This window comes from Zingiber officinale, chromosome 10B, assembly GCF_018446385.1.
Source record: "Zingiber officinale cultivar Zhangliang chromosome 10B, Zo_v1.1, whole genome shotgun sequence".
NCBI classification, from domain to species: domain Eukaryota; kingdom Viridiplantae; phylum Streptophyta; class Magnoliopsida; order Zingiberales; family Zingiberaceae; genus Zingiber; species Zingiber officinale.
Genome location: NC_056005.1, coordinates 39,950,935 through 40,023,023, shown reverse-complemented (window position 1 = coordinate 40,023,023; position 72,089 = coordinate 39,950,935). Strand labels below are relative to the sequence as shown.

General features: G+C 40.0%; 1 protein-coding gene across 1 annotated transcript; it reads right to left on the bottom strand.

Annotated features, from left to right (window-relative positions):
* Nucleotides 1-42,782: 42,782 nt before the first annotated feature.
* Nucleotides 42,783-70,196, bottom strand: LOC122029099 (pentatricopeptide repeat-containing protein At5g08510-like). The gene is made up of 2 exons (XM_042588053.1): nucleotides 69,961-70,196; nucleotides 42,783-44,805 (listed from the first exon to the last, which is right to left on the bottom strand). Exons 1-2 carry the CDS (start codon nucleotides 70,194-70,196, stop codon nucleotides 43,155-43,157), a joined length of 1,887 nt encoding a protein of 628 aa, XP_042443987.1. The 3' UTR covers nucleotides 42,783-43,154.
* Nucleotides 70,197-72,089: the final 1,893 nt, after the last annotated feature.

The window sequence follows — 72,089 nt, the reverse complement described above, 5'->3', positions numbered from 1 at the left end:
GGCCACCTAAGCTTGGGTTCTGCTATGGCCCACCCATGAACTAAGGTCTTGGTCTTAGCTTGAACCACAAGCTAGGCTTACCCCCCTTCTCTCATGGGTATGAAGGTGGGTATAGGTGGGTATAGTACTTATAAATAAGAGGCTATGATAGGGACCGAGAGGAGGAATTGGTTTCTCCCGATAAATAAGCATCCCGTGTTCGCCCAACACACAACTTAATTTTATCAATAATAATTCATTCCACTAGAGAACTATTATTGAACTACCGCACCAATCCCAAATTACATTTTTGGGCTCCTTCTTATTATGAGTGTGTTAGTCTCCCTGTGTTTAAGATATCGAATGTCCACTAATTAAGTGAGTTACTGACAACTCATTTAATTAATATCTTAGTCCAAGAGTAGTACCACTCAACCTTATCATCATGTCGGACTAAGTCCACCTGCAGGGTTTAACATGACAATCCTTATGAGCTCCTCTTGAGGACATTATCAACCTAGTATCTCTAGGACACAGTTTCCTTCTATAATCAACAACACACACTATAAGTGATATCATTTCCCAACTTATCGGGCTTATTGATTCATCGAACTAAATCTCACCCATTGATAAATTAAAGAAATAAATATCAAATATATGTGCTTGTTATTATATTAGGATTAAGAGCACACACTTCCATAATAACCGAGGTCTTTGTTTCTTTATAAAGTCAGTATAAAAGAAACGATCTCAAATGGTCCTACTCAATACACTCTAAGTGTACTAGTGTAATTATACAGTCAAGATAAACTGATACCTAATTACATTACGACCTTCTAATGGTTTGTTCCTTTCCATTTTGGTCGTGAGCTACTGTTTATAATTTATAAGGTACTGATAACATCATCTTCTGCATGTGGCACCACATACTATGTTATCTACAGTATAAATTAATTGAACAACTACAACTAAATGTAGATAATTTGACCAAATGTGATTCTTTATTCATAATGAATGTTTACGAAGCTTAGGCTTTCAGTATACACTCCAACACTTTATTCATCTTTCTCCTCCTTGGAAGTTGAGCATGAATTAACTTCTGGTTGCTCCTCCTCTACTTGAGCCACTTCTTCCTTTTCTTCGGATTTTCTTTCTTCTTGTGTAGCATGAGTTCTTCTCCTAGAACCATCTTTACCTTTCTCTACAACACGTGGACATTCTTGTATTCACCTACATGATTTATCACATTAGAAGGTAAAAGTTCAATCAAAATTGATATTACGTTTGAATTTGCCTCCGATCGTGTGGTTTGCTCCTCCGTCCAATGTTGTGGTCGGAGTCTCTTTCCTTTATTGTCTCTTAGGACTTCAACTGGTTACTCGATGACCATCATTGTATCCCAATCCGTCTCGAGGAAGTTCTTCATCTTCACTATACAAAAGGTGACGTGCCATAAACTTCCTCCTTCAAACTTTGACGGATCTATCAAGCCGGTCATCTTTGCTTCCTTGGCGGTTAGTCCAATGGAGAGTGACCTCACTCTGATATCACTTGTTGGAGATCTTGCAGCCAGCTAGAAGGGGGGTTGAATGGACGGCACCCCCCAATCGATAACTCTTCCTATGTATGTTAGCTTGCGCAGTAGAATAATACAAAACAAACAAGCTAAACACTAAAGGAAATACAAAGACTAAGAAAGAAAAGGCAAACCAATACACGTCGATATAACATGGTTCAGAGATAGCTTGCTCCTACTCCACGGTTGTCCGTAAGGTGAACGATCCCTCAATCCGTCGATGGATTAGTCCTCGAAAACTCCGGATAGCTCAAACCTCCTTGTGGGTGGAGAAATCTCGCCACAAACTTACCAAGACCTCTTCGACACAAGGGAAACCTTGAGCACTGGTAGACTACTAATTAGACTTTAACCAAGTCCAATTTCGTCAACTTCAACCAAGCTCCCAAGGCTTGGTTATATAGGTCACAAGTTAGAAAACCTCGCCTGCCAGTCAATTGGTGAAAGTGTCAGTCGACTGTCCTCTATAGAGATTTGACCATTATATCCCAACAACTTGATACCAGTCGACTGGTAAAAGTATCAGTCGACTGCTCCACACTGACTGAGCGAACAGAAGCATTATGTTCACTCCCAGTCGACTGCTCAGTCGACTACACCAGTCGACTGGTGAAACCACCAGTCGACTGGTACTCGAATACAATCTCTCAGCACTCGGACCCTCACCCTTACGACTCACTTGACACTTCTTTGCAGCCTTGACCTCCTTGCCTTCAAGCTTACTTCCTTTGGCTTTCGTCCCTCGGATGCATCCAAGCTCGCGGCTCGTCCCAATGTCATCCTTCGTGTATGCCTCGAAGTTGCTTCCCTCGGCCCTTGTCCTTGTTGCCTTGTCCACGGTCCCTCAAATGCTCCGTCCTTTACCAAACCTAAAGTCATCAACCTGAGTCATATAGGTATCCTGCAAACCTGCACACTCATATACTCATATCAAATAACAAGGGTGAACCTAACTTAAACCCTTTGCCCAAACACAAAAACACATGATTGCACAGACCATTGAAATTGCTCTAATAGAAGTCCCAGCAAGTCAAGGTTGATCTGATCCTAGGCAAGGAGGAGTCCCAACAGGTCACGGTTGACCGACTATTGGGTGAATAACCCTAGACTTAGATTTAGAAGTTAGGATTTGATAATCGATTAGGCTAATCAATTACCATAGCTTAAGTGATTACCCTAATCGCTTAAGCTTAGAATTGCGAGAAACAAAAGGAAGCTGAATCGCTACTTGAAGCGATTCAGCAGGGCTTAATCGATTAGTCTAATCGATTATGCTCCATTTTGTAGGAAACAGAATGTTTGGTAAGCGATTAAGCAGGGAGGCTTAATCACTTATGGGCCACTCTCGTGGGAACAGAAAGCTTTCTAATCGATTAGGCTAATCGATTAGGAAGGCATAATCGATTAGGGTAATGTATTACGCTTGAAAACTAGCTATTGTGAGCTCGATAAAAGGGTTTGGCGTGCACTATTTTAGCATCTCTCTTCTCCCACTCTTTTCACCGAGATTAGATCTTCACACCAGTTTTTGGAGGTTTAGAGTGAAGCGTTGCTACACTTTTGAGTTCATTAAGAGGTGTCTACAAGCAAGAAGAAAGAAGCTAGGGTTTCATTGTTGTAAATCTTGTATTATTTCATTTGTATTTGCTTCTCATTTCTTCTTGTTATATTGAGAGCTTGTATGAGGCTTCTCCATCTCTAAATTATTTCTGAGAAGGAATGTTTGCATAGCGGATGTGTGTGAGAGGGCTGGATCCTTGGATTAGTCACCTCATTTGAGGTGGATACTAAGTAAATCTTGGCGTTAGCATTTTCTTGAGTGTTTTCCGCTGCATATCATCATCGACCAAGTGAATGGAGCTAATCACCCGTCCCCCTCTAGCTCCCAAAGTGTCCCAACATTTATCCTTAATGAATACCTAGAACACCCATGGAGCACCAATAGATTTTGGTTTCCTAAGAGTATGTTCTATATACCTTAGATGGGTTTAGAGTACATCAACTCTAAATGGAATGGTGGTTAACCCAACCATGATAAAGTTGGTACTTTAGGATATTTTTAAGGTATTGTGACACCTTGAAAGTGAAGGGTTTAAGCATTACTCTTGAAGGGTAAAAGTTGTTGGTTGCTACTCGAAAAACCTAATGGTTCCACTGTACAAAAATTTTGTACAAAGATCTGAACCTTTTCCTAGCTACCATGTGTTCTTTTAAATTAAACTTGAATCGCCTGCGGAACTTAACACGTTTGATCCAAAGTTTAATTTATTTGTTCTTTTAGGTTTAGACTTGGATCTCCTGCGGAACTTAACACTTTCGATCCAAATCACCTAGGTTATTAATTCTATTAAGTATTAATTTCCAAAATTGGCTTCCAGTACTGACGTGGCGAGGCACACGGCCTTCTTGGATATGGGAGCAACCACCACCAACTAGACAAAGCCTTTTAAGGAAAGCTAATATTTAATTTCCTTAAATAATTTTAGGTCAACAGAAAAGAACAATCAAATCACAAGGAAAAAAAATAAAAGAACACAACATCGAAAATAAATTCGAAATACTAGAATCGCATGCCTCTTGTATTTGGTATTTTTACAAAGAAATAAAACTAGCATGATGCGGAAAAATATTACTAGTTATACCTTTCTTTTGAAGACAAAGACCTCTTGATCTTCTACCGTATTCCTCTTCTAACCTCGGACGTTATGTGGGCAACGATCTTCCGAGATGAGAACCACCTTTCCACCTTCCTTCTTTCTTCTAGATTTCGGCCACAATAAATTACTTCAAGGATAAAGAATTTCGGCCACCACCAATGCTCCAAGGGATGCTAGAGACGAGGATTGCTTTCTCTTCTTCTTCTCCTTCCTTGATCTGGCCACAAACAAGAGCTCCACCAAGAAGATAGGTTTCGCCCAACAAGAGGAGAGGAGAGAAATAGGGCCGGCCACCAAAACCAAGGAAGAGAGGGAGGAAAAGAATAGAGGTTGTTAACCCATGAAGGCTCCTCCACCTCCTCTTTTATAATCCTTGGTCTTGGCAAATAAGAAAATTTTAATAAAAACTTCCTTAATTATTTTGCCATGAAAAGGAAAAATTTATTTAATTAAAAATAAATTTTCTTCTCATTATTATAATGGTCGGCCACACCAAATCTCCAAGCAAATAAAAATTTTAAACACAAATTAAAACTTCCTTATTTGCTTCCAGAAATTTTATAAAAAATTTCTCCAATAATTTTATCCCTTCATGATTGGTTAATAAAAAGGAAATTTTATAAATTAAATCTTTCTTTAAACATGTGGATAATTTCCGAAAAGTTATCTCTAAAAATTAAAATCTCCTTTCAATCTACAAATAAGGAAAGATATCAAATCTTTTCTTAATCTTTTGTAGAAACTAATAAAAAAGAATTATTAATTTTAAACTTTCTTTTAAATCATGAACATGGTTAAAAGGAAAGTTTTTACCAAAATTAAAATTAACCTTTTAATCTACAAATAAGGAAAGAGATTTAGTTCTTCTCTTAATCTTTTGTAGAATCTTATAAAAGGAAAGATTTAAAATTTTAAACTCTCTTTTAAATCATGTTATCCACATAAGAAAAATTTTAAAAAAATAAAAATCCTTTTATTTTAATTTGAGCCGGCCACACCAAGCTTTAACCCAAGTAGGGGCCCACACCTCACTCCATGAACCATACTTTGTCGGCCCTAGCTTTGGTCTCAGCAAGCTTGGCATGGAATGGGTAAGGGTAGTATAGGTGGGTATAGAACTCTATAATTAAGAGGTACGATAGACGAGAGTTCTTTGTGTCTCCCGAGTCATCCAGTGTTCACCCCAACACACAACTTAATTTTATCAATAATTCATTCCACAGAGAACTATTATTGAACTACATCATCCCAAATATTTGGGCTCCTTCTTATTAGAAGTGGCCTCCTGTAAGATGTCGAATGTCCACTAATTGTGAGTTCGACAACTCATTTAATATCTTGTCCGTAGTACCACTCAACCTGTCATCATGGTCGTCACCGATCCCAGCTTTAACATGACAACTTACCTTCTGAGCCGGGGACATTCTCAACCTAGATTACTAGACACGCTTTCCAATCAACAACACACTTAGTGATATCATTTCAACTTATCGGGCTTATTGATTTATCGAACTAAATCTCACCATTACATAAATTAAAGAAATATATCAAATATATGTGCTTGTTATTATATTAGGATTAAGAGCAAGCTCGAATACATCGAGGTCTTTGTTCCTTTATAAAGTCAAGATAAAGAACGATCAATGGTCCTACTCAATACACTCTAAGTGTACTAGTGTAATTATATAGTTAAGATAAACTAATATCTAATTACACTACGACCTTCCAAAGGTTTGTTCCTTTCCATCTTGGTCATGAGCTACTGTTTATAATTTATAAGGAACCGAGAACATGATATTCTGTGTGTGACACCACACACCATGTTATCTACAATATAAATTAATTGAACAATTACATTTATCATAAATGTAGACATTTGACCAATGTGATTCTTATTTCTAGATAAATGTTTATACCAAAAGCTAGGCTTTTAGGATACATCCTAACAATCTCCCACTTATACTAAAAGACTAAGCTGCTATATCTGCTACCATACATCTGATTCCCAACCCTTCAACATGCCCATCAAAAGCTCTTGCCTTAAGGGCCTTACAGAAAAGATCTATAGGTCATCATCTGATGCAATCTAGGCAACAACAACTTCTCCTCGTTTATACGATTTCAAGTATTGGGTGGTACTTGCGCTCTATTGTGTTTACTTGCCTTATAGACTCATGGTTTCTTCGAGTTTTCTACTGCACCATTATTATTACAATAAATTGTAATAATCTTTGGACAAACCAGAAATCATATCTAAGTCTATCTTGAGGTTATTGAGTCAATCAACTTTTATGACTACCTCAGAGGTTTGTCATATACTCAGCTTCTATGGTGGAGTCCAGAAAAACACATATGCTTATCACTCTTCCATAGTTATGACTTTACCTCCTAAAGTAAACACAAAACCCCGAGGTTGACTTACTATTGTCCTTATCCAACTGGAAGTCAAAATCCGTGCAACCTACAGGGTCCAAATTAACTGCCTTGTAAGCTAGCATAAAATCTCTAGTGCCTCTTAGGTGTTGGAGTGTATACTGAAAGCATAAGCATTTGTAAACATTTATGTTAAATAAAGAATCACATTTGGTCAATTTATCTACATTTGTTTGTAGTTGTTCAATTAATTTATATTGTAGGTAACATAGTATGTGGTGTCACATATAGAAGATGATGTTATCAGTACCTTATAAATTATAAACAGTAGCTCACGACCAAAATGGAAAGGAACAAACCATTGGAAGGTCGTAGTGTAATTAGGGATTAGTTTATCTTGACTATATAATTACACTAGTACACTTAGAGTGTATTGAGTAGGACCATTTGAGGTTGTTTCTTTTATACTGACTTTATAAAGGAACAAATACCTCAGTTATTATGGAAGTGTGTGCTCTTAATCCTAATATAATAACAAACACATATATTTGAAATTTATTTATTTAATTTATCAATGGGTGAGATTTAGTTCGATAAATCAATAAACCCGATAAGTTGGGAAATGATATCACTTATAGTGTGTGTTGTTGATTATAGAAGGAAACTGTGTCCTAGAGATACTAGGTTGATAATGTCCCCAAGAGGAGCTCATAAGGATTGTCATGTTAAACCCTGCAGGTGGACTTAGTCCGACATAACGATAAGGTTGAGTGGTACTACTCTTGGACTAAGATATTAATTAAATGAGTTGTCAGTAACTCACTTAATTAGTGGACATTCGATATCTTAAACACAGGGAGACTAACACACTCATAATAAGAAGGAGCCCAAAAATGTAATTTGGGATTGGTGCGGTAGTTCAATAATAGTTCTCTAGTAGAATGAATTATTATTGATAAAATTAAGTTGTGTGTTCGGGGCGAACACGGGATGCTTAATTTTATCGGGAGACCAAAACCAATTCCTCCTCTCGGTCCCTATCATAGCCTCTTATTTATAGAGTACTATACCCACCTATACCCACCTTCTATACCCACCTAAAGGGGGCCGGCCAAGCTAGCTTGGAATCAAGCTAGGGCCAGCCTAAGCATGGTTTAGGGTGGCCGGTTTAATTTTAATTTTTATTATGTGGAAGATATAATTTATTAAAGAGAATTAAAATTAAAATATCTCTCTTAAAAGGATCTACAAAAGATTAAAGAAAGAGATTAGATCTCTTTCCTTATTTGTAAATTGGAAAGATATTTTATTTTTTTCTCTTTAAAAATTATTCACATGTTGAAAAATTAAAATTATAGAAATTTCTTTTTATTAACCATGAAGGGATTATAAAGGGAAATTTTATTTTTTAAAATTTCCAAAGACAAATAAGGAAGTTTTAATTGTTGATTGAAACTCTCCTAATTTTTTTATTTGAGGTGGTCGGCCATGATTAGTTGATTAAGAAATTTTATTAAATTTTTCTTAATTAATTATTGTCAAAGAAAGTTAAGGAAATTTTATTATAAATAAATTTCCTTATTTGTCAAAGCCAAGGAATATAAAAGAAGGGGTAGGGGTGCCTTCATGGGACACAACTTCTATTGTTCTCTCCCTCTTTTCCTTGGTGTTGTGGCCGGCCATCCTCTCTTTCTTTCTTCCTCTTTGTGGTGGCCGAATTCTTCATCTCCCTTGGAGCTCTTGTGGTGGCCGGATACTACTTGGAGAAGAAGAAGAAGAAGGAGAGAAAGCTTGCATCCCTTGGAGCTTGGTTGGTGATTTGTTCTTCATCCTTGGTAAAGCTTCCTTGTTGTGGCCGAACCTAGCTAGGAGGAGAAGAAGGTGGTTGGTGGTTTCTCATCTCGGAAGATCGTTGCCCACACAACGTCTGAGGATAGAAGAGGAATATGGTAGAAGATCAAGAGGTCTTTCTAGAAGGTATAACTAGTAATTTTTCCTTTCCGCATCATACTAGTTATTTATGGAAATAATACCAAATACAAGAGGCTTACGATTCTAGTATTTCGAATATGTTTTTCGATGTTATGTTCTTTTGTTTTATTTTTCCTTGTGATTTGATTGTTCTTTTCGGTTAACCTAAAGTTATTTTAGGAAATTAAATATTAGTTTTCCATAAAAGGTTTTTTCTAGTCGGTGGGGGTTGCTCCCATATCCAAGAAGGCTGTGTGCCTCGCCACGTCAGTACTGGGAACCAATTATGGAAATTAATATTTAATGGAATTAATAACTTAAGGTGATTTGGGTTGAACGTGTTAAGTTCCGCAGGAGACCCAAGTCAAAACCTAAAAGAACGAATAGATTAAGTTTTGGATCAAACGTGTTAAGTTCCGCAGGCGATCCAAAATTTAATTTAAAAGAACACATGGTAGCTAGGAAAAGGTTCAGACCTTTGTACAAAATTTTTGTACAATGGAACCTCCAGGTTTTCCGAGTAGCAACCAACAATTGGTATCAGAGCTAGGGTTTTGCCTCTGTGTATTTGGTATTAGTTTAATAATGCACATGTCATACATAATTTAGGCAGGATAATAGTAGGATGTGCTAACTTTGTGGATGCAGGATCCAACTATTATGGCTTATAGTTTTATGTGTGTGATTGGACCCTTGGACATGTCAAGGGCATTTATATGTGTGTGCATGATTGTATAAAAATACAGCTGTATTTAGTTTTATTAGGATTTTATTTTGATCTAGATACATGTACATTCCTTTTATGGAATATAGGATCAAAATTGTAAATTCTATTTATGTCGCGGATAGAATCTTGCAAAGCGTGGAACCTTCCGAGGGGCGCAGCGGAACAAGGAGCAAGATGGATGCGATAGCTAGACCCGATGGCCAAATATGGCAGCAGCTTGGGATGACAACACACGGAGGACAACCATAGATAAAAGCCATAATAGTTGAAAATTAGATTTTCTATTGCTTTTATATTGTGCTGTGTGTGTATGTTAGTATACATGTTTAGTAGGCTAGCATAGTTAAAATTCCTCATTTATAAATAACTAAGTGGGAGAGGGATTTTTAAGTAAAACTCATGGTCTCCATTACTGGTTTGTAAGTGATGCAAACAAGCTTGCGCGTTGGCTCTGAGTGCCTTCCTCCATATCGGATGAGCTTGTTTGTGGATCACTAGAACAAACTTCCATTTGGGATGACTATAGAAAGTTAATTAAGAGCGTGTGATCTTCCCCATCAGAAGGGGCACAATCTTATTAATGGACTAGCATCAAGTAATGGTATACACTTAGGCACAACTAATAGTATCCTTCCCATCGAAGTCACTGCTATTATTTGTGTGACCAAAAGATACCAACTATTAATTTTATTTGTCAAAAAGTTAGGTTGACAAGATAATAAAATTAATGGGTTAAAACCCTCCTTTTACAAATGTTGAAGTTGTATACGTCCACACTATCGTGGCATACAAAATTCACGGTGGTTTGAGGTGTTGGTTAATTTAAAATAGTATTGTTTGAGGAATCAATATTATTCTAAATTTAGAGTTCTGACCAAAAGTTATTTATGATTCTTAGGATGACTTTCAACCCATTGTCCATCATACTTCAACAGAATAGACTTACTGGACCTAATTACATAGATTAGAAAAGGAACCTGGACATTGTCTTTACTGCTGAAAGCTATAAATTTTTACTAACTGAGCCTTGTCCTGAAGCACCTACTGGTGAATCTACCCAAGAGGAGATTGAATATCATAGGAAATGGGTAAAAGCAGATGAGATGGCGCAGTGTTACATTTTGGCTTCAATGTCAAATGTATTGCAACATCAGCATCAAGATTTACCAATAGCCTATGATATTATGAACAATCTCAAGGAACTCTTTGGTCATCAGGATAGGGCTTCTAGACAAGAAGCCATAAGAAAGATAATGACAGCCACCATGCAAGAGGGTACTCCTGTGAGGGATCATATCCTAAAGATGATGGCTTATCTGAACGAGATACAGATCATTGGAGGAGAAATTGATGGGGAAACCCAGATCGATATGATCCTCCAAACACTACCTAGAAGTTTTAAGCAATTCTGCCTGAATTACAATATGAACAAAAGGATATATTCATTGGCGGAACTATTGACAGAACTTCAGGCAGTAGAAGGATTGTTTCGTCACAACTCTCATATTCACTATGTTGAAAATGGTTCTACTTCTAAGCCGAAAGGAAAGAAGAAGAAGAAACAAGTTGGTTCAGCAAAGAAAGTGAATAAATCTCAGAGTACAGGACCTAAAGCTGGAATGAAGAAACCGAAGGGCAAGTGCTTCATCTGCAAGCAGTCAGGGCATTGGAAGGCGGACTGTCCTCGTAGGAATCAGAACAACAAAGGTATATCTCATGCTCTAGTTGTTGAAACATGTTTAGCGGTGTTATCTACCAGCACCTGGTGTGTAGATACAGGAGCCACTGATCATGTCTACAATTCCTTGCAGGGGTTCCAGGAAACCCGCGACTATCTGAAGGAGAAATTACCGTCTACATGGGCAATACTACTAAGGTGGCAGCTGTTGCAGTGGGAGACGTCTACTTATCTTTTAGTAGAAATAAAAATTTGGTTTTAAAAAATTGTCTTTATGTACCCAGTTTTAGAAAGAATTTAATTTCAATTTCTAAACTGTTTTTAGATGGATATTCAGTTTCTTTCAGTAACGATGTAGTTATTAAGAGAAATAAAGTGATTATCTGTTCTAGTACATTAGTTGGCAATTTGTATACTTTAAATCTAATTTCTTCCACAAAGTAAAACATGAAAATTTATAACTCATCTTCTAACTCAAATAAAAGAAAAGAACCTTCAGGAATGAACCAAGCATATCTTTGGCATCTAAGGCTTGGTCATATTAACTTAAGTAGGATTCAGAGGCTTATAGCCGATGGACTTTTGGGTTCATTTGAGTTGGAAAATTTTCCAACTTGTGAATCCTTCTTGGAAGGTAAAATGACCAAGAGTTCGTTCAAGGCCAAGGGGTATAGAGCCAAAGAAGTGTTAGAGTTGATTCACTCTGATTTGTGTGGTCTTATGTCTGTCCAGGCAAGAGGAGGTTTTGAATATTTTGTCTCTTTCATAGACGATTATTCAAGATATGGATACATTTACCTAATGCGCCGTAAGTCCGAGTGCTTTGATAAGTTCAAAGAATACAAGGCTGATGTGGAGAAACGACTAGGTAAAAGTATCAAGACACTACGGTCAGATCGTGGTGGCGAATACCTCTTAGGAGAGTTTAGGAATTACTTATCAGAGGTCGGGATTCAATCCCAACTGTCCGCACCAGGTACACCCCAACAGAATGGTGTGGCAGAACGAAAGAATAGGACTCTTATGGAGATGGTTAGATCGATGATGAGTTATTCAGAATTACCAAATTCATTTTGGGGATATGCTCTGGAAACAGCAGTGTATGTTCTGAACTTAGTACCTTCTAAATCAGTTTCTTCTACTCCCATAGAATTGTGGAATGGGCGAAACCCACCTAAGACATATTCGATTTGGTAGTCCAAGACATGTCTGAAACCGATGTCGATAAGTTAGAATCGCATGTGTTTGCGTGTTTGTAGGATATCCCAAAGGAACGAAGGTGATTTATTTTATAGTCCTAAAGACTAGAAGGTCATTGTTAGCACCAATGCCCGCTTTTAGAAGAAGACTATATAATGGATCACAAGCCGAGTAAAGTTGTTTTAGAAGAATTAAGAGAGGACACATCTACTTTAGTACCAACAAGACAAGATGAAGTACCACAAGAGACCGCAACACGTGTCACACATGATACACAACCACGGACCGTCGTAGTGGGAGGGTTGTAAGGCACTGAGAGATTCATGTTTTGGGAGAGTCTTCGACTTGATCCCGGCAAACCTGATCCCCGGACATATGATGAAGCACTCCAAGATATAGATGCAACATCTTGGCAAAAGGCGATGAATTCGAAATAGAGTCTATACTCTAATAAGGTCCGGGAGCTTATAGAACCACCGATGGTGTAAAAGCTGGATGTAAGTGGATCTACAAAAGGAAAAGAGGGATGACGGAAGGTAGAAACCTTCAAAGCTAGGCTTGTTAAAGGGTACACTCGGAAAGAGGAATCGATTATGAGGAAACCTTTTCACCGGTATCCATGCTTAAGTCTATCCGAATACTCTTATCCATTGCTGCTCATATGGATTATGAGATTTGGCAAATGGATGTCAAGACAGCTTTCCTTAATGGAAGTCTTGAAGAGAACATTCATATGAAGCAGCCAGAAGGGTTCATTGAAAAGGGCAAAGAGCATCTAGTGTGTAAGCTCAATCGGTCCATTTATGGACTGAAGCAAGCTTCAAGATCTTGGAACATCCGGTTTAATGAAGTAATCCAGTCATATGGATTTATTCAAAGTCCGGATGAGTCTTGTGTATATAAGAAGTGTAACGGAAACGTGGTGGTATTTCTTGTACTATACGTAGATAATATTTTGTTAATTGGCAACAATGTCATAGTATTATCAGACGTAAGGGTATGGTTGTCCAAAGAATTTGATATGAAGGACTTAGGAGAGTGTGCATACATTCTTGGGATCAAAGTAATAAGGGATCGCAAGAAAAGAATGTTGTGTCTGTCCGAAGCTTCATATATAGATACAATCCTTGCTCGTTTTAGCATGCAGAATTCCAAGAAAGGTTTCTTACCTTTTAGGCATGGAATAGCTCTATCTAAAGAGATGTCACCTAAGACATCAAAGGATATAGAAGACATGAAAGCAGTTCCTGCCTCTACCGTAGGAAGCCTTATGTATGCAATGCTATGTACGAGACCCGATATTTGTTTTGTCGGGCATGGTCACAGATATCGAGTAACCCGGACAAGGACATTGGACTGAAAAAGCATATATTAAAGTACCCGAGAAGGACTAGAGATTATATGCTAGTTTACCAAGCGACGATTTGCTCCCGTGGTTACAGATTCATTTCCAATCGATAGGGACAACAAGTAAGTCTACATCAGCTATGTGTTTACTTTAGGAGGTGGAGCCATTACATGGAGGAGTGTTAAGCGGAAATGTGTTTCGGACTCAACCATGGAAGTCGAGTATGTAGCACCTCCGAGGCGCCTAAAGCAGTATGGCTCAGGAACTTTCTAATGGACTTAGATGTGATTCCTGGTTTGCCCAAAATCATCACAATTTATTGTGATAATAGCGGTGCAGTTGCAAACTTGAAGGAACCACGAGCTCATAAGACAAGTAAACATATAGAGCGCAAGTACCACCTGATACGAGATATCGTGAAGCGAGGAGAAGTTGTCATCGCCAAGATTGCATCAGCGGATAACTTGGCAGATCCTTTCACTAAGGTCCTTCCGGCGAAAGATTTCGATCGGCATGTGGAGGGAATGGGAATCAGATGTATGGTAGAAGATATGGCAGCTTAGTCATTAGTATAAGTGGGAGATTGTTGGAGTGTATACTGAAGCCTAAGCTTTTGTAAACATTTATGTTAAATAAAGAATCACATTTGGTCAATTTATCTACATTTATTTGTAGTTGTTCAATTAATTTATATTGTAGATAACATAGTATGTGGTGTCACATATAGAAGATGATGTTATCAGTACCTTATAAATTATAAACAGTAGCTCACGACCAAAATGGAAAGGAACAAACCAATGGAAGGTCGTAGTGTAATTAGGGATTAGTTTATCTTGACTATATAATTACACTAGTACACTTAGAGTGTATTGAGTAGGACCCTTTGAGGTTGTTTCTTTTATACTGACTTTATAAAGGAATAAATACCTCAGTTATTATGGAAGTGTGTGCTCTTAATCCTAATATAATAACAAGCACATATATTTGATATTTATTTCTTTAATTTATCAATGGGTGAGATTTAGTTCGATGAATCAATAAACCCGATAAGTTGGGAAATGATATCACTTATAGTGTGTGTTGTTGATTATAGAAGGAAACTGTGTCTTAGAGATACTAGGTTGATAATGTCCCCAAGAGGAGCTCATAAGGATTGTCATGTTAAACCCTACAGGTGGACTTAGTCCGACATAACGATAAGGTTGAGTGGTACTACTCTTGGACTAAGATATTAATTAAATGAGTTGTCAGTAACTCACTTAATTAGTGGACATTCGATATATTAAACACAGGGAGACTAACATACTCATAATAAGAAGGAGCCCAAAAATGTAATTTGGGATTGGTGCGGTAGTTCAATAATAGTTCTCTAGTGGAATGAATTATTATTGATAAAATTAAGTTGTGTGTTTGGGGCGAACACGGGATGCTTAATTTTATCGGGAGACCAAAACAAATTCCTCCTCTCGGTCCCTATCGTAGCCTCTTAATTATAGAGTACTATACCCACCTATACCCACCTTCTATACCCACCTAAAGGGGGTCGGCCAAGCCTAAGCATGGTTTAGGGTGGCCGGCCCTAGCTTGAACCCAAGCTAAAGAGGGCCGGCCATAATTAAATTAAAAAAGGATTTTTATTTTTAATTTTAATTTTTATTATGTGGAAGATATAATTTATTAAAGATAATTAAAATTAAAATATCTCTCTTAAAAGGATCTACAAAAGATTAAAGAAAGAGATTAGATCTCTTTCCTTATTTGTAGATTGGAAAGATATTTTATTTTTTTCTCTTTAAAAATTCTTCACATGTTGAAAAATTAAAATTATAGAAATTTATTTTATTAACCATGAAGGGATTATAAAGGGAAATTTTATTTTTTAAAATTTCCAAAGACAAATAAGGAAGTTTTAATTGTTGATTGAAACTCTCCTAATTTTTCTATTTGAGGTGGCCGGCCATGATTAGTTGATTAAGAAATTTTATTAAATTTTTCTTAATTAATTATTGTCAAAGAAAGTTAAGGAAATTTTATTATAAATAAATTTCCTTATTTGCCAAAGCCAAGGAATATAAAAGAAGGGGTAGGGGTGCCTTCATGGGACACAACTTCTATTGTTCTCTCCCTCTTTTCCTTGGTGTTGTGGCCGGTCATCCTCTCTTTCTTTCTTCCTCTTTGTGGTGGCCAAATTCTTCATCTCCCTTGGAGCTCTTGTGGTGACCGGATACTACTTGGAGATGAAGAAGAAGAAGGAGATAAAGCTTGCATCCCTTGGAGCTTGGTTGGTGATTTGTTCTTCTTCCTTGGTAAAGCTTCCTTGTTGTGGCCGAACCTAGCTAGGAGGAGAAGAAGGTGGTTGGTGGTTTCTCATCTCGGAAGATCGTTGCCCACACAACGTCTGAGGTTAGAAGAGGAATACGGTAGAAGATCAAGAGGTCTTTCTAGAAGGTATAACTAGTAATTTTTCCTTTCCGCATCATACTAGTTATTTATGGAAATAATACCAAATACAAGAGGCTTACGATTCTAGTATTTCGAATATGTTTTTCGATGTTATGTTCTTTTGTTTTATTTTTCCTTGTGATTTGATTGTTCTTTTCGGTTAACCTAAAGTTATTTTAGGAAATTAAATATTAGCTTTCCATAAAAGGTTTTGTCTAGTCGGTGGTGGTTGCTCCCATATCCAAGAAGGCCGTGTGCCTCGCCACGTCAGTACTGGGAACCAATTATGGAAATTAATATTTAATGGAATTAATAACTTAAGGTGATTTGGGTTGAACGTGTTAAGTTATGCAGGAGACCCAAGTCAAAACCTAAAAGAACGAATAGATTAAGTTTTGGATCAAACGTGTTAAGTTCCGCAGGCGATCCAAAATTTAATTTAAAAGAGCACATGGTAGCTAGGAAAAGGATCAAACCTTTGTACAAAATTTTTGTACAGTGGAACCTCTAGGTTTTCCGAGTAGCAACCAACATTAGGTACTTCAATATATGCTTTACTGCAGTCCAATGTCCTTGTCCAGGGTTACTTTGATATCTGCTAACTATGCCCTTGGCAAATAGATTTCTGATCTCGTGCATAGCATACATTAGGCTTCCAACAGCCGAAGCATAAAGAACCGCCTTCATTTCCTCTATCTCCTTTGATGTCTACGGAGACATTTCTTTAGATAATGTTACTCCATGCTAAAAAGGTAAGAAACCTTTCTTGGAGTGTTGCATGCTTAAAACGAGCAAGGATTTTTTTCGATATATGAAGCTTGAGATAAGTAAAATATTCTTTTCTTGCGATCCCTTATTACTTTGATCCCAAGAATATATACATTCTCCCAAGTCCTTCATATCGAATTGTTTGGACAACCATACCCTTACTTCTGACAACATTTTGATATTGTTTCCAACTACCAAAAATGTTATCTACGTATAGTACAAGAAATACCACCACGTTTCCATCACACTTTTTGTATACACAAGACTTATCCGGTTACTAAATAAATCCATAGGTCTGGATTATTTTGATAAACCGGTTGTTCCAAGACCTTGAAGCTTAGCCTCAGTCCATAGACTGATTGAGCTTGCACACAAGATGCTTGATCCGGCGGTAAGAATGGGGGACCCACAGATGGGGTCCCGTCCGAGCGGAACCAGAGATTACCCAGCCAAAGGTTTGGGTTTCCGACGCCAAAGCAGAAGAACCGCAGCCGAGTGGCCGAGCGGAGGTGTCCGCTCGGCCGGAATCGTGGCGAGGGAACAGTGGTTAGCCGAGCGGCCTATTCGCTCGGCTCGGGATATGATATGTCAGCAAAGGCATGATGATTAGACTGTACGCAAGATGACACTATTAAAGGCCCCACCTTCACGTCACGGAAAGGTTGATACAGTAGCAGTATGGTCTTATGGATGCCCTTCTGACAGGCCCACACCTAGGCATGGTCGAAAGCAGGTGATCGCTTCGATTGGTGTGCCCAGGCTCCTTCGAGAGGTCTATATAAGGCCTCCATTTCTTCAACCGGAGGTACGCTAGTCTTCATCCCGCAGCCACTTTCTTCATCTATTCCCTCGCCTGACTTGATCGTCGGAGGGCCGTCGCCGGGACACCCCCCCTCCCCCCGGCTCGGTTTTGTTGCAGGTTCGCCGGAGCACTCGAGGATCCAGCAGGGAGCGACACATCCCCAGCGTTCGTTGACCACTGGTTCGGACAGGATCAAATTGGCGCCGTCTGTGGGAACGCACCTGCATCCGAGCAGAGGCAATGGACGAGGCTGGAAGACTACATACCGTGGTACTCTCACAAGAAGAATTGGACGCTATAGTCGAGGCGAGGGCAGCCAAGATAGTGGCCCAGCAAAAGGAGAAAGCCTGGCGTGAGCGAGCGCAGAAAAACAACCCTCGGCCGGTAGGCGGCAAGATCCCTCAATATGTTTCAACAGAGGGTTCCTCGGGCACTCTTCCGCAAATCGCGCTCACGGGAGCAAGGATCTTCATCGATGAGCCTCCCGTTCGGGATCATAGGAAGGGCAAAGCTCCCCGAGCGAGTTCTCTGAAGCCATACATCGGGATCCGTTACCAAAATACTACACACCACCGCCGATCGGAGCTTACAATGGGACGACCGACCCCGACGATCATTTGGGGAAGTTCGATAGCATCGCCACCTTGCATCAGTACTCCGATGGCGTAAAGTTCCGGGTATTTCTCACCACTCTATCGGAATCTGCACATAGGTGGTTTCGGAGGTTGTCGGACGGCTCTATCACTAGTTTCCAGGAGTTTCGAATGGCATTTCTTCATCACTTTGCGAGCAGCCGACGTTATCAAAGGACAAGCGTCAGCCTGTTCACCATCAAACAAGAACCAAGAGAATCTCTCCGGGCGTATATACAGCGATTTAATCTCTCCACAGCCACCTCGGAGACAATGGTAAACGCCTTCACGCAAGGCCTTGTGGAAGGGGACTTCTTCCGCGCGCTCATTCGCAAACCGCCCAGAGACTATGACCACATGCTACACCGAGCGAATGAGTATATAAATGTGGAAGAGGCGGAGGCTGCCCGACGGAAGGGAACTCATGCCGAACGTCCGGCCTATGCCGAACGGAAGCAGCCCGCTGCCCATCAGCCACCAAGAGGACCAAGAGTTGAGGCATCCCGAGCACATCATGCGAAGTCCCCGGTGGTCCAAGAGGTAGCGGCCGAGCGGTCAAAGATGAAGAAAAAGAGGGTATGGACCCCAATGTTTTTCTCTTTCCATAATACTGACTCCCACAACACCCGCGACTGTCGGGGCCTGCCTTCAATCACCCATCCCGTACGACGGGGTGGCCCGCGTCGACCGCCGGCAGCGGCATCAAGAGTCCGGTCGGCGAACATATAGGAGATCTCCCGAACAGCGCTTCCCTCCAAGGCATGAAGATCGTTCTCGGTCCAATGAGCGACCTAGGCAGTCCGCTCGGGAAGAGGAGAACAGAAACAACACCTCCCGGGGAGAAATCAATATTATTGCGGGTGGGCCGACCGGAGGAGATTCACACAGGGCGAGAAAGGCAAGCGCCCGGCAGCTCAGAATCCATGAGGTGGGTTGCAGCCAAGAAAAGGCGAGCGGGCCCGAGATCAGTTTCGGGCCCAAGGATCTTGAGGGAGTTGAAGTGCCGCATGATGATGCCCTTATCATCAAAGCGGTGATAGCCAACTACACCATCCACCGTATCTTCATTGATACTGGCAGCTCGGTCAACATCATCTTCAGAAAAGCCTTTGATCAACTACAAATCGATCAAACCCCTCTATGGGTTTACGGGCAACGAGGTTCTCCCGGTCGGACAGGTAAGACTGGCTATCTCCTTAGGGGAAGAACCGCTCCGGAGAACAAGGACAACAAACTTTGTGGTGGTCGACTCCCCTTCATCCTACAACGTGATACTGGGGCGACCGACGTTAAGCGAATTCCGAGCAGTTGTGTCGACGTTCCACCAGAAGATCAAATTCCCGGTCAAGGACAAGATCGGTGAAGTACGAGGAGATCAGTTGGCCGCTCGGAAATGCTATGTGGAAATGGTCCGAGCCGAATCCAGCGCAGCGCGAAAGGCTCCACAGATCGAGGTATACGCCATAACCGAGAAACCTCCTGCTTTAATTTATGATGAAAAGGAGGAGGTTCAGATCCATCCGAGCCGATCGGAGGTTACAACCTTTATTGCCGCCGACCTGGAGGACGAACAGAAAGAAGAAGTGGTCAAATGCCTCCGAATGAATCATGACGTCTCGCTCGGTCGACGATGAGCCGATGTCTCCCCAAAGATAGCCCAACATAAGTCACGTCCACGGACGCCTACCAAGAAACAAAGGAGAAGAGATTTGAAAGCGAATATTATCATTCGAGCGGAGGTAGAAAGACTCTTAGAGGCCGCCACATACGGGAGGTTCAATTCCCAAGTCGTTAGCAAATGTGGTGCCGTCTCCTGCCGCAACAAATGGAGGTGTGCATAGACTTGAGATCCGAACAAAGCTTGCAGAAGGATTTCTACCCTTTGCCCCGAATCGACCAGCTCAGATTCTCAATCGGATGCGAGCTTATATGTATGCCGGACGCCTACCAAGGCTATCATCAAGTGCCGCTCGCCCGAGAGGATCAGTTCGTTACACCGGACGGGACGTATTGCTATACGGTGATGCCGATGCCGGAGCAACATATCAAAGATTGATGAATAGGGTCTTCCGCGAGCAAATCGGACACAACCTGGAGGTCTATGTAGATGACATCCTCATCAAATCCTTCCGAGCGGCCACTTTATGCAAAGACATGGAAGAAACCTTCCGTACACTCAGAAAATATGGGGTCAAGCAAAATCCTCATAAGTGTTTGTTCGGCGCCAAAGGAGGGTGTTTCCTGGGCTATATTGTGACCGAACGGGGTATTGAAGCTAATCCTAGCAAGGTGAAGGCTCTTCAGGACATGCCACCGCCCAGAAACACAAGGGAAGTACAAAGGCTGATCGGTCGGATTACAGCGCTATCACGCTTCATCTCCAAGACTGCCGACCGGAGCCTTCCGTTCTTCAAAATCCTCCGCAAAGCAGCAAAGTTCCAATGGAATGAAGACTGCGATCGGGCCTTTGAAGAACTGAAGACGTACTTAAATTCCCTACCTGTGCTGGCCAAGCCAGCTGTCGGCGAACCGTTGCACATTTATTTATCCTCAACCGAGCAGGCTGTGGGATCAGCGTTAGTCCGGTCGGGAGGTGAGGAGCAACCTGTATATTTCCTTAGTCATATCTTGAAAGATGTTGAAACCCGCTACACCGGACTCGAGAAGTTGGCCTTTGCTCTGATCCTGGTCGCTCGGAGACTTCGTCCTTATTTCCTGGCGCACACGATTATCGTCAAGACCAATAGCCCGTTGGGACGAGTGCTTTTAAATCCAGAAGCTTCCGGACGGCTCATCAAATGGACAACCGAGCTAAGCGAATTTGATATCCAATATCAACCCCGCTCGGCTATCAAGGCACAAGCCTTAGCCGATTTTGTGACGGAGGTGCAGGACCCGGAACCCGAAGCTGTGTGGAAAGTGTTCGTGGATGGATCGTCCACTAGACACGGGAGCGGAATTGGCATAGTTTTGCTGTCCCCACAAGGAGAGCGGATGCAGCTCTCCGTCCGGCTAGATTACCGAGAGACCAACAATGAAGCAGAATATCGGATTGCAGGCCGCTCGGCACGTGGGAGCCGTCCGGGTTGTCCTCTATTCAGATTCCCAGTTGGCTGCTCAGCAAATCTCAGGGATTTTCGAGATAAATAGTACAAGGCTCAAGCTCTACGTGGAGGCCATTGAAAAACTTAAGCTCAACTTTAGGGAGGTGATTATTCAGAAGATCCCCCAGGCGGAGAATCAAGTGGCGGATGAATTGGCCAAGCTGGCAAGCGCGTTATCCCCGGTCGGCTCTCAAAAGCCGATCGAGCAAGTGTCTTTAGTAGCACATGTCGATCGGATGGAAGGCATCACATACCCGAGCGACTGGAGGACAACTATTGTGGAGTTTTTGCGCTCGGGAGCTACCCCATCCGACCGGGAAGAAGCTCATTTATTGAAGAGAAGGGATAGTCGGTTCACCCTCGTGGGAGATCAACTCTACAAGAAGGCCTTCTCCCGTCCGCTCCTAAAATGCGTCAGCTGGGAAGATGCCGAGTACATCCTTCGAGAAGTGCACCAAGGTTCGTGCGGTGGGCATCCAGGCGGACGGTCGTTAACCAGGAAGATTTTGCTAGCCGGGTATTTTTGGCCAACCCTTCAAAAGGATGCTGCCCGGACCGTTGCAAATTGTCTATCCTGTCAGAAGTATCACAGCATGTCCCACCGACCGGCAGATGAGATGAAAGCATCAACTGTGGCCTACCCGTTCGACCAATGGGGGATGGACATCGTGGGACCCTTCCCCATGGCTACCGGGCAGCGGAAGTTCTTATTGGTGGCGGTCGACTACTTCTCAAAATGGGTAGAAGCTAAGCCACTTGCAAAAATATCCGAGCAGATGGTTAAAAAGTTCATATGGCAAAATATCATCTGCCACTTTGGCATCCCAAGACGACTCGTCTCCGACAACGGACGTCAATTCACTGGGAAGTTGCTCGGGGAGTGGTGCGAAAGTTATGGCATCGAGCAGCACTTCACATCGGTGGCATACCCTCAAAGTAACGGTCAAGCCGAAGTAACCAACCGAGAGATTCTCAGAATTTTACGGGCTCGGCTCGACCATGAAGGAGGCAGCTGGGTAGACGAGCTGCCGGGTGTCCTATGGGCTCTCCGCACGACACCAAAGGAGGGAACGGGCGTCACCCCATTTCACTTGGTATATGGAGGCGAAGCAGTCATCCCGATTGAAGTTGGGGTGGAGTCCGTTCGGGTACAAAATTATGATGAAAATAACGCCGAACGGAGGAACATGGAGCTAGACTTCGTCGAAGAGGAAAGAGCTAAAGCGTCCATCCGGCTGATGGCGTACCGGCAACGTATGAAACAGAACTACAACCGGCGCGTGATCCCCAGAGCCTTTCAGGTAGGCGACCTAGTTTGGAAGAAAGTCAAGCCAGTCGGAGATGTCGGCAAGTTGGAAGCTCCCTGGGCAGGACCCTTTGAAGTGGTCGAGAAGCTCCGTTCGGGCGCTTATTACCTCAAGGATGCGGAAGGTCGGATGCTGGATCGGTCATGGAGTGCAAATCACCTTCAGCCATATAGAGCTGGGTGAGAGGTGCACTTTTGCTCTATTTTGTGTAAATTCAAAATAGCTGTACTCCTTTTATCGCAGGAAACAAATTATTCCCAAGGCATTCTGCGTTCATAGCTGAGCGGTTAGTTCTTCGAAGGCCCCGTGCCGCTCGGCCGGAGATAAATTATCGGAGCCAAGCACTCGACGACGAAGGCCCCGAGCTGCTCAGCCGGAGGTATATTGTACGAGCCCAAGGCTCGATTCCGAAGACCCTGTGTCGTTCGGCCAAGTAAACGTTGTCCAAATTAGGCTTAAAAGCCCGACGAGCTCCGTCGTTAAAGATCGAGTCGGTCCGGCGATAAATATCCACGAGCTCCGTCGTTAAAGATCGAGAGCCGGGGCTATAAATATCCGCGCCGACGAGCCCGCCGTTAAAGATCGAGAGCTGCGCCGACCGCTATAAATATCCGCGACCGACGAGCTCCATCGTTAAAGATCGAGAGCCGAGAGGCTTATATATACGAGCTCCGTCGTTAAGATCGAGAGTCGCGCCGACCGGCTATAAATATCCGCGCCGACGAGCTCCGTCGTTAAAGATCGAGAGCCGCGCCGACCGGCTATAAATATCCGCGCCGACGAGCTCCGTCGTTAAAGATCGAGAGCCGCGCCGACCGGCTATAAATATCCGCGCCGACGAGCTCCGTCGTTAAAGATCGAGAGCTGCGCCGACCGCTATAAATATCACGAGCTCCGTCGTTAAAGATCGAGAGTAGCGCCGATAAATATCCGCGCCGACGAGTCCGTCGTTAAAGATCAAGAGTCGCCCGACCGGCTATAAATATCCGCGCCGACGAGCTCAAAGATCGAGAGCCGCGCCGACCGCTATAAATATCCGCCCGACGAGCTCCGTCGTTAAAGATCGAGAGCCGCCCCGACCTTTAAATCGCCGACGAGTCCTGTCGTTAAAGATCGAGAGCCGTGCCGACCGGCTAAATATCCGCCGAGCTCCGGCGTTAAATATCGAGAGACGAGCCGGCGTCTATAAACTCTCGAGCGGAAGACCGTCTAGCCCAGACGTTAAACCGTAGAGACGAGCCGGCGTCTAGCGGAAGACCGTCCAGCCCAGACGTTAAACCGTAGAGACGAGCCGGCGTCTATAAACTCTCCGAGCGGAAGACCGTCTAGCCCAGACGTTAAACCGTAGAGACGAGCCTATTAACTCTCCGGCGGAAGACCGTCAGCCCGGACGTTAAACCGTGAGACGAGCCGGTTTATAAACTCTCCTAGCGGAAGACCGTCTAGCCCAGACGTTAAACCGTAGAGACAAGCCGGCGTCTATAAACTCTCCTAGCGGAAGACCGTCTAGCCCAGACGTTAAACCGTAGAGACGAGCCGGCGTCTATAAACTCTCCGAGCGGAAGACCGTCTAGCCCAAACGTTAAACCGTAGAGACGAGCCGGCGTCTATAAACTCTCCGAGCGGAAGACCGTCTAGCCCAGACGTTAAACCGTAGAGACGAGCCGGCGTCTATAAACTCTCCGAGCGGAAGACCGTCTAGCCCAGACGTTAAACCGTAGAGACAAGCAGGCGGCTATAAAAACCGAGCGAAAAACTGACGAGCACCATCGTTAAAAATCGAGAGTCGGTCCGGCGACTATAAATACCCCGGGCGGACGAACGAATATCAAAGAATAAGAAACCGCGGAAACCACAAGTATTAAAACATTTAGGCCCGCTCGGGCGTTGGGATATCAGCAGCAGCGATAAGGCGACGACCGCCCGCTCGGACACACAGTCCAGTCAGTCGGACTCACTGCCTCCTTCGACTAGACTTGAAGGGGAGGCAAGTGATCCGGCGGTAAAAAGCCAAAGGTTTGGGTTTCCGACGCCAAAGCAGAAGAACCGGAGCCGAGTGGCCGAGCGGAGGTGTCCGCTCGGCCGAGGATAGAATGGCCGAGCGGAGGTGTCCGCTCGGCCGGAATCGTGGCGAGGGAACAGTGGTTAGCCGAGCGGCCTATTCGCTCGGCTCGGGATATGATATGTCAGCAAAGGCATGATGATTAGACTGTACGCAAGATGGCACTATTAAAGGCCCCACCTTCACGTCACAGAAAGGTTGATACAGTAGCAGTATGGTCTTATGGATGCCCTTCTGACAGGCCCACACCTAGGCATGGTCGAAAGCAGGTGATCGCTTCGATTGGTGTGCCCAGGCTCCTTCAAGAGGTCTATATAAGGCCTCCATTTCTTCAACCAGAGGTACGCTAGTCTTCATCCCGCAGCCACTTTCTTCATCTATTCCCTCGCCTGACTTGATCGTCGGAGGGCCGTCGCCGGGACACCCCCCCCTCCGGCTCGGTTTTGTTGCAGGTTCACCGGAGCACTCGAGGATCTAGCAGGGAGCGCCACATCCCCAGCGTTCGTTGACCACTAGTTCGGACAGGATCAATGCTCTTTGCCCTTTGCAATGAACTCTTCTGGTTACTTTATATAGATGCTTTCTTCAAGACTTCCATTAAGGAATGCTGTCTTGACATCCACTTGCCAAATAGATAAAAGAATCCAGATAGACTTAAGCATGGCTACCAGTGAAAAAGTTTCCTTTTTCATCAAGCCTTACTTTGAAAGTTTCCACCTTCCTGTCTATCCATCTTTTCCTATTGTAGACCTATTTTTACCCAATGGCTTTTACACAATCTGGTGTTCTACAAGCTTCCAGATTTTATTAGAATACATATATTCTAATTCTGTATTCATTGCTTTTTGCCAAGATGCTGCATCTTTATCTTGGAGTGCTTCATCATATGTCCGAGATCAGACTCATGTTCATTTGGGATCAAGTCCAAAAACTCTCCCAAAACATGAATCTTTTAGGTTTGCTTGACAACCCTCCTACTACGATGAGCCACTGTTTGTGTATCATTTATGATACGTGTTGTAGTTTCTTGTGATATTTCATCTTGTACAGTTGGTACTAGATTAGACTTGTCCTTTATTATTTCCTTAAGAACAAATTTTCTTATGGGCACGTGGTTTATTACATAGTCCTTTTCTAAAAATCGGTCATTGATGCCAACAATGACCTTCTGATTTTTAAGACTATAAACCTTCTTTCATTTCTCTAGAATAACCTACAAACAAGTGAATTCCTATCCAACTTATCATTGTCTCTCTTCATCATATGTGCTGGACTACCCGAATCCGAATATGCTTCAAAATAGGCTTATGTCTATTCAGCAATTCTATATGAGTAGAGAGTTCTGACTTTGGAAGGTACTATGTTCACTTCCGTTTCCAGAGTATATTCTTAAAATAAATTTGGTAATTTTCTAAATAACTCATCATCAATCTACTTATTTACATAAGAGTCTTATACCTTCCTTTTTCTACACCATTCTGTAGGGGTGTACCAGGTGCAGTTAGTTGGGATTGAATCCCTACTTCTGATAAGTGACTCCTAAATTCTCCCAAGAGGTACTTGCCACTACGATCTCACCGTAGTGTCTTGATACTTTTACTTTGACGTTTCTCTACATCAGCCTCGTACTCTTCGAACTAATCAAAGCACTTAGACTTATGGCACATCAAGTAAATGTATCCGTATCTCAAATAGTTGTCTATAAAATAGACGAAATATTTGAAACAACCTCTTGCCTGGATAGTCAAAAAGTCTTCACAAATCAGGATGAACCTATTCTTATATATCTTTGGCTCCAAACCCCTTAAACTTAAAAGCTTCTTAGTTATTTTTCCTTCCAAGTAAGACTCACAGGTTGGAAAGATTTCCACTACTAATGAACCCAAAAGTTCATCAGCTACCAATGAATCCTACTCAAGTTAATATAACCTAGCCTTAGATGCCAAAGATATAATTGGTTCATTTCCGAAGGTTGCTTTCTCTTAAAAATTAGAAGATGTGTTACTAATTTTCATTTGTTGCATCGTGGGATTTATTGGATTTATAAATTGCCAACCAACGTACCAGAATAGATAACTTCCCTATTTTTCTTGACAACAACTTTGTTATCAAAATAGACACAATATCAGTTTAGAAACTGAAAACAAATTCTTTCTAAACTTAGTACGTAAAGACAATTTCTAAAATTCATATTTTATTCCTATCAGAGGATAAGCATCTCCCACTACAATAGCTACCACTTTTTGCAGTAGTGCCCATGTAGACGGTGATTTACCTTTCATATAGTTTTCGGGTTTCCTGGAACCCTTGCAATGAATTGCAGACATGATTAATGGCATCTGTATCTACACTCCAAGTTCTGGTAGATAACACCACTAAACATGTTTCAACTAATAAATTAAATACACCTATATTGTTCTTAGTTCTAAGAAGACAGACTACCTTAATGTCCAAGTCTTATTTCCAATCATTACAATTGGGACTACTAAGTCTTTTCTATAGTATAACAACTAGGGAATTGACAAATATTTTAAATCCTAAGAATCACAAAAATATTTGGTCAAGATCAATTCCTTAAAATCCCCATGAATTTTGTATGCCACGATAGTGTGGACGTATACAAAATCAAAGAAGAGATTTTATCCATTAATTTTATTATCTCGTCAACTTTACTTTATGACGAATAAAATTAATAGTTGATCTTTCTTTGATCAAATATTTGGTCAAAACTTTTGAATTTAATATAACATTGATTCCTCAAACAATATTATTTAAATTCACCAACACCTCAAACACCGTGAATTTTGCATGCCACGATAGTGTGGACGTATACAAAATTAAACATTTATAAGAGGAGGAGTTTACCCATTAATTATCTTGTCAATAAATCTTTATGACAAATAAAATTACCTCAAACACCGTGAATTTTGTATGCCATGATAGTGTGGACGTATACAAAATCAAACATTTGTAAGAGGGGTTTTTAATTTTATTATCTTGTCAACCTATTTATTTGACAAATTAATAGTTGGTTTTCTTCGGTCACACAAATAATAGCAGTGACTCCAATGGGGAGGATACTATTAGATGTGCCTAAGTGTATACCATTACTTGACACTAAGTCCATTAATAAGATTGTGTCCCTTCCAATGGGGAAGATCACACGCTCTTAATTAACTTCCTATAGTCATCTAAAATGGAAGTTTAATCTAGTGATCCACAAACAAGCTCATCCGATATGGAGGAAGGCACTCAGAGCCAACGCGCAAGCTTGTTGCATCACTTATAAACCAGTAATGGAGACCGTGGAATTTATTTAAAAATAAATCCCTCTCCCACTTAGTTATTTAAAGTGAGGAATTTTGACTATGCTAGCCTACTTAACATGCATACTAACAAGTACACACAGCACATCATAAAAAGCAATAAATAGAAAAACTAATTTTCAACTATTATGGCTTTTATCTATTGTTGTCCTCCGTGTGTCGCCAACCCTAGCTGCTGCCATCTTTGGCCACCGCCACCGGGTCTAGTTGTCGCATCCATCTTACTCCTTGTTCCGCTGTGCCTCTGATCCTCAAAAGGTTCCACACCTTGCAAGATTCGATCCGCGACATAAATAGAATTTTACATTTTTCGATCCTATATTCCTCGAAGGAATGTACATGTAAACTAGATCGAACATAAAATAAAAATTTACATCCATCGATCCTATATTCCATAAAAGGAATGTACATGTAACTAGATCAAAAATAAAATCCTAATAAAACTAAATACAGCTCCTGCTGTATTTTGTAATACAATCATGCATACACATAAATGCCCTTGGCATGTCCAAGGGTCCAATCACATACATAAAAACTATAAGCCATAATAGTTGGATTCTGCATCCACAAAGTTAGCACATCCTACTATTAACCTGCCTAAATTATGTATGACATGTGCATAATTAAACTAATACCAAATACACAGAGGCAAAACCCTAGCTCTGATACTAATTGTTGGTTGTTACTCAAAAAGCCTAATGGTTTCACTGTATAAAAATTTTGTACAAAGATCTGAACCTTTTCCTAGCTACCATGTGTTCTTTTAAATTAAACTTGGATCGCCTGCAGAACTTAACATGTTTGATCCAAAGTTTAATTTATTTATTCTTTTAGGTTTAGACTTGGATCTCCTGCGGAACTTAACACTTTCGATCCAAATCACCTAGGTTATTAATTCTATTAAATATTAATTTCCAAAATTGGCTTCCAGTACTGACGTGGCGAGGCACACGGCCTTCTTGGATATGGGAGCAACCACCACCGACTAGACAAAGCCTTTTAAGGAAAGCTAATATTTAATTTCCTTAAATAACTTTAGGTCAACAGAAAAGAACAATCAAATCACAAGGAAAAAAAATAAAAGAACACAACATCGAAAATAAATTCGAAATACTAGAATCGCATGCCTCTTGTATTTGGTATTTTTACAAAGAAATAAAACTAGCATGATGCGGAAAAACATTACTAGCAATACCTTTCTTTTGAAGACAAAGACCTCTTGATCTTCTACCGTATTCCTCTTCTAACCTCGGATGTTGTGTGGGCAACGATCTTCCGAGATGAGAACCACCTTTCCACCTTCCTTCTTTCTTCTAGATTTCGGCCACAATAAATTACTTCAAGGATAAAGAATTTCGGCCACCACCAATGCTCCAAGGGATGCTAGAGACGAGGCTTGCTTTCTCTTCTTCTTCTCCTTCCTTGATCCGGCCACAAACAAGAGCTCCACCAAGAAGATAGGTTTCTCCCAACAAGAGGAGAGGAGAGAAATAGGGCCGGCCACCAAAACCAAGGAAGAGAGGGAGGAAAAGAATAGAGGTTGTTAACCCATGAAGGCTCCTCCACCTACTCTTTTATAATCCTTGGTCTTGGCAAATAAGGAAATTTTAATAAAAACTTCCTTAATTCTTTTGCCATGAAAAGGAAAATTTTATTTAATTAAAAATAATTTTTCTTCTCATTATTATAATGGTCGGCCACACCAAATCTCCAAGCAAATAAAAATTTTAAACACAAATTAAAACTTCCTTATTTGCTTCCAGAAATTTTATAAAAAAATTCTCCAATAATTTTATCCCTTCATGATTGGTTAATAAAAAAGAAATTTTATAAATTAAATCTTTCTTTAAACATGTGGATAATTTCCGGAAAGTTATCTCTAAAAATTAAAATCTCCTTTCAATCTACAAATAAGGAAAGATATCAAATCTTTTCTTAATCTTTTGTAGAAACTAATAAAAGAGAATTATTAATTTTAAACTTTCTTTTAAATCATGAACATGGTTAAAAGGAAATTTTTTACTAAAATTAAAATCAACCTTTTAATCTACAAATAAGGAAAGAGATTTAGTTCTTCTCTTAATCTTTTGTAGAATCTTATAAAAGGAAAGATTTAAAATTTTAAACTCTCTTTTAAATCATGTTATCCACATAAAAAAATTTTAAAAAAATAAAAATCCTTTTATTTTAATTTGGGCCGGCCACACCAAGCTTTAACCCAAGCTAGGGTCGGCCACCTTGAAGCACCCGTGAACCATACTTTGGCCGGCCCTAGCTTGGTCTCCAAGCTAGCTTGGCCGACCCCTATGGAATGGGTAAGAAGGTGGGTATAGGTGGGTATAGAACTCTATAATTAAGAGGCTACGATAGGGACCGAGAGGAGGAATTGGTTTTGGTCTCCCGATAAAATTAAGCATCCCGTATTCGCCCCGAACACACAACTTAATTTTATCAATAATAATTCATTCCACTATAGAACTATTATTGAACTACCTCACCAATCCCAAATTACATTTTGGGCTCCTTCTTATTTTGAGTGTGTTAGTCTCCCTGTGTTTAAGATGTCGAATGTCCACTAATTAAGTGAGTTACTGACAACTCATTTAATTAATATCTTAGTCCAAGAGTAGTACCACTCAACCTTATTGTCATGTCAGACTAAGTCCACCTGCAGGGTTTAATATTACAATTCTTATGAGCTCCTCGTGGGGACATTCTCAATCTAGATTACTAGGACACAGTTTCCTTCTATAATCAACAACACACATTATAAGTGATATCATTTCCCAACTTATCGGGCTTATTGATTTATCGAACTAAATCTCACCCATTGATAAATTAAAGAAATAAATATCAAATATATGTGCTTGTTATTATATTAGGATTAAGAGCACACACTTCCATAATAATTGAGGTTTTTGTTCCTTTATAAAGTCAGTATAAAAGAAACGACCTCAAATGGTCCTACTCAATACACTCTAAGTGTACTAGTGTAATTATATAGTTAAGATAAACTAATACCTAATTACACTACGACCTTCCAATGATTTGTTCCTTTCCATCTTGGTCGTGTGCTACTGTTTATAATTTATAAGGAACTGATAACATGATCTTCTGTGTGTGACACCACACACCATGTTATCTACAATATAAATTAATTTAACAATTACATTTATCATAAATATAGACATTTGACCAATGTGATTCTTATTTCTAGATAAATGTTTATACCAAAAACTAGGCTTTTAGTATACATCCTAACAAAAGTATGCTAATAAATTTGAGGAATTGATAATTAAATTGGCATAATTAGGATAAAAGTCAAAGAAATGTCAAGTTAGGATTTTGACACTTTCTTAGGAGATAAGGGCAATAACTTAGGATTATTTTTTAAATATAGTAATTAGTTAGTGATACTTAGATTGTTAATCTAGGTTTCTTTTTTATGCTAAAATTACGATGTTTTGTGTGCTCTATCATATGCCATGACATCATATTTTACATTCATATTTGTTATGAAAAATGTCACATGTCATGTCATACATATATCATTTAGCCATGATAGTTTCTCTTTTGAAAAAAATATACATTCGATATATTCCATGATTATTTTCATCCATTATTTTAATTTCATAAAATTAAGGGCAATGACATAAATTGACATCCTAGGTTGGATTATTAAAGTTTAAATACCTAGTAAAAATGCATTATCCCAAATTTTAAAGGACACCCCATTTTACATCTCACAAGACCATAGGTTTGACTTATATGTATTTTTGAGACACAATAGATACAAGTGAGATGGTAGGAAGAAGAACAAAACTCAAGATATTGATTTAGTACATCCTTTTGATTTTTATTTTCATCAAAATAAATGATTATGTGAAGTCTAATATAATTATTGGGAAAGCAAGTGTACAGGTCATGTGCATTTAACCTAAAAAACATGGTTGAAAATCTATTTTGAAAACCATTTCAAAATTATTTTAGAAAACCTTCGTAAATTCTATCTTTTGATAGGAATCACCATTGATTAGTTTGATACAAAGTAGAGTGAAACATTAAAGTTCCAATGATCTCTAATTTTATATGAATCTTTGAAAATGAGAGTTATTTTCATAGAAACCTATTTTTCCTGATAGTATATGATATAAATAATGTCTACGTAAATTTTCATAATTTTTGAAAAATTATAGAATTATTTAGGGATTTCTGAATTTCAATTTGAAATTGAAATTAGCAAAATTCATAAATAGTAGTTGATCAGGTAATCGATTAAGCATGCCTTAATCAATTGGTTCAATCGATTAGAATACTTTTCCGTGGGCACAAAGGCTTGCAGAATGAATTAGGTGATCGATTACCAATGTCATAATTGATTGGGGTAATCGATTAACACGAGCGTAATCAAGTGAACCCCAACTTCAATCAATTGGGAGAGGCTGTAATAGATTAGTAGTCGAAATCAATCAATTAAGAATGTTGATTTTGACTAAAATGGTCTGATTTTAGTCAATTAAGTCATGTTTAGTCGAGTTAACCATTCTTAACCCAAAGAAATGCCTTGACAAGTTGTTTAAAGGTAATTTTCTTGATGAAAATAAGAAAGGATTGGTTAAAGGAGACTAATTTGGAGTTTAGGAGGAGATATGCATTCAATATTAAATTTTTAACCTCAAAACTTTAATTTTAGGTTTTCTAAAGGTTTAGAAACTCTAAATTATTATTGGTATAATGATAGAAGTTTATTACATATTTTGAGGGGGAGGTCTTTCTTAAAAGTATGATTTTTTTATATATATAAGGATGAAGAAACAATGGAAGGTAGGGAACCTTCATTGTTATGAATGTTAGACGATGAGTATTGGAAACTATAAAAGATTGGAAATCTTCATTGTGATGGAGTTATGCTCAAGGTTGAGTATACGATACAATGAAAGGTATGAGACTTTCATCGAATTCCTTTGACAAAATTGACTCTTAAGGTGAAGAGTTTTTTATGTGTGCACAAGGGGGAGAAAATATGAGGTTTAAGTTAGAAACTCACATTCATGCATTTGGCATGGGAATTGGACTAATATAAGTTAGTTTAACTTAAACATATTGTCAAATATCAAAAAGGAAAAGATTATTAGGAGATTATTGGTGCAATCATCCCTGGGTTAAGGTCGACTATTTTAACTAAGTTTGAGTGGGTTCGAGCTTGAGTTTCAATATTTGGATAATATGTTTAGAAATATTTAAAAGAGGTTAAGTAGGTCATGGATGAACGGATACTGGACTGGTAAAGTCCTAAATGGAGGTTAGGCAAGATAAAATCCTAACTTGAGGGTTAGTCAAGGGTAAATTTCTAACTGAAGATTAGGCAAGGCAAAGTCTAACTCGAGGATTAGGCAAGGGTGAAGTCCTAACTACAGGTTAGGCAAGGTAAAGTCCAAGTGGGTCAAGGAGGACCCCACATTGGCAAAGAAAAGTCCTAACTACAATTAGACAAATGGAAGTCCAAGTGGGTCAAGGAGGACCGCACGTTGACAAGGCAAGTCCTAACTCCAGGGTTAGACAAAGGAAATGTCCAAGTGGGTTAAAGAGAACTACACATTGGCAAATAGAAAAGTTTTAATTGCGGTTAGGTAAAGAAAGTCTAAGTGGGTCAAGAAGGACCGCACATTGGGAAAGGAAAAAAGTTTTAACTGCAGTTAGGCAAAGGAAAGTCCAAGTAGGTCAGGGAGGATATCATATTAGCAAGAGGAAAGTCCTAACTGCTGTTAGGAAAGTGAAAAATATAAGTGGGTCAAGGAGGACTACACTTGGTGATCAGAGGTCCAACGAAAAGTTGGTAAACCCCAAGTAGATCAAATGATTGATTGGATACTTTTTGAGGAAGTTCCAACATGTCACGATTGACTAGATGTTGGGTAAGGGAACCCTAAACTTAAATCAAGCAAGTTAGGGTTAGGCAATTATTAGAGCAATCGAATCAATTGGGCTAATCGATTAAAGTCACCCCAATCAATTAGGATGAATTCCTAATTGATTATGAGTTTCACGAAGAAAAATCATGAAAATAATGGTTGAATCGATTAGCCCAATTAATTCAGTCACTGCTAATCGATTGACCCAATCGATTAGACAGTGTTCACGAGAAGGAAGAATTGATTGAGGTAGTTGAAACCTTAATCAATTGGGCCAATCGATTAAGGTATTCTCGCAAGTGAACAGAGAGTTACAGAATCAATTAAGAAGTCAATTAAGGCTCTCAGAATCAATTGGGATGGCTCACCAATTGATTAGGGTTTTAAAAAAAAAGAGTTGTTCTGCAAGTTGAATTGGCATATCCTATATGACAATCGATTAGGAGTTGTTAGAATTTGAGGAATGTCCTAAGGCAATCGTCTTGTGATTTTTTCTATTTATTTGATAAGTATAGATTCACTATTTGAGTGCATATTATATATTTGATTGTCTTAAACTCATTTACTGAATGCCCATAATATAATTCATAACATGAGTGAATTTGTGATTGGATCGCAACTAGTGATTATCTCTATATGTGCAATTATGAATATATTGAAATTTCCCTAGTCGTCGAATTGATGTATTCGGACATCATCAATTTTATAAGACTAGCACAGGTTATACTCCTTGGTTCAGCCAAACAGTTATTTTCTCACTGTCTAGAGACATTGGGATGTCAAGAGTTAAATGTGGATACTGGTTATGATAACTAGTTCATTGGAGTGACTTGCTTTAAGACTTCATATGGTTCTCTACATATATATAGATATGTCTGTGAAGTTCTTACTGCAGCACGAGTGCAAGTTTCCTTCGACTTGAGGTATACAAGTCATCTTGGTCATGGAGACTTATACTTTGACATATCTCATTGAGGTGTGAACCTGGATGATTGGGTATAAGTTGAAGTGTCTGAAGGTGTTTATATAGCTCATAGAGGATTCACCGCTCCTTGTGAGGGGGCGTATATCCTATGACCAGTCGTTAGGATTATTGCTCAAAATCTTTGACTAAAGCATCACATGTTAAGAGTACGAGACTCTTGTACACATGTACAAGTAATTTGAATCCGTAGAACGAGGAAGTATTACTTGGTCTAGATGTGACGTAGTCAGCCTAGAGGGGACAAGACATATAGACCATGTCCTAAATCAAGTGGGTATAAGACGAGTGAAAGGAATGAGACACGACTCACTATAATTGCTGAAAGGTTTAGAATTAATTCTAAGATCAACTGTAATTTTTTGGCTAATTGGGGATCATGATGTACTATTAGGTACCACTCATGATCGTTCTATAATTAAGTAGTTAATTATAGACAGTCAAAATAAACTAGGAAACTATTGGGTCACATGCGCTAGCGAGTCTCTAAAAGACGTAAAATAAGTTAAAGAATAGGATTCTTAGATCAAGAGATAAATGTTTGGTTGGACCATACATAAGACAAATATGGAAATATCTGTCGTAATAGAAGTGCGGATGGGTCACATCTCTTATGAAAGAGTTGGACCATATTTAGTTTAATCATGAATTAGTTATGAACCAATTTGGTTTAGTTGTAAACCAAACCAAAGGGTTAATGGACTAATTTTTGGTTAAGGGATAATGGGTTGGATTTAGACTTTCTAATCTAACTCATTAATGAGGGTTATATATTGATATGATTGAGAGAAGATTATACACATGAGATCATTAATTGGCTTGTAAGGTTTTTGAAAAATATTAACCAAATTTCTCTTCTCTCCCTCTCCCCTCTCTCTTTGTCGCTTCCCTTATTGTCGTGACCACCATAAGGAAGAAATCTCTTCTTTGTATGCTTCTCTTCCTCTTCCTCTTGATCCCTCTAAATCGATCCTGGCTAGTAACTTCTGAAGGAGAGATTTGTACTCAAGGAGTTATTTTAAGGAGCTCAGTGTGGATACAAATAGAGGCGAGGTTCGACAATGTCGCTATGGTTGATGGCCTTCTCATTACAGGTCATCCATAAGATACATCTAGCATAAATTTACTTTCCATAAAAATTTAATTATGTAATCATGTTTGGCATGTTGTATCTTTGTATGCGTGTGGTACGTGTGATGTAATAATTTAGGAATTATTATGATTTTATTTTCCACTGCCCATGTTTACAAAACGTGTTTTAGCATACACCGTATCGAGCATATCCAATAGTAGTGAGCCTAATCTATTGAGAGATGTTGAAGAACCCTATAAAAGGGTTTTCATGGACATTTTGAACCAGATCTCTCACACACACTCTCCGCCAATTCTTGAGCAAGTGTTGTTGAACTTTCCAAGCTTTAAGAGACATCTACAAGCAATAAGAGATCAAACAAGCAAGGTTTTCATTGTATTGTATATTTACTTGCTTGTTTTCTTTGTATCCTTGTTGTGAGCTTGTACGAGGCTTCTCCGACTCCGATTTGTTTCCAAGGAATGATTTCATAGTGGATGAGATCGTGAGAAGAGTGGACTCTTGGATTAGTCACCTCAAGGAGGTGGATACCAAGTAAAATCCAAGTATTAGCATTGGTGAGTCTTCGCTTCAAGATATCCATTACAAATTATCATCAATGAAGCGAATGGAGCTAATTCCCCCGCCCCCCCCCCCCTTCTAGCTCTTGTAGTGTCCTGACAACCGTGAGACTTCAATGCTTGCCTCAACCCTGGCCGCGAGCTCGGTCATGCCTCAGTCTTGGTCGTGATCTTGATAGATTGCAACCTTAGCTAGCCTTCGTTGCAAGCTCAGCTATAATCCTGGCCATTAGCTTGGTCAGCTATGAGTTCGTGCTGTTGTATCTCTTGTTGTATTTAAGGTATTATGTAATGTTATTGATTTTAGCACATTTTTTATTATTTTTATTATCTTTAGATATACTGCATTTTCGGATCTGACATCTTTTAGTGATGGAGGCAACATTATTTCTAATCTTTCTCTTTCAGTGCTACTATGCTTCTTTTGAGGTTCAAAACTTAATGTTTAGTTTAAGTTTAATTGTTATTGATAGTTTGAGAATTAATGATAGTTTATGTTTAGTTGAAACTATAGCATGCTTAGTCTTACATCTTTAATAATGTTGAAAATTTTATTTTTCATTAGGTTACAATATATATGAATAAAGCTTAGATGCACAATAGGTTAGAAAGTGAATTTATCACTAAAGAATATTTTGATGGAGTTGAAGAGTTTGTGGAATTCGCTAAGCGTCATCTAAACTATATGAATGGTGACTAGTTATATTGTCCATTTAATCATTATAAATGTAGAAATACAACTCTCCACAATGAGGATACTATGAAAGTATATCTACGTAGAAATAATTTTGTTCTAAATTACTATAACTGGTACTGTTATCAAGAGCCTTATTTGTTTGAGCAAATTGGACCTTCTGTTGTTTCGTCATCTAGACCTTCTGTTGTTTTATCATCTAATGATAATATAATACAATCAATTATTTATAACGTGATAAATTCGGTTGATCATTTAAATATAGATGAAATATCAACATCTGAAGTCCAAAAACTATATGGCATGTTAAAGGCTAGTGAAAGAGAAAGTGACAAAGCATTTCGCATTCCTTCTGATCATTCTCAACTATCAACTACTACAAGACTATTGAATATCAAGGCAAAATATTATTTCTTAGAATGATATTACGATGACATTTAGCAATTGATGTCAGAGTTGCTCCTACTGATAATATAATAACTAATAACTTCTATAATATAAAGAAATTGGTTAAAGACAATGAACTTATTGAATGCAAAATGTATAATCACCTTCATTGTAAGCAGCATAGTCACATATTTGGGATGAAGAAGAAAAATTGACCATGGAAAATTATGTATTACTTCCTGTTAACTACTAAACTTAAACGTTTGTATGCATCTGTCGTAACAGCAAGCCACATGGCACATTCATGTCCCTTACTGCCACTTAATGAGAGGATTCCAGAGTCAATCACAATTTGGTCGTGTCCCCTAACATAGGCGTATTTAGTCAACAACATATGTCTATTAGCCAACGCAGCCAAGTCATGCTTCCTAACATGACCGTGGCATGATTGTGACAAATTTTTAAGAATTAAAGTCGTATCAAACGTGGAAGGTTTTAGAGGCTACAAAAGGACCAAGGAGACATTTGTTTGGGGGCATCAAGGGTTTATCGTGACAAAAAAAAAAAAAAAAATCCTAGGAGAGAAACATTTCCATGGAGCTGCGAGGATTCTGTTTTCCGAGGAAGTTAAGAGATCTTCTTCAGATGGCATCACAATCCATGACTAAGTTTTCTTTCTCTTCTTTCTTTGATAGGAGTTGTAAAATATTTAACATCATGTCTTTGGTTTGTATGTCCATCTTCATAGAGTAGTGTCCTTGATTCTAGGATTAGGGAATAACCTAATGTAAAGTTGACACTTATATTTTATTAATTTTTATTTTTTTATCGTATGATGTGTTCGATACATGATTCAACTTTAGTATGCATATATGTTAATAATGCTAGCGTGCATTATCATACCACAGAGAAAAGGGAAAGAACCAAGAGGTGAACCTAATTCGCTAACCTATAAATCCCGAACTTGAGGATTTATTCATGAAAATAATCCAAAACCTCTCGAGAACACCATTGGCCATAACGAAACTTTAAAGGTCTACCTTGATTCGACATGACAAAGTAAGGGATAGACCAGTCTAGAGGATCGTGAGAAATCGTGATTGGAGTCTCCTTAATGAGGATGTAACAGGAGTCTCCTTAATGAGGATATCAATGATCATGATAATGAAATCAAAATCCTAAAATTACTTCTAAAATTGATTGTCCCCCAACTTCTTGCTTCCTCAGTTCACTTTCTCTCACACAACATTTTTTTTTATTTTGATCCATTTAGATAGGTTATTTTGCATTCAGTACTTTGCGATCACAGAGTACAATATTTTATTACTGGACAAAAATCATGTACCTGTGGAAATCGCACATCACAAATCAATCATTTTAAGTAGAGCTGTCAGACGGGTCAACCTGTGACAGGGCGGGTCAGCCCGTGGCGGGCTTTGGCGAGGTGGGGCGGGTTGAGAAATTTCCAACCCAACCCATTCTAAGGCGGGTTGCGGGTTTGGTGGGCCAACCCGCGGGCCCATCAAAATTTTTTTAAAAAAATTAAAAAATATTTCATATTTTCAACATTTTACTTCAAAAAGATTTTCTACAATTAAATGTATACATAAACATATATTTTAAATATAAATGAACACAAACAAGTATTTATGTTGGATGAAAAGTACTATTTTTATTTCAAAATTATAACAAAGAAAGATAATAAATTGACCTAAAATTTAGCTTACATGTGTTTTTCAACCCGCAGACCAACCCAAGCCCGAGCGGGCCGACTCGCGCGGGTTGCGAGCCTAGGCGGGTCAGCCCACGACGGATTTAGGTTGATAAAATTCCAACCCAACCCGCTTAAATTGTTTGACGGGGCGGGTCAATCCGACGGGTCCAACCCAAATTGACGGCTCTAGTTTTAAGGAAATATTTAACTAAGAAATGTTGGCTATTGAGTGCTAAAAAAAGGAAGGCATTGACTTGATTTCTTAGCTAGAATTATTTTTATTAGAATTTTGTTGGGTCGAAACCACTAAAATGATTCAATAGTTTAGTTCAACAAAGCAATACTACGATAAAGTTTAAAAACAAAGCAAAATAAGACGCTCGAGTAGTGGGTTCGTGAGTTAATAAATGATTTATAGTCACGTTTAGTATTGCAAAGTGAGTTAGAATAATTGAAACGAACTAGTGAAGCAAATCATGATATCAATGAAGAGAAGAATGTTCGATATATTATTGTTGGGGTGGAGGCCATTTGATCTGAAAAGTACAGATGATTTAAGTATAACTACTTGCAATATAATTGAAGGCAATTGATGTGCAAATACAGTCCTTTTCAATGTTTGTCAGAATCCAACATTTTAAAAATTACACACACATATATATAAGAAAACATGCCTCCAATTGCAGAAAACTCATAAGACAAAAGCCAAACGCCACTGTTTAATATTATAACAACACACTGGCTGATATTAATTTTAACTCCTTGTGATATTTAAGATTGGATAGGTTCAGGATTCTTATTAAAACAGCATCTCAGGGTGTCTTTTGCAAGGCACGTTTAATGTTAGTTTAATAAGAATGGATGTTGCCATTCAACTTTCTTATTTGTAACAAGATATTGAGTTATAAAATTATTGGTTTGATGGCTTAATGAACTGGTCAAATTAATTGATTGATCCACATACGTTTATGTTTTTTTTAATAAATATCAAAGTAAATTAATTGTAGCAAAATAAATACCAAAGACAGACATCTAAACAAGTACCTGACATGGCCAATTAATATTTTAGAGAAGATAGGCACAAACTTATTAGAATTAAAGCCTGCAGTAGAAAGAAGTTTGGAAATTTTGAAAAATAAAATTATGGTTTTGATGGAAGAAAAAATAAGATAGAATTAAATATTATATTGGAGAATTATGAGATTGTGTTTTATAAATAAAAAAACTAAATACAAAATTAGAGTGTGATATATAAATAAATATATGTAACTAAATAGAAAAACAACTCTATATTTTAAATTAGTGACACTTAATAATAATTTAGTTATATCTTAATAACCATTTAGTGGCATTTGATATCACCTACTGACTATGAACACAAGTGAAAATTTCAGCATTTGTTGTTCATACCTTAACAACTATTTAGTACCATTTATACAGTGATCTGATGGTGTCTACAATATCTAATATGACTTCTAAATAACCATTTAGTAACACTTGGACTAGAAACACAAATTTAATTTATTTATTTATTAATTCTGAATTAGTTACACTTTAAAAACTATTTAATGCAACTTAATATTTATTCGATCATTTTAGGTCATCATTTAATAATACCAAAAAATTGGAGGAAAAAAAACAGAAATGAAAACTGATTTGAGATTTACCTGTAAATTTATTGAAAAAAATGTCCGCAAATAAAGCAAAAGGTAATTGCATGTTAGTCTTCATTTATTACTCAATTGAATTCATAGCTAACGGGCGATTGCATGTTAGTCTTCATTTATTACTCAATTGAATTCATAACTAAGTAGAACTAAGAATGTGATCGAGCCAAGTCGAGCCGAACTCTTGAATGTTTAAGTTTAACTCGTTTATAATGGAGCCGAACTTGAGCTTTATTTAATGAATATATTCATGATTCACGAGCTTATTCGAACTTTTATTGAACCTAAACGAATTTAATAAATATAAATTATAAATTTAAATATTCATTAAAAATTAAATTATATATTTAGAGAAAATTATAATATTCTTATTAAAATTTATAATTTTATTCTAATAAATAAATTGAATATATTTGTCTATATGTTCCATAAGCAGAGTGTAAAAATCTATAAATTCAATATCAAAACTACTAATTTTTTATTTAAAAGTTGATTCATGAGCTTAACGAACATGCTTACAAGCTAACAAGCCGAATATTATGAAACTTGAGCTTGGTTCATTTATCTTAACGAGCCTTATTAAATGAGCATTTATCGAATCGAGTTTCGAATAGTTCATGAACAACTTAGTTCATTTGCACCTCTAAGTAAAACTTTTTTTTTTTACATAATTCAAAATGTTAAGTATTGTCATTAATGCTTGATAGATATATAGGATAACGATGCAATATATTTAATTAGATAAATATTTAATTACATCAATTAAATTGAATTATTTGTTAACACGTGAAATTGTTTAATTTGTCAGTTACTTGTCCCTGTATATAGCCCTTTTGTCAGTTATTTGTTGATACATGAGAAGTTGTATTTATGGTCTCTGTAATTAGTCTTAAATTTCTCAATATTTGAAAGGTTCTGAAACAACTCTGGAGGATCATTTGTATGATCCTGATTATTTGCTCATATTATATTTGTGTGATCATTAGTAAATTACAATCTTAACATGCTTGGTTAGGAGTTAGAATCTACAAATCAAAACCATATTATTATTATCGCCAAAACTTTACTCCCTAATTACCACATTGATGATCCCAATAGGAAATAAGGGAAATCATAGTTAGTGCTAATTCCTTCCAACTCAATTAGTTTGCATGTGTTCTTTCGTCACATTCAAAAAATTACATTTTACTCCAACTTTCATAATAAAGATTGATAATTAGCTATTGTTTCTTTTTGCAAAAAATATAAAATGTTACATATTTGTTATGATGACAAACAAGAGGTATTGCTTTCCAACTAATATATTTCTAGAGGAGATAAATCAATTACATGAATGACAAACAAGAAATGATCTAAAAATAAAGTATCAATCAGTCAATCACCCATCTCAAACAATATATTTGTTATGATGCAAGAAGTTTGATAAGTAAACTAAATAAGTATTGGTCAGCACAACTACAAGATCAAATAGGCAATACCAACTGATAATCTACAAGCATGGCCAACATCCAATTCCTACTTATGCTTAATCCTAATTGGTCATGTTCTTATTTAATTGATTGTGTTGTAAAGGATTACAAATGAACCAATACTTTGATGAACAAACTGATACAATTTGGTATGGGATCACCGAATTTCTAACATATTGAATATTCATTTTCCATGATCATGTTCTCAACCCATATTCTTTTGCCAGCTTATTCTAATCTTTAGTATATAGCATAAATACTTGAGGATTCATATCAGAATTTAATTTTTGTTAGATACACAAATAGTATATTTTGTTCAGAATCATGGCACAAGAGAAAATTTGCACTCCTCTTCATTTGAACTTCTTGAAATCTTAAAATCAAGGGAGATTTTTGACAATAAGTGATCCTTTACAGCTTTTATTATAGGAAAATAAGGTGCCCCTACCTTGATCCAGGCTTTCATGAAGGAATTTGAAGTACCTTTGTGCACCTTGGTAGAGTAATGCGGCAAGTTAGCTTTAGTAGCTTGACAAGGGACCTTTCTCAATTTTCTCTGAGCTAGCTAGCTTACCATGATTTCATTGGATGTTTGCTATGTTCCATCAAAAGCTCAAGAGTAGCTTCTGACCTTGTTCTTAGAAAGTTCTTCCAAGTAGGATGGTTATTGAACAAGGTCATATGTATATATTAATAAGAGAACTGGCACGATCAGCTTTGTGCATCAATGAACTTGCATGTGAGCTTCAATGATTTCCAATATTTCAAGAATCTCCTCAATCTGAGGATGTAAACTATCACCAACAAGAAACTCATAAATCTCTCCACTAATTTCAATAGAGCTACAACCTGGTGTTTTCTTCAGGCCCACAGAGTTCATCTCCTTCCTTAGTCTCATAACACCACCCCAATCACCAATTTCTGCATATATGTTTGATAGCATCACTCTAGCCCATGGATCATCTGGATCCAATTCAATCAAATTCATTGCAGCAATCTCAGCTAGTTCCACATTGTTGTGAACCTTGCAGTTACTTAACAGAATCCCCCATAGAACTGTATTAGGCTTCATCGGCATCTTCAAAATAGTATCATAAGCTTCTCTTAACCTGCCCGCACGGCCTAAAAGATCAATGACACACCCATAATGTTCGATTTTGGGTGCTAAGCCATAGATTCCCTCCATACAAGAAAATAACTTAAATCCTAGTTCTACTAATCCTCCGTGAGCACAAGCATTGAGAACACCAACCAGGGTCACATCATCAGGTTTGATCCCCACTTGCATCATCTGTGAAAACAAGCGAAGGGCGTGGTCAGCTCTCCCATGCATTGCAAGTCCACATATTGCTGAAGTCCAGGAGTACAAATCTCTTCTAACTGGTTTGCTCTCAAAGACTTGCATAGCCTTTTCAATGCTACCACACTTGGCATACATATCAATTAGGCAATGATCCAAAGATCCATCTGAGTTAAAAATGATACTTCCTAAATAGGCATGAAGCCAGATACCGGTATCAAGAGCACCTATGCTAGCGCAGGCCGAGAGAATAATTGAAAAGGTGAGCCTGTTGGCCTTCTCACTAGAAAATGTCATCTGACGGAAGAATGCCAATGCCTCTCTACTCCTACCCAGTTGAGAAAATCCTGATATCAACGTGTTCCATGAAACGACGTCCCTTTCAGCCATCTCGGCAAACAATTTGCATGCAGAATCAACATCACCATGCTTCACATATTGATGCAATAAGGTGTTCCATGATACGAGAGTTCTAACAGGCATTTCATCGAACAAACGCTGGCAGATACCTAGCTTACCATGGTAACCATAAACCTTGATCAACTCAGTGGTGACAAATGGATCGACTACAATTCCACTACTGATAATGTACCCGTGAATCGTCTTTGCCACAGATAAGATTCCGGATTGGTGGCATGCGGATATTGCAGTTGCAAGAGCGATAGGGTCTGGGGATAGGCCAGACACGAGCAAAGCTCGGAATATAAGCAATGTTTTTTCAGGTTGTCCGTCGGTACTGTAGGCCCTGGCCATAGCTGTCCGAGGGACAATGCCTGGTTGGGGAATTTCATCATACAGTTGGCGAGAGAGGTGGACGAAGCCGAAAGTAGCGAACGAGGAGATGAGGGCACTAGAAACGATCGAGAGAGGCCAAGCGGAACATGAGTGGAGCTTCTGCAGCGTGTGAGGGGCGGAAGGGGAGGAGGCGGCGGCGGCGGCGACGACGACGACGGATTTAATGAGGCGCACGAGCGAGCGGGGGTCGCGCGACAAGGGCGCGTCGATCATGCGGCTTGTACTCGGACTCGGACTCTCGGAGGGGAAGGGAGAGTGGGAGATTTTTCCTTCCGACACGCTAATTTTAAATTTAAATTATCTTTCAACACAAATCCTGATATATCTGATATTAAAATCACAGTTTATAAATATATTAAACGTATATTATATCATGTAATTGTGATTCAATTTTATTTTAATTTAAATATTATAATTTTAAAATTTATTAAAGTTTTGGGATCTTAAGTTAATAGAACTTTGAGATTGATGCTTGTGTCAAGAGGGTCTGTTTTATGAATTGTTTGATTGTGACAAATAGATTGAATCGGATGATTGAGCCCTGCAGATGAAGTTGTATGGGTTTATAAAGATAAGTCTCACTTATTAGCTAGTCTAATTAAACTCGAGTCCCTATTAGATTGGATGAATCGAATACCTATTAATTTCTATTATTTTATAAAAGATAAAATTCATTATCTTGATGGCCCTTCCATGATTATCCCATAGCATTTGGAATCAGGTACCAAACAAACCCCATATGGATGGGTATTTCCGTCGGTTTCATCGGAAATCAACACTTTCTTAATTCTATAAATTTACCATAACCAACTCGACTAGAGCACCTATTAGGACATCTATATTAATTTAAAATTTAATATATGTCGCCTCTTCAAATAGCATACCATATACCCATTATATTAACATTTGTTTATTATTAACACACACTCGTATTTATTTTAATATTAACATTGATTATTTGTGGATTTTACTATCCATTTATTCATTTTTATTCTTTATATCCAAAATTTATTTTCTTAATTTTTAAAATTTTTTATATAAAATCTGCTCATTAACCACATTCAAAGAATTAAACACTATTAATGTGTAGGTGTTATAATATTCATTCATATTAGTTTGTAACATCATTTAGATGTTATAACACCCATATATTAATATCAATATTGTTGTGCAAACACGAGGAAGAAAAAGAAGAAGAATAAGAGTTATCATGGTTCGTCGGTGTATCTACTCCACAAAAATGACTGAAGCTTTATTAGAATTCTCTGTACACAAGAGAATCACATTCAATGATTCTCATAATACAATAGGTTTACAATGTTCCATAAAAATAATGCCTAAATCTCAGATCTGGAAAATTCATAACAAAATTCTATTATGAAAAATCATAATTCTGTTACGAAAAAATCTTAACAGATTTTTTCTTCCATGATGTCCCTTGCATTGACCTTCATTCAGATATGAGTCACCCTTCAATAATCTCCACTTTATCAAATATTCATTCCTTTGAAGAACACGAGTATCTGAGCAAAACTCCACCTAAATCTCTGGGTCTGGGCTTCCTTCCTCTAGCATCTAAAGATATAGATCAAGTTCAAACAATTGTTAAACTTCTCTGTGGTCACTGATCACTGCCTTTGTCAATATGTCTGCAGCATTGTTCAAGTGTAAACCTTCTCAAGTTGAATTTCTTTGGAAGCAATCAACTCTCTGATCTTGTGAAATCTCACATCAATGTGTTTGGTTCTCACATAATACACCTGATTCTTACCTAAATAAATAGCACTATGACTATCGCATAACAATTTGACTCCACCTTGTTGAATGCCTAGTTCTCTAACTCTGTAAACCATAAACCTTCCTTCGTTGCTGTAGCTACTGCCATGTACTCCAACTCCATAGTAGACAATGCCACAGTGAACACGTATTCTGTAGTAGACCTCCTATCATCTAAATCTCCTACATAGTTTATATCTACGTACCCAGCAACTAAAACATTTCTGGTTGTCTACTGAACATGATGTTATGAGTGCAATTGACCTAGGTTTGATCGGGTGCAATCATGATTTTGATGTGTGTGTCAAAGAGTTTAAGTTAGACTTTCATATTATTTTAATATGCATTTGAGTCATGTAAGATTTGGTGAAACACATGAGCAAAATCTCATCCTATGGCTCAGGTCCTTGAGATCGATGAAAGATGGTGCATCTGAGGGATCGTCAGACAAGGAGCAACGAAGTGGAGCCAAGGGAAACATACTTCAAGGCAACGTGAAGGATGTCATGGAGAGGAGTCGTGGGCTTAAGTGCATTTGAGGGACGAAGGCCGAGGAAGAAGGCTTCAAGGGCAACTTCATAGAGGATGAGTGTGAGTGAATTTAAGGGATCAGTCGATTGGTACTGAAACTATTTGACTAGTCTAAATTCACAAGAGCATAAAATGGTTATATGTCCGACAGTTGTGAAGACCAGTCAACTGGTAATGGCACCAGTCGACTAGTAAAAAGTCATTGGTAGCTGTTTGCATAATCTCGAATTTTGTGAAGTACTGTTGGCTATGTCCAATGGCTATACCAGTCAACTGGTGTATGAACTAGTTGACTGGTACAAGAAATGAATTTCTTTGTGATTAATACTTTCCTTTTTATTTAAAAGGAGCTTTGTAGGGATAAAGGAGGTGAATCATCTTGTTGAAAAACTCCCAAGTCATCTCTCAAGCTTTCAAGCCTTTCTCTTCCTCCTAAACCTAATTTCCATCTTATAAAGAGGAAGAGAGTTTTTGTGAGAGGTTGTACTCCACTGAGAAGGAGTAAGCTCTAGCCAGAGATTACCGAGGACTAATCCATAGACGGATTGAGGGTTCATCCACCTCAAGGACAAACTATGGAGTGGGAGCAAGCAATCTCCATACCATGTAAAAGGAAATGTGTTAGAGTTTGATTGTTTTCATTCTTATTGCTTTCATTGTTTTAATTTTATTCCACTACATAACTAACGATTTGTAGAGAAGCAAATGACTCGGGATAACGAGCTATTCAACCCCCCCCCCCCCCCCCTTCTAGCAAACCATATGATCCTCTACAAATAGTATCAGAGCAAGGATGCCCTTCAATAGACTAATCGCCAAGAAGAATAATATCATTAATATGGCTAGTTCAAGCATCCATCCACCTAAATTTGAAAGAGACTTCTCTTAGTAGGAAAAGAGAATGGATGAATTCTTCGATATTGACTTTGATATTATGCTAATAATAGAAAATGATTTTAAGATACCTAGGGATGAAAACAACATAATAATCAACAAAATAAGATGGAGCGAGAAGCAAAGGAAAGAGCATTTAGCAAAGTCAAAGGCAATGCATCATCTACTAAATGTGCTTCCTAACAAGAAGTGATTAGAATTGAAAATTACATAAGAGCCAAGGAATTATGGGAAAAGCTAGTGGAGCTTCATAAAAAAACATCAGAAGCGAAATTAGCAAAAAGCGACCTTCTCCGAACTCAACTCAACAACATCAAACATGAAACAGGAAAAAAGATATCTTCACTTTATGCTAAAATTAAAGAAATATTAAGTGGACTAACAAGTGTAGGTGAAAAACTCTCCAACTGTGACATAATGATAAAAACCATCAACACTTTCCCAAGAACTACAACTTGGAGTTCAATTGTAGATTCATTCTACATCTCAAAGGATCTAGAGAAGAGCTCTCTAGATGAATTATTCTCAACCATGGAGCTTCATGAAACTCGAATTGAAGGGTTAGATAGAGAAGCTCATAGATCAAGAGGAGTAACCCATGTGGCAAACACACAAAGGGTAAGAACTAGAAGTCTTCATCCCCACCATCCTCTGACTTTGAATAATCACACGCCTTAATGGATAGCAATCAAGAGGTGTATATGGTAAAAAAAAATGAGAAGAGCATTTAAAAAAATTTCAACTAACAAATCTCATGCTAGGAAAAGTTCAAGAAGCAAAAGTAGAACTAGAAGGACCATTTGCTACAATTGCAAAGAAGAAGAACACATGAGGGATCAATGCCCTCTCTTAAAGAAGAAAGAAGGAAAGAAGAAGGAAGAAAAGAAGAAGACCAAAGAAAAGGAGAAGAATGTTGGTCCCTTGCAGAAGGCAAAAGGAATTAAGAAACCCTGCACAAAAGAAAACAAACAAAACCTTTCTTGAACTTTACAGCTTGATTAAAATAAACTCTTGTATAAAATGAATTAAGAAACTAATTAAAAAGAAAAAGAGGCACAAAGATTTGACTTGGTTTGCAATAAGGGGAATGCTAATCCAAGACAATGAAAAGCCCATTAAAGTCTCCTTTAGGCAGAGAAGTCTTTTACAACAGTCAAAACTCACAATTACAAAACTAAACTCAAATAGAATCATTTACAAGTATTATTTTTAGCTTCTGGGATCAGGACTATATTTATAGTCCTGATCGAGGCCCCCTGGAAGGGTTCTAGGCATCTGGGGGGATAAATTTTTATCCCTGTCACAATGGATCATGATAGCTGGTATTTTGATAAAGTTTCTAGTTCGAGCACCTGCACCCGCTCCGGGCACCCGGACCAGGCTGAACTAGCTTGACTAGGGCGTGAGCCTAAGGCGCCCTGGGTCTAGGCAGTCCGAGCGCCCGGAATAGCTCCGAGTGCCCAGAGCACAGTCAACCTTTGGTTGATTTTTCCTCCAGGTCTTCCGCTCCAGCTCTGCTCACTTGGGTGATTTCGGCCATCTAGAATAGTGCTCACCCGAACTTATTTTCCGGTCTTCTCGAGTTTCCTTCCACTCTGGCTTCACATCCCTGGGAACCGCCGCACGCTTCCTTCTCGCCCACCAGCATACTCTTCCGCAGTGCCTCGTCCCTCAGACGCACCAAGCCCGTCGGCTCTCTCCCGTGCTGTCCTTCTCACTAGCTGCATCTTTCGCTCGACCTCCTGTTCTCCTAAGTTGTAAAATATGGCAACAAATAATAATTAAATAATAAGGTTTAATAGACGAAAAACCTTAACGGAATTTTTAGGAATTTGTAGAAATTTTCTGGGATTTAATTGGAGCTCGTATGATGTATTTTGGGGGGATCAATTATTGGGCCAAGGAAAAGTCTGTTTAAGTTACCCGATTTAAACGAGGAAATGTTTAATTTCCTTAAATGTTTTACTTTTCCTTTTCTTTAAAAGCTTACCCGTGCCCTAAATCCCCACTCGCGTCATCTTCTTCTCGCGATGCCCCCCGACGCCCGCTCGCGATCCCCTGCCCAAAACACCGCCGACCCCTCTTCCCTCTTCGTTGGCTTGCGACGCCGCGCCCTAGCCAACTCGGCGCCGTTTCCTTCCTCCGGAGTTTCTTCCTATCTCTCCCGAGCAGGCACTATCTTCACCGGCGGCCTCTCCTTCCTTCCCTCGCGCGGGCACCACGGCAGTCGTCGGTCTCCTCTGTTCGAGTTGTGCTCTAATTGATCCAGCAGGTATAATCCCTCCTGTAGGTATGAATGCAGATTTTTTCTTAGTCAGGTTGGTAGGGAACTTCGATTTCTATCCTAGTTTGGCGTAAGGGATCCTGTTTGGTTTCTACTAGCGATGGTTTTGGTTCTTCCCGGTGAAATGTGTGATTCGGTGTAAGGTTTTGATTTCTGGTACTGATGATTTACGTGCACCGTCGGGTTTTATTAACACGATCAGTTTTGGATGGAGCTTGAAGTCTCAAGATACTCTCTTCATGTTTTCTGATGGTTGATGTGTTGTGAACGAATTTGATAACTGATTCTTCCGTGATGAATTGAAGATTGGTTTCTGCGTATTTGTTGCGTGAAGGTTTGGTAGGGATCTTAGGTTGTGAGTTTTCTATGAAATTTGATTCTTTATGATGATGTAGTACTGGTGTGATCTTCGCTTCTTTAGTTGTTTAGTCCGAAATTTCGGTGTGGGAGTTGTGTACATCTGCTTGTTGGTAACTTATTCTTGAGGTGTGGTAGCTAGTTAAATCTGAATTTAGAATCTCGTTGCCGATTTGTATGCTTAATTGATGACCGAATTGGATAGAGTGGGTGTGGATTTGGATAAATCGAGATTCATAGTTAGATTAGGGTTTATCGCTAATTGGGTTGGGTTTCGGTTTAGCTAGTGTCGTTATGAAATTAGCTAAATTGTACATCACGTGATTGCAGGACATTGATTGAAGACGGTTGACGCGATCTGCATATAAAGGCGGGTACTTCTTACTTTGATTCTGTAGTTCTTGAACTTAGTGCATGATATATTTTTTGGATAAGGACTATTTTACCTTGACTCCACTCTTAGTTTCTTGTGCTTGATACTTCCACGCAATCTTTGAGAAATTCGTTCCATATCTATACAGTCCCTTGTTGTTGTCCATGATCAGTAGCAGATACTAGATACCATGTTTGTATGCTTTGACTATTATTTATTTATGTACTATATTGAGCATGCTGGCTTCATGTAGCATACATGTTTCTGCTTATATTGGTATGATGACTGTTGCATTGTTCGCATCATGTCATTGCATGCATGCCGCATCCTCGGCCACTCGAGAGAGTGGTAGCTGGAGTTGATGCCGCTTGCCGCACTCGGCCACTCGTGTGAGTGGTAGCTGGAGTACGAGCAGCAGGGACCCCGTCGCAGATGTAGCTAGTTAGCTACTATGCAACTGTCCCCTCGGCCACTCGTGTGAGTGGTAGCTGGAGTGGTGTACAGTCTGTCACTGACCCGGCCTCTCGACCATACAGGGGTCATGGTGCAGAGAGGTGGGCGGGAGTGACCATCCGTGCATACGCTGTTGTTATTATATTTGTTTTGGCTGCAGCTGTCTATATATGTTGTTATTGCTTGCTTACTGTTGTTGTTCACACATACTGATATGTTTACTTGTGTTGAGATATGTTCTCGTTGTAGATGTCTAGTCATTGAAAATTGGTATATACCTTGCTTATTAACTCTGTAGTTATGAACAGTAATGTAGCAGATTAGTACCAGTTCTGACCTACTATACCTAGTCTAGGATATGGTTTCAGGTATGAGTATTTGTTTTGGTCCTCTTGTAGTATCTGCTATTTCTGTATGAGACTGTATACTCTTGGCTCACTTTCTAGGTATATGTTATGTTCATGCACTATCTCTTTCCTTACCCGCTGAGTTCCAATACTCACCACCCCGCAAAATGGTTTTCTTTCGCCAGGTAACAGGTAGATGAGTCATGGATGCTTGGAGAGTCCCAGCTGCCAGTCCCACGACACACTCGAGGATAGTTTCTTTTTTCTGGTTTTGGTTGCTTACGCTATTTATGTTTTGGTTTTGTAACTTGGTATTGTATGCTTCGATATGGATTTTGGAGTCCCGTCGGGTGGTTGCAGGTAATTTAGTTAGTAACTTTGTCGGTCATACATTTGTTTTCTTTTTGTGATTTCCGCTGCGTTTACATCCAGCCGTGTAGGCTGAGTATTTATCGTTCTGTCTTCCGCTGTGTGTGTTTCTATTTTGTTCCAGCCGTTTAGGCTGATGTTATAGATGGTGGTTATGTGTTATTTCATTTTGTCCAGCCGGGTAGGCTAAGTATATTAAACTGTGTGTTCTGTTGTTTATATTTTTTTCCAGCCGAGTGTGGCTGATGTATATTTTATATGTAGTAATGTTTCATATTGTCCGCCGTATAGGGGAGGTGCTGCCGAAATTTCTTCGGACAGGGACTCCTCTGGGACGTGACAATTTAGTGGTATCAGAGCGGGTTTACGATGTCTGTTGTTTTTGTGTTTTGTATTTGAGCCATTTTTCGATGCCTGTTTTTTTTTCGTGTACTGGATTTTTGATTGAATTTGATACCAATTTAGTGGTATCAGAGCCGGTTTTCGATGTCTGTTGCTTTTCGTGTGTTGGATTTCTTAGTTAATCTGATACCAATTTAGTGGTATCAGAGCCAAGTTGCGAAGCCTATTTTTTTTGTGTTTTGGGATTTCGACCTTGTTTTGATTTAGGATTTTTGAATTAATCTGATACCAATTTAGTGGTATCAGAGCCATAGGTTTACGAGTCTCATTTTCAGTGTTTCGGATTTTGATCTTGTTCGATTTATGATTTTCGGTGTTCCGATTGTTTTATTTTCCCTTTGTAAGTTGATCCCTCGATGTGACTCTCGAGTTTTGGGACCAGGCAGCGACAGGATTTCTCCAAGCTATAGGAGGTATGTTTGTATACCGTTATCATACATATTTAATACTTGGTTAGTTGGTTATACCATGTATGATTTGTGTTGTGTTAGTCACTAGTCAGATCAGATATGGTGATATGTTGTCTGTTGATAATCTATTAGTGGATATCGTTTTACACAACATCTAGATGTGGCAATATCTAATTTTCAGATACCTTATTAGTGAATATTAAACTTGATGGTTTATTATTTAGTCTTTGATGTTAATAGTAACTTAAAGAGTATAATGTCTTGATATTTATGGAGTTGGTGATTTTAGATGAATGTTAGATTACAAACTTTGTGCCAGTGATCTTATGTTTGAGTATGTTTGTTGTACGGACATGAGGAGTCATTGATATTGCTATTTAGGTTTACAGTGCCCTATATATTTTTATGGACATGATGTATAGAGTACCGATTTACTCGCGTTGGTTTGGTTAGTAGAGGACAGATTTACCCTTATTAGTTTGATCAGTAGGAGACTGACTTACTCTTTCATAGGTCTAAGGTTCCATGTATATATAGCAATTATGGAAAGGGAAGCTGCAGAGGATGATATTGTGAACTTTGAAGTCTGATTCTCCATGTGTCAACAAGTGAAGGCAGAATATCAGAGTGGCGCAGTGGAAGCAAGATGAGCCTATAACCCACAGAAGCATCTTTTTCAATTAAGGATTTGATCATGACACTATGATGGACTAGTATATGGGTTTGTTGTTTGGTTGTTATCCTTAGATGAGGATTCCTAAGTTAGTAGTAAATTTGGGGACCAAATTTTTATTAGTGGGGGAGAATGTAAAATATGGCAACAAATAATAATTAAATAATAAGGTTTAATAGACGAAAAACCTTAACGGAATTTTTAGGAATTTGTAGAAATTTTCTGGGATTTAATTGGAGCTCGTATGATGTATTTTGGGGGGATCAATTATTGGGCCAAGGAAAAGTCTGTTTAAGTTACCCGATTTAAACGAGGAAATGTTTAATTTCCTTAAATGTTTTACTTTTCCTTTTCTTTAAAAGCTTACCCGTGCCCTAAATCCCCACTCGCGTCATCTTCTTCTCGCGATGCCCCCCGACGCCTGCTCGCGCCGCTCCCTCTCGTGAAGCCACGGTCGCCTCTCCCTCTCCCGCTCGCGATCCCCTGCCCAAAACACCGCCGACCCCTCTTCCCTCTTCGTTGGCTTGCGACGCCGCGCCCTAGCCAACTCGGCGCCGTTTCCTTCCTCCGGAGTTTCTTCCTATCTCTCCCGAGCAGGCACTATCTTCACCGGCGGCCTCTCCTTCCTTCCCTCGCGCGGGCACCACGGCAGTCGTCGGTCTCCTCTGTTCGAGTTGTGCTCTAATTGATCCAGCAGGTATAATCCCTCCTGTAGGTATGAATGCAGATTTTTCCTTAGTCAGGTTGGTAGGGAACTTCGATTTCTATCCTAGTTTGGCGTAAGGGATCCTGTTTGGTTTCTACTAGCGATGGTTTTGGTTCTTCCCGGTGAAATGTGTGATTCGGTGTAAGGTTTTGATTTCTGGTACTGATGATTTACGTGCACCGTCGGGTTTTATTAACACGATCAGTTTTGGATGGAGCTTGAAGTCTCAAGATACTCTCTTCATGTTTTCTGATGGTTGATGTGTTGTGAACGAATTTGATAACTGATTCTTCCGTGATGAATTGAAGATTGGTTTCTGCGTATTTGTTGCGTGAAGGTTTGGTAGGGATCTTAGGTTGTGAGTTTTCTATGAAATTTGATTCTTTATGATGATGTAATACTGGTGTGATCTTCGCTTCTTTAGTTGTTTAGTCCGAAATTTCGGTGTGGGAGTTGTGTACATCTGCTTGTTGGTAACTTATTCTTGAGGTGTGGTAGCTAGTTAAATCTGAATTTAGAATCTCGTTGCCGATTTGTATGCTTAATTGATGACCGAATTGGATAGAGTGGGTGTGGATTTGGATAAATCGAGATTCATAGTTAGATTAGGGTTTATCGCTAATTGGGTTGGGTTTCGGTTTAGCTAGTGTCGTTATGAAATTAGCTAAATTGTACATCACGTGATTGCAGGACATTGATTGAAGACGGTTGACGCGATCTGCATATAAAGGCGGGTACTTCTTACTTTGATTCTGTAGTTCTTGAACTTAGTGCATGATATATTTTTTGGATAAGGACTATTTTACCTTGACTCCACTCTTAGTTTCTTGTGCTTGATACTTCCACGCAATCTTTGAGAAATTCGTTCCATATCTATACAGTCCCTTGTTGTTGTCCATGATCAGTAGCAGATACTAGATACCATGTTTGTATGCTTTGACTATTATTTATTTATGTACTATATTGAGCATGCTGGCTTCATGTAGCATACATGTTTCTGCTTATATTGGTATGATGACTGTTGCATTGTTCGCATCATGTCATTGCATGCATGCCGCATCCTCGGCCACTCGAGAGAGTGGTAGCTGGAGTTGATGCCGCTTGTCCTGTCCTGCCGCACTCGGCCACTCGTGTGAGTGGTAGCTGGAGTACGAGCAGCAGGGACCCCGTCGCAGATGTAGCTAGTTAGCTACTATGCAACTGTCCCCTCGGCCACTCGTGTGAGTGGTAGCTGGAGTGGTGTACAGTCTGTCACTGACCCGGCCTCTCGACCATACAGGGGTCATGGTGCAGAGAGGTGGGCGGGAGTGACCATCCGTGCATACGCTGTTGTTATTATATTTGTTTTGGCTGCAGCTGTCTATATATGTTGTTATTGCTTGCTTACTGTTGTTGTTCACACATGCTGATATGTTTACTTGTGTTGAGATATGTTCTCGTTGTAGATGTCTAGTCATTGAAAATTGGTATATACCTTGCTTATTAACTCTGTAGTTATGAACAGTAATGTAGCAGATTAGTACCAGTTCTGACCTACTATACCTAGTCTAGGATATGGTTTCAGGTATGAGTATTTGTTTTGGTCCTCTTGTAGTATCTGCTATTTCTGTATGAGACTGTATACTCTTGGCTCACTTTCTAGGTATATGTTATGTTCATGCACTATCTCTTTCCTTACCCGCTGAGTTCCAATACTCACCACCCCGCAAAATGGTTTTCTTTCGCCAGGTAACAGGTAGATGAGTCATGGATGCTTGGAGAGTCCCAGCTGCCAGTCCCACGACACACTCGAGGATAGTTTCTTTTTTCTGGTTTTGGTTGCTTACGCTATTTATGTTTTGGTTTTGTAACTTGGTATTGTATGCTTCGATATGGATTTTGGAGTCCCGTCGGGTGGTTGCAGGTAATTTAGTTAGTGACTTTGTCGGTCATACATTTGTTTTCTTTTTGTGATTTCCGCTGCGTTTACATCCAGCCGTGTAGGCTGAGTATTTATCGTTCTGTCTTCCGCTGTGTGTGTTTCTATTTTGTTCCAGCCGTTTAGGCTGATGTTATAGATGGTGGTTATGTGTTATTTCATTTTGTCCAGCCGGGTAGGCTAAGTATATTAAACTGTGTGTTCTGTTGTTTATATTTTTTTCCAGCCGAGTGTGGCTGATGTATATTTTATATGTAGTAATGTTCCCCAATGTTTCAACTATGCTTCCCTTCAGATACCCCAGAAATCCAGAGGTAGTCGAAGATGGGATAGTAACTTATCAGAGACCACTCGAATTTCCACCGACGACTAAGGCGGTTGGACCGGGCCCTGACTCGGTATCCTGCTCCGGCAAGGCTAGGCCACCCTTGTGAGGTGAGACTGATAAGCAACCTGAGAGAGACCAACCATAGCAGCCAAAAGCGCTTTTGCAGAAAGAGGGGTCAGATTCTACCTCTTATTGATCCAAATTCATTGGAAGAGCATCAAGACAGACTCCCCGAAGTGGGCACATCCATCATTTGGAGCAACTTTCGATACTGTTGGGCCTCATCAGCAATGACAAGATCATCGCCTAAGAAGGCATCTTTAGTAAATGGGGATAGTCTCCCTGAGTCAACCATCCAAGCCAAGCTAAGCTGCCAGCCACACCATAAAATGGTGCGAGAGACTCCCAGGAGCCATAAGAGCCTAACGGATGACCAGTTAAAAAAACAAAGAAATCAGTAACTCCCTACGAAAGGGGGCCCATAATGTTGACAAAGCAAGTGAACCGTTAACAATGCATGAAGCCGGTCCAAAGATAGAAGCTCTTACATCATGTATCACACTGGCCATCAGTCGGTAGCGGATGCTAAATAAAAAGACTCCTTCTAAGATGGACTTCAACAGACGTTATTGTTGAAACGTACCATCACAAGGCAATCGGGATCAGACCCACATAGCCCAATCATGCACAGGATAGAGAAGACGCTGACGCATATAGTGACCTATAGCTATAATCTGTCCCAGCCCCCTCTAAGGAGCAAGCAAGTCGACCCGCTCCCCCTTCAAAGGCTCTTGCCAGCTCAGCAAAGATCTGTCCCACGTTAGTTTCGTAGAAGGTCAGATCCTTGGTCTTATAGGCTCAGTTAACGGCCATAAGGTGCGCTTAACCGGAAAAGATGCCTTCCAACAAATGAATCAATCAAATATCTCTCGCAAAAGACTCATATTGAATTGATTAAAGCCCCTTTTGAGACGGTCGATATCGGAGTCCCACGAGAAAGCCTTGTGATGGGGGATGAGCCAAGGAAGAGAAAGGGGTTGTTGGAGTCCTTCCTTTCCCCTGTCTATACTGTCTGGTCAGTGGTAATCGATTTTAAAGTAGCCTTGCTTACGGGCTTGGCCAACTTAATAATTCGACTAAGACTGAACCACGAGAAATACAAAGGGACCAGCCTCCCCTCATTCCGGCATGAAAGAATATGTAGGAGTCGGAATGATAGACGGCAACCCTGACTTGCTTAATTAAACCCATATAGGTGGTGGGACACCCTCCTGTCCACCTCAGCCATAATACTGTTGGAGATGAACACTACACTGTTTGAGGTAGAGCGCTGTGTATAACAGTCCCGACACCCGAACAAGTTGAAAAAAACACTTTTAGAGCAAAGATTAAAGAGCAAAGAGCTCCTTCCATGGATAGGTTACCAGTAACCATTCAAAAGATTCGAATAAAGAACCCTCTTAATGATCCCGTGTGTTCAAACGCACGGCGCCACGATACCTGAGGCAGATATTCAATTAACAAAGAGCAGCATGATCCCTTTTCATTTTCAATATAAAGAAGGAAAGAGATTCATTCAATATAAAGAAGGAAAGAGATTCATCACCCTAATTAAGAAAGTGAGATGCTTTACTCCAATGTATCGACTCTCCTTGACCCACCGAAACAAGTCGGTGTGATGGACGGCGTCTGCTTACTAGCCAGATCTCCATTAGACTCAACCCTTCTCGGGCCGGTCTTCTGGTTCGAGTTGTCTTGAGGTGATCTTACGATCATCAACCACTCAAGGTGCGAATGGCAAGCAGCTAAGAAAGAGTACACAAATTGCTGTGCGCTCTCAGTGCCTGGAGGGACGTCACCCTTCCCCCCAGCCGAGGAATGATTCCCCGGATGGTGCCTCGTTCTCACTCACCCCTCAGCAAGAGTCTAACATGGACGCATGAACTCTATCGGGTCTACGTACTCCCTTATGGGATATCCCTGTCAGCTGCGGCTCTCATATTATACTTATCCTTATCCGCTCGAGTTCTGACTATTATATACCCTACGAACTAATTACATCAAAAATGACCCTTCAGTACTAAGAAGTACGCTTGAGATAAACTTCAGACTTCTTCCTAAGATTCTGCCCCTCTCCAACGAAATTACAGTAAAGCGAGCTATTTAATCCTCGGAACTTATTACAAATCATCTGACCCAAATTCAAATGCATTCTATAGTTCGGGACCCTGGAAGTGATGTTTTTAAAATCATTCACGGAATAGAATTTTAATGATGCTTATGGGACCACTCAACTTTAAGTGATGTTTTATTCGAATGGACCAGTTTAAAAAAGCTTCGACTTGGACCCTTGAATTATAACTGGAACCATCTTCTCAGGTACGTGCCTTTAGGTCTTGTTTCAGGTAAAAAAAAATTCAGATTTTCATCCCTAAATGCACTTTTTGCTACTCAAAAGATGAATCCCTTGACTTTTAATAAATGCACTTTTTGCTACTCAAAAGAACTCATACGACACCCTCCTGCAAGTCGGCCCTATCGCGCGTAAATGAAAAGACTGAATGGAGTCCCTTACGGTTGAGCCAAAAGAATATAAAGGATATTCGCCTCTCTCTCCCCATTGGTCTTGCCTATCTTACCAGTCTCGCGCGTAAATATTGTAGCTCCCAATATACAGTAGTTCTATTATAAAGACTCCTATTTTTCAATAGAGGTCTGGTGCTTGACTTATGGAATGGCTCATATCCTGTGAGCGCCAAATAGGCAAAAGGAGCTAAGTAGTATGCACAGGCCATGGGAAGCTAATGGAAGACTGAGATGCGGAGCACCACCCCTGTCTGAGCCAATTAGTCCATCCGGGTCTGAGTGTGAAGAAGAGGCATAAGCCTTTAGGAGCTCCTTCTCTGACCTCTGTTGTGAATGGAAAGAGTAAATGGGACACCATTGTAGACTATGAGTGGGCCTAAGCTTTTTTTTATTATTCACCTCGCATTCTTATTGAGGATCTTATTTCGCATTCTTATTGAGGATCTTATTATATAAGAATTGCACGTCGCACACGTATCGTATATTATATAATACTAATTTAGTCCCTCTCAGGTATAATACTAATTTAGTCCCTCTCAGGCTTCAGTCTCGCTATTCATTATCATTCGCTTCTCAGATCAAAAGAAACTGGCAGGAGCATATATAAGATAATCAGAAGCTGAAGCAGCCGCTGAAGCAAATTTAATACACTCAATTGATTTCAGAAATTAGGACGAAACCAAGAGAAGAAGTACAGCATCTCTTACGCACTAATAAGGATCTTTTTACCGTAAAGGAGTGAACTCATGAGCTTGAATTCTGGAACAAAGGAATTGAATTTGTAAGAATGAATTTTTATACTTAACAGATGTAGCTAATATCAAGTGTTTTTAGCGCTCGAAAGAGAACCTAAGGGGATGGTATACCCAAGGGATCGACGGGACGAATAAGTCTTTGACACGCGAGACTGACTTAAATCAAATAATCAAAGTCAAGTTTAGTTTCATATTCATATATAAGATATACAAGTTTAGTTTCATATTCATATATAAGATATACAAGTTTAGTTTCATATTCATATATAAGATATAATAACATCCGTGTTCTTTGAAAATGAGAATCTTGTTTGCCATAATTTAAGTACTTATTTAGTTATTATATAACTCCATATCCCTAACTTTATTACTTTATAGCCTATCCTTGCGTCTGCTACTAGAATAATTTTCTTTAATAAACTACTCATACGAAAGATCTGGCAGTAGGCTCGTCCCTCTCGCTATCACTCTCCCACTTTTCATCCCTCAGTCTAACATTAAAAAACTACTTTTGATCTGCTCTCACACTTTTCTTCTCTCTAGCTAAAGAAATTGTAAAGAGCTATAGCAATTCTTTCCCTCTCCTTTCCCAGTCTTGCAAAAAATAGTTAAACAAATTATTTCAAATTCAAAATGCAATCATATAAAACTTTTGAATTCCAAAGCAAAGTTATAGTTAAAGTTAGAGTTTTTATAGTTTAAGTTAGAGTTTCTTCAGTTACTATTTTATGTATTTCTTATTCATATGTTGATTTCTTCAATTACTGTTTTATGTATTTCTTATGTTGGGGAATTTGAGTGAATGGTTCATTTGCCTGTTCATTGCTTGAAATGTAAAAAGTTAATATAGTTAAAGAAGTGGTTTATTCAAATACTCTTTTTATGTATTTCTTCATATAACGTATGTGGTTTATGAAGAAACTCTTTTCTCTATTGATTATAACGTATGTGGTTTCTTCAATTACTGTTTTCTGTATTTCTTATAACGAAAGTCAAAGTTATAGAAGGAGTGTCCTCATATACTATTTGATTCTGAACTCTTTTTTAGGGAAGTTTTTTTGTTACCCTATTTTTTCTCCTCTACTGTCACAGTTAACAGCAACTACGACTACCCGAACCTACAGGCAAGCAATGAGACACTGATCGTCCAACCAGGTATACAACCTCTCGCTTGAGCGAACGTCGACGTACTTACGGTTACATAAAAATGCCCGCCTCCCCTCTCCCTTCACCCCCTTCAATTAATAAGTCACCGCATCGGAAGGGTAAAGGCACGAAGTGCCGATGTCGAAGTGCTGATGCGATTAAGAAGAGGAAGGGCACGGAAAGATCTCTGGAATCAAAGCAAGGCACTCGCTTAGATGGAGGAAAGGAAATAGGAGTTTTCCGCGGACGGAGGTCGAACGGCCCCTAAAAAGAAGAACTCAACGCTCTTCGCGGCGAGGGCTTTGCTCCTTGTTGTTGGAAGCGAGTGCTTGGGGGAAGATGTCCTACGAAAAGATGCCCCTTCCCAACTTAAAAGTTCAAAGAATGAAACTTTTGTTCAGCTCTTCAAATACATATGATGGTTTTTTAGGCGACTATCGTCTCACGTTATATGATAATCCTTCCCTTGGTCCGTCCCTAAGTTACCTTACCTTATTTACTTGTAGCTAAAGTAAGCCAACAAACTATACGCTCTTCCTTCGCCTTCGGGTTCTTATTGACTATCCCTTGATTTAGTTTATACATAAGTAGAGGGCTTTTCTAAGAGACCTTCCTTTTCTTTTATGCCAGCCTTTAATAAATCCGACTTAAGAGCCTACCTTTCCTTAGGCGCATCTCTTTCCGAATGATATCATTCACCAGACCTCCCGTATGGACTTGAATACTCCTTTATGGGGGGTAATCGGTGGATAAGAAAAAGATCAACGTCCAAGAGGAGGAGATCACGGGATATGGTTTTGTTGGTTCATACCAGGGGAATTCTCTAAGCAGATCGTACTTTATCTGTCGAAATGCTTTCTGTAGCTCATGCTGTACAACCATCTGTACTTCTTATCCGGGCTTGTCGAGGTGGGTGGGCATAGTTGAGCATAGCATTTGCCGGAAAAGGCGGGAGGAACAATGGATCCCCTACTTTCACCTGCATCAAAAAAACTTAATGATGTTGAGGGGGGGCTTAGCAGGGTTAACAAAGGTCTTCAGAGAGCCGAAGAGAGGATGTCTACCATGCAAACTCATCTGAACGTCTTATTAAATCACAATCAAGTTCTTACTAAGATGAAAAGGAGGAAAGGGCTTCGTTAAATTGACTAGCATAAGAGCGTCGTCAAGCACAAATTAATGTGCTTAAGTAATTTCTTTTTTGGTGAATTTGAACAGTTTATATCTTTTTTTTTACAAATTGTAATAGGATGCGAACGTTGGAATGTGGTGACATGTGAATAACTTATACATTTGAGCCTGTGTGGAACAAAGGTGCATCACCGTCTTCATCTGACGAAGCTCCTTCGTCTGGCTTATCCAAATTCTGCCAACTAATTTGCTTGAGCCTGGCCTTCTTCTTCATCCTGCACATCAGCAAAGAACTTGGAAGGACTCAAGGATGTTCGTGTCAGAGTTGGAATTAATTGTTGGATATCACCAGCAAGGACATCAAATCCTGACCTTGGTTCAGTTTCCACACGGCTGGCATCACCTTCAATAACATGTATCTCCAATTAGTCTAAGTCATACAAAGAGAACTCTGTTCATTCTAAGTCTCTATACGAAGATGATAAATAGAACGATTGACTCATACCGCCTTCATCAGGAAGATTCGTAATTGACGAAGGAATTGTCCTCTCTTCTATAAGGAGGAGGGTTCTGTGCTTCGTCTGCAGCAGATGATCCTCCTACAACCTCTGTCTCCTTTCTTTTAGACGAGTCTTCTCTTCTCTACTACCGAGTCTACTTCTGTCAAAAAATCATATTCTAAGACAATCTTTAAACAAAGAATCATTTTAGTAAATTCAAACTTGGAAGTATCTTCCCCTTAGCTGAGCTAGACCTGATTTGAATACCGGTTTGATGACCTCTTCTCCTGGGACCAAATTCAGCAACGGGAGCCCGAGAGGGTTAAGCAGAACCAGAGGCGTCAGGAGCATGGGAAGTCTCATTCCTGACAATCTCATGCTGATCCGTCAATCTTGGAAAGCCAACTGGAGGCTCAACGCCCTATGTTGTATTCCGAGCGGTCTCCCTCTCTTTTGATTCTTAAGGTAAGGTAAAGGGCCTGGCATGGTGGGGTAGGAACATCCAGTCGGCAATCTTTTTGGCTTGACCAAGAAGTCTTATGTCCTCCGAGTCGCACGGCCTTTTAACCGAAAGAACTTCTTACGCAATTCATTACTTTTCGTAGGTTAGCCTAGGGACCAGAATCATAGGTTTCGGCGTATCGGGGCTGCTAGGCTTCTTTCTCATGGCAGGGGTTCTATCTCTTTACTTATGCAAACACTTTATTCTCATCATGATCGATACACTAGTCCCCGGGGAATTCAAACATAAACGCTAAGGCAAGTTACTTCTTATTTGGATTGCAGGAGCAGGTAGTTCGTCAACCTACTCTAATAGTGAACTTCATTCATTTTCCTAGATGGACTCAGAACTAAGGCATTGCTTGAATGTAAATAACCGATGGTACCAAAAAGCATTTTACGGAGTCATTTTGATCACCAAAAGAAGTGGAAATCCTATACTAAACACCAGACGAAGTCAGAGAAGTAAATAGGTCTATTAATGATGCTATAGGGTACGATCTAAAAGAATTCCAGATACAAAGTGAAAGAAGATAATATTATATTAATCAAGTCCTTCTTTCTGCTATCGATCTAGTAGCAAGCAAGCCCGTTCTGGAGATTGAGCTCGTAGTCTTTGTGCCAACATATACTATACTCCATATATGTTCCTTTAAAAGTTCATGAGGCAATCTCGATTGAAGCCAGGCGAAGAACTAAAGCTAATTGACCCTGGGTCCATTTGTACTTGGGATACGAATACAAAGAAAAGCACTTAGAGGAGCGTGCATATTCGATCGAACTATGATCTTCAAGTGCAATATAATAAGTGGTGCAAGGCACTCTGCAGCCGAGGAAGCGGCCAAAGAAGTGGCCCTGTGCGGCGTGGCAAGCGACGAAAAGAAAGCGGAGAGACAGTCAATAGACTGGCCAAAAGGAAGAGCATCTGGGAAGAGGCTGGCTGCTATACAACATTTCACAAAGAATTGAGTGGTTCTTGCTCCTTGCCAGTTAAGCGAGTGGCTTCTGCCCTTCAATTTAGCATTTGAGCGGCTTCTCCTCTTTGAAATCTAGATCTTCTCCTTCTCTGTCTATCAATCTGACTGCCCCAAGCCCCTCTTGTCTCTAGCGCTTGATTCTTTGATAGAGACCGACCAGCTTTCATAAGCATTGAAGGAAAGTAAATAACTCATAATTTCGATTTACCAAAACCAAAAAAACCAAAAACGAAAGTGTCCTTCTACTTGAAGCTGTCCTGGCAGATATTAGGCTATTCAATTTCTTCCTCCCTTACTAAGACTTGAGTTTCATAGTTGCATGTGTTAAGCATAGAGAAGATACAGATCTTTTCCCGTACTTGAGTTCACTTTAGAGCTTTCCTTCCATATCTTAGGCTGCCGTTGCACTTACTAAGAAATTTCTTCGCGGGACCCCCCACTTATCTTAATGGCCACTATATGCTAAGAAAATACCGCTGATGGGTTAGGGTGGAACTTACTTAACTTGCTCGATCAACTGCAATTCAAAACTCAGTGTTCTCATCTATAGGATTGATCTTTTTCTCTATATACCATCAATTCAGAACTACGAAATAGATGCCCACGTCGCAATAAATATGCTCTAACAACAAAAGATCTGTAGATGCTTAATGCTTAACACATGCGGGTCCCGATACTCTTCTTTTATTCACACTTAGCTGTAGGTATGGGTATCACTCGTCCCCCTCCTGTTAGTCGAGCCTATCTTCCTCGTATATCGGACTGACGGTAGAGCCCATCTTAGATACCCTATTGGTCGAGCCCTTACGTACCTAGCGTTCGTTCCTCTATTTCTATGTTCTATTCTATGTTCTGTTCTAAGGCCAGCTCGTTCGCATCATAGGTTTTGCGCTTCGCCACATTTCTTCATGCAATGGGTTAGTTTCTCGAGTTCGCTACTTTCGTGGTGATTAGTCAAAATCATGCATCTCACTTCATTTCGCTTCATTTATTCTCTTCCAATTCCAATGCGCCACTTTCGTTCAGTCGAACGTTATAACAAAATGAGAGCTTTGACCAGATAACGACGCGCTATCACACACTTCGTCTATCATTCAAAGCATTTCCTCTCAAACATAAGACAAGAAGATTCCTCGAGCGAATCATCTAAGAATTGAAAGACCCACCGATTATATAGATTTGGAAGAAGATAGCCTGTATTGGATCCCACGAGTGAATAGCAAGTCAGATACAATCCAATGTAGATTGTCCTATCCCATGAAGCTTTATCCGATTCGAGGAGGACTTGGATGATTCACTTCTCTGGGTCAGGCGCAGATGATTGATCTTGTGGCAGCTGTCCGGGCACAGCTATTCGCAGGGGCGCACCGATGAGCTAATAGCCCTAACCCCACAGGAAGCCTGCTATGCAAAAAGTGAGAAAACCCCCTTCCCTCTTCTTGTCTTTGACTTTATCAAATGCCAGAGATCTCAAGTCTACAATACCAGACTCACTTCACACCTCGGAACGTACTGTTCTTTATAGATAGAGAGAAAGGCACCTTATTCCCGAAATGGCTGAGGAGAGGAAAGTGAGAGTGGGGGCGCAGAAGAGTGAGTAGATGAGTGGTGCAATATAGAGAGACAGAAACTCCTCACGCTAATGACATTCGAACTCCCCAAGTAGGATTCACGACCATCAGACTTTTTCGCACCGTGAAAAGACGGCTCGAAGGAAGGAAGGAAGAGAAGAAGTGCACTGCTCTACTTAAGAAAACAAAAAAAAGAAGAAAAGAAAGAAAGAAGATAAAAGAGCTCGAGAGTTCGCAGTTCGCCCAACTACCTACTGAGAGGTAAGGCCATCGTGATCGTCTGCACTTGGGGCTTAGACCGCTATCCTCTATGTGTATGTGCGCAGCCTTCATCGGTATGGTATAGTCGGTAGGTCCTGACTTACTAGTCATCGCTTTATAGTCATCGGTCTAGTCGTTCCCTATCCACCACTTGGTTCCCCATGCTCTATTGGAATTATAGGAAGAGAGCCTCCCCCTTAGCCGATCTACCGTTACCTAACCCTTGGGGGACAAAGCCCCCCGAGCGCCTAGAACCCTTTGGGGCGCCCCAACCAGTGCTATAAATATAGCACTGGTTTGCATAGATCATTCAACTCACTTGTAATCAGTTTTCTCTGTGCTTTCATTTCTGTTCTTTTTATTTGTGCTGTCAATACTGTAAAGAGACTACTCCAACCGAAGGAGATCATCAAATAGTGCGCTTACTTTCCTTGGATTAGCAATCCCCTGATTGCAAACTAAGTAAAACTCTGTGTCTGATTTACATTTTATTAGTCTCTTTATTTTGATTACAAGTTCTTTTAAATTAGTTGAATATCCGAGAAAGGTTCGTGGGTTTTTTAGGGCAATTCACCCTTCTCTTCTTGCCAGCCTCCAAAGGGACCAACAAGTGATCTCAGAGCAAGGCGCTTCAGGAGGACTAACCACCGATCGAAGCAACGAGATGGCTGGACCAAGCATCGTTCCATCAAAATTCGAGGGGAACTTCACAGACAGGAAGCGTCGTATGGAGGTATTTCTAAAAATTGATTTCGAAATTCAGTTTATTATGAAGTATGATTTTTCAGCTCCGATGAATCAAGACGGAGAAGAAAAAGAAGAGAGCCTTTAGACAAAGAAGGAGCAGAATGAGTCTGTAGCAAACAGCCGTGCGGAATATCACCTGTTGAGCGTGTTACCGCCTCAAGAGGTCAACCGCATCGGAAGCTATTCATCTGCTAAAAAACTCTGGGAGAAGTTCCTGGAACTCCACGAAGGCAGGATGAACCCAAGTCAGACTCAGAAGAGGATCAGGAAGCGTACATGGTAAGAAACTTTAAAAAGTTTTTTTGATCTAATAAATTCAAAGAAATGCAGAATAAAAAGAATCCAAGAAATAGAAGAAGGGTTCGTTGCTACCAGTGTCAAAAGGAAGGACACCTAAGAGAGGATTGCCCAGAACTCAAGAAGGACAAAATCAAGGTACCCAAAAAGCACAAGAACCTAAAAGCTACTTGGGATGACACTTCATCATCTGAGTCCAAGATTCAAGAATATGTCGGGCTGGCGCTGATGGCAAGCTACGAAGGACAAAGTATATCAGAACTCAGCATCGATGAAGGGGGAGCGACCTCAGATGAGAGCAGTGAAGCAGGGGAGATTCATGTTGGGATCTTAGATGGCTAGAGGGGGGGTGAATAGCCCCTTTAAAAACTTAAACAAAACTTCTACACAGATAATTGTTAGCACAGCGGAATTAGACAACTAAAGAAAAAAAAACACAAGCACACTAACACTAGGATTTACGAGGTTCGGGGATAATTTGCCCCTACTCCTCGGCGTGTCCGTAAGGTGGACGACTCCTTGATCTTCGGTAGATCGCACCCCGGATAACTTCCGGCTACAAATCCTCCTTCTCGGTGGAGTAACCTCCCCACAACGTCTCAAGAAATATCTAAGTTAAAGCACGAGACTTACAGAAGCTCGGTGGCAAAGGAGAATAAAAATACTTACAACCACGCGAGGATCAGTAGCAGAACAGAGATCGCAGTTCACCCGAGAGCTCAAGAACTTCACACAACAGCACAGACTTTGCTTTCAAGCTTTCTTGTTATTGTTATATTCTCTCCTCTCGCTGTTTTTACTGCTTCTCAAACCTAATCTCTGTTATCACCGATCTGGTCAAAAACTGCGCAAATCAGCGCTGCAGCCAATCCCTCTTCCTCCTTACCTGGTTCTCTGAACTCACACCAATGATATCACAGTCATCACTGGCGTCTTCTGAGCTCGAACCAATCCCCAGGAGTCAAGCAGATCGCAGCCAGATCACAGCAGTATCCGTTGATGCCTGAAATGCACCATGCGCCGCTGAAACCAGCAGAAAGACCATTTGTCGCATTCCTCTTATGAACTTAATTTGAAATTAGGCTTGGAATGATACCTGTTAACCTGTAAACTCAAAAGCTAACAGCACAGAGGATTATATCACATAAATGAATGAGGTATATCAAAAGCAGTAAAGGAATCGCTGATACAACGAACAAATCAGAGTGTGTGGATCGGTCACGGACCGATCACAAGGTGACCGATCGCAACATCCCGATCGGTCCGAGGCCATTCTGACGGTCGAGGACCGATTAGATTGAGTGGATCGGTCCACGCACCGATCCACCCCTTTCTCTTCTCGCAGTTTTCTCCCGATCGGTCGACCGATCGATTGCACTCGATGTGCTACGAGTGTTTTCGATCGGTTTGCGATCGATCAGATTTCACTCATGTGCTCGAGTGTCATCGATTGGTCATCGACCGATCCATGGAACTCTTCACGATCGGTCCGCCGACCGATCCATCGATTCATGTGAAACACGATCGGCCCACCGACCGATCCAATGTGCCATGGAATGTCCACTTAGGTCCCTCTCTGACCTAATCCGAAGAACGAGCTACCGTGCCCTCTCCGACTCCATCAGGTCCAGAGAACGAGCTACCGAGCCCTCTCTGACCTAGTCAGGTCCAGAGAGCGAGCTACCTAGCCCTCTCTGACCTAGTCAGGAGAACGAGCTACCGAGCCCTCTCCGACTCCATCAGGTCCAGAGAACGAGCTACCGAGCCCTTTCTGACCTAGTCAGGTCCAGAGAGCGAGCTACCTAGCCCTCTCTGACCTAGTCAGGAGAACGAGCTACCGAGCCCTCTCCGACTCCATCAGGTCCAGAGAACGAGCTACCGAGCCCTCTCTGACCTAGTCAGGTCCAGAGAGCGAGCTACCTAGCCCTCTCTGACTTAGTCAGGAGAACGAGCTACCGAGCCCTCTCCGACCTAGTTAGGTCCAGAGAACGAGCTACCGAGTCCTCTTTGACCTAGTCAGGTCAGAGAGCGAGCTACCTAGCCCTCTCTGACCTAGTCAGGAGAACGAGCTACCGAGCCCTCTCCGACTCCGCGTGCCAAGTTTCCAACTTGGACTTTTTCCTTCCACCTGATCACCCTTGATCAGTTCAATTAACATCTGATACAAACTTAAATCAGTGTCAACATCAAAACAACAGCCAGGTCAGACTGTATCAACAATCTCCCCCTTTTTGTTGTTTGACAACACGATTTAAGTTTAGATCAGAGATATTCTTATTTTCATAATTTTAGGGGAATCAAGATTAGGGGTGAGCATTCGGTTTATTCGGTTAATTCAGTTAATTTGATATTAATTTTGTATAAATTCTTTTTATTGTTATTTTAAACAAATTTAGTTAATTCGGTGTTAATTGAAATAACTAATTCGGTTAATTCAGTTTTAGTAAAACTTTGATTTGATTCGGTCAGCAAACACTAAATCGGTTTTCGGTTAATTCGGTTAATTTATGGACCGAATTAACCGAATGCTCACCCCTAATCAAGATCCTCCCCCTAAGGTGGATACACCACCAAGTCAATGACGGGAATCAAGATCCTTCCCGTTATCCTCTCCCCTAAAATCAAGCTTTCATACATTTCTAAACTTAGGTATCCTCTCCCCCTTTGTCAAACACCGAAAAGGTGCAAATGAGGTGACAAAAACTCAAAAGGCTCCCCCTTAACCCATACTGCCTTCTCTTAATGTACCTAGAGTTCCCTCTAAGGTCACAATATGACAATAAGAAAGACATAAGATACAATCAAATCATGGCATAGGAACAGCATATTAATATGAACTGAAGCATAAGTAAAAGAAAGAAATGGATAAATGAATAGCAAAAATATAAGAGTAGCATAATATATGAGTAGCATAAGTATCAGGTCAGACAAAGATATCCATCAAATAGCATACAAAAATACAGACAGACAAGGTGACACACAGACTGTATCAATCAACGTCCTCAACATGAGGAGCATCATCATCATCTGCAGGAGGCTCGTAACCCTGAGGAGGTATGCTGGAGCCCGAAGGTGGATGACCATAGTAACGCTGCGGAGGTGGGTAGTTGGCCATCCAGCCCAGAAGCAGCTGCTGCATCACCAGCTGCTGACTGCGGAGATCATCATAGCGCTGGTCGATGCGTACGCGCAGTCCATGGAGCTCAGCTGCCAGTAGCTCATCGTGCCGATCGAAACGGCTCTCCAGCTCCGCAATCTGCCACCGCAGGTCAGGGTCGGCCTCACCAGCAACAGGAGGAGGAGGAGGAGCAGCCTGTCGAGGAAGTGCCCGTGGTAGCTCTCCCAGAACTCTCCCATCCTTCCACCGAACCGTCCCATTCTCCCCCAAGATACCGGACTTGGAAAATGCTCGTTTCCCAAGTCTGCAGTCCTGTCTAACCATCTTCACTATCCTACCCTTAGACACATCTATCTGAAGGGTCTCGAGCCAATCTGTAATTATATGCCCATAAGGCATATAAATGGTGGAGCTGCTAGGCTGAGAATAAGAGATGATCGAACAATAGATGCTCGCCATGATATCAAAATCAAGACGGCGACGCAAGCCATAGAGCATCAGGCAATGGTATGATCGGATCTCTGCCAGAGGTTTGGATGTGATCGGAAGAAGACAATTGGTGGCTATCTTAAACATGATATAGTCAGGAGGAGATAGTCTCAGGGCCACAAAAGTGGGAAACGCGACATCCAACTCATCCAGTCCATCTGGTCTAGGATGTCCAAAGAAATACTCATAAATGGTATCAGGTGACACATCAAAAGGAGGAGGTAGTGGGTCCGGTAAATCAGGATACAGAGAAAAAGGATCTCCTGAAGACTTCCGACAACCTAGATACTCAAAGAATTCTACAATGGAGAAATCAACATTCCTCTTGGCAACTCTGGTCCTATAAGCACCAATACCGATCTGCTGAAGATTGTTGTAAAATTCCGAAACTAAGTCATAGTTGATATCCCTCTCTAAGTAGACTAAAGAATCAAGTTTATAGTAGGCTAGGGTCTCGGTTATAGTGGGACAAAACTCATCCATGAATTTTCGATCTACAGATCGACATGGAAGCAGCTTGAAAGTCCTCTGTTGAAAGGCCTGTTCAAATTGTTGGTTTGGGAACCTTGAAGAAGAGGATGGTTGAGGTCAGGAGGGTGCATGGGACTTGGATTTCTCAGCTGGGGACTTAGAAGAACCCTCACCGGCTGCTTTCTTCCTAAATAGATAAAGATTGGGACACGGTCGGGGCAAATGGGAGTCCACGGGAGCCACACAGAGAGAACCGAGACAACACACATAGAGAAACTGTGAAGAGAAGCCAAAATGCTAAGAATGAACAAATCTCGGGAAGAAGGAGAGTTACCTGGGCGTCATTTGAGGTTTTCGGAGAGGATGAAGAGAAGAGTCGGGACTGAGGAGGGGTTCGGCTAGGGTTTCGGCGTGAAATGAGAGAGTGAGGGATGGGGAGAAGTTAAAAGAGGGTCAGAAGATCGGACGACTGTCCGATCAGGAGAAATCCTGACCGATCAGGGAACGTCCTGATCGGTCAGGGAATTCCCGGATCGGTCGTTGAGACCGATCAGGGAGCCTCGCGTGCCATATCCTCCTGATCGGTCGTGGAGACCGATCAGGGAACCTCCTGATCGGTCCCTGGACCGATCAGAGGTCGATCAGTAACTGAGCATACGCCCCTGATCGGTCGTAGAGACCGATCAGATATCATCCTGATCGGTCCTGATAGTCAGCGATTTCAGCCTCTGAAATTCTTATCAAAAGCTCTGAAATTTTGGTTTAACAGCTTCCAAGTTCAGAACCTAGGATCCGGAGAGCCCACAGAATATATTTAGTGATACCAATGAATATTTTCTAATGAGGAGCTCTAATGGTTTGGAATTATTTAGGGCGCGAAACTTTTTCAGACACATCATAACAGATGTGCTGAATAAGTTTACTTTGTTTGCTTGTTTGTTGAAACCATGATTTATAGTGAAACAAGTACTCAGGCTATCGGTTCAAAATATCTCCTTGTTATGAGTAGTTCCAAGTTTGTCAAAATATATTAAAATTTTCAATCAACTTAACCTAAATATATCCTTGCAATGAATAGTTCCAAGTTTGTCAAAATATTTTTTTTCACCAACTTGTCCTAAATTCAAACAGGAAGGTATCAAGCAATGGTATCAAGCAATGGTATCAATCAACACAACAAGGTTAGAGAATTT

Coding starts and splice junctions, on each gene's coding strand:
- LOC122029099 (XM_042588053.1), bottom strand. CDS start 70,196: ATGGGACGGTTCGGTGGAAGGATGGGAGAGTTCTGGGAGAGCTACCAC. Junction 44,806..69,960: donor ATCTCCGCAGTCAGCAGCTG/GTGATGCAGCAG, acceptor ATTTAAAATTAG/CGTGTCGGAAGGAAAAATCT.